At 44.5% G+C, this 66831-nt stretch overlaps 1 protein-coding gene and 1 long non-coding RNA gene across 2 annotated transcripts; one reads left to right on the forward strand and one right to left on the reverse strand.

Moving 5' to 3' along the window:
* The first annotated feature begins 5862 nt into the window (after nt 1-5862).
* On the forward strand, nt 5863-25319 carry LARP6 (La ribonucleoprotein 6, translational regulator). The gene is made up of 3 exons (XM_014848220.3): nt 5863-6206; nt 19540-19750; nt 23769-25319. Exons 1-3 carry the CDS (start codon nt 6007-6009, stop codon nt 24834-24836), a joined length of 1479 nt encoding a protein of 492 aa, XP_014703706.1. The 5' UTR covers nt 5863-6006; the 3' UTR covers nt 24837-25319.
* Nucleotides 25320-27787: 2468 nt separating this feature from the next.
* LOC123283455 (uncharacterized) lies at nt 27788-41861 on the reverse strand. The gene is made up of 8 exons (XR_011498556.1): nt 41725-41861; nt 41268-41369; nt 40795-40945; nt 39925-40028; nt 37583-37706; nt 37228-37457; nt 33777-33828; nt 27788-33335 (listed from the first exon to the last, which is right to left on the reverse strand). It is a non-coding gene; the product is annotated as an uncharacterized lncRNA (long non-coding RNA).
* Between the last annotated feature and the right edge of the window lie 24970 nt (nt 41862-66831).

Consider the following 66831-nt stretch of genomic DNA (forward strand, 5'->3'; position numbering starts at 1 on the left):
AGGACCCAGGAACCTATGTTTTAATAAGATCCCAGGCAGTTCTGATGCAGAGTTTTGCCTACCTGAGGCAGACTTGAACCAGGGACACTATTAACCCTTTAGTTCCTTTGTGAGAATTAGAAATAGGCACCTCTTCCACTTTTAGTTGCACCAAGTCCAAGGCCAGGGTGAGAACTTGGTGAGCAGAGTCTAGGCTGTAATTTCAGTCCCTTCATCCTCTTTGCCAAGCATCCTTGTGCTGTACACAACCTGCACAACTGTTTGTTGCTCCTGCCAAGAAACGGCACAACTCAGAAATTCATCTTTAAGTCACCCAATCTCAGTAAACTCTAGGGAAATCCTGGGGCTAAATTGTGCTGGTTACTTGCACCTGGAGACCAAGTGAGCCAGTAACTAGTCTCCAGACCTGTTGGGAGGGGTGTTGGGAATATGAGCTTGAAAAATCTAACACAGAGGTTCCTGACATGTTGGAGTCACTTTGGGAGCTTTGAAAGAGTGTGATGCCTGGGTCTCGCCCCCAGAACTTAACTGAGTGGAGGTGCAGCCTGGGCATAAGAATTTTTAAAAGCTCCCCAGGAGAGTCTAAGGCGCAGAATTCCTGACTGATGAAGCCCTTATCCCCACCAGGGAGAAGAGCTGTCTGCTGTGTGTCTTCCTAGGGATGGGAGCGCCAAGGATGGGCTCACCTTTATGACTGGAGAATGCACCTAGCTCTCTTGCTTTGTGAGGTCCAGCTTTGTGCAAGTTCTTCAGGCTTTCCTTCAATAAAGAATGAGAAGCTTTGCTTGTGCTTCTTGGCATTTCTGTCAGTCACCTCTACCCCTGCAATTTCTGAACACCCTCCCAGACCTAGCCCTCCTTTCACTACTTCCCTCCCCCCCCAAAATAAAATCCATCTTTTTTTTTTTATGAAGATTGGCCCTAGCTAACATCTGTTGCCAATCTTCCTCTTTTTGCTTGAGGAAGATTGGCCCTGAGCTAACATCTGTGCCAATCTTCTTCTACTTTGTATGTGAGATGCCACCACAGCATGGCTTGATGAGCAGTGTGTAGGTCCGTGCCTGGGATCTGAACCTGTGAACCCCCGGACTGCTGAAGCGGAGCCTTCAAACTTAACTGCTATGCTTCTGGGCCAGCATCCAAAATCCATCTATTTTTAATGTGTCATATTGTGCCCATCAGTTTGATAAACCCATCTTCTGCATGGCATAAATGTCAAGCAAAGCTTAATACTCTCTCTGACACATGTATCAAAACAATCCAGTGATATGCCACGAAGAAATTAATGTTATAACAGCAGGGTGCTATTTTTAAATGGTGAGACCCAAACTTGGGATGTTGTGGCTTTTTTGGGAGGAAACTCAAACTTAGGGGAGTGGGAGAGAGCAGCTGAGAGCCTTTTGGAAGCCCCCACTGTTTTTGCCACTTGCTGCAATGGCTGGACTTCCACTAACAATGCTGGTGATGCTATTCTTGCAAGGGGGTTAGAAGGAGGAATAAAGAATCCAATTCCCGGACTAGAACATGAGCTCCTAGAAAGAAAGACCACATGCTATTCCTCTGTGAATCCTGCATCATTCTTACCACATAATTGGTAAACTTTTGGCATGCAATAAGTGTTACCAAGTTGTCAAATTTTTAAAATTCAAATTCAACACCAATTAATTGAGTTGCTACTATGTCTTGGGTCCTGAACTAAGTACTTTTATATGTTATCTCACTGATTCTTGATTAACCTCTCAACTATTAGTTAGCTAGGATACAGGCCAAGCTGCTGTAACAAAGATATCTCAAAACACAGTGAATTAAACAAGGTGTGATTTTCTTTTTTTCTCAAATAAAGGTCTAGATTATGGTCCACTAAAAAAGTCCAGGACTTGTTTGTTGGCTTTGCCATGTTTAACATATGGTTTCCATCCTTGGGTCCAACAAGGCTGCTCTAGACAATGAGTAAAGGAAAAAGGCTGGGAAGCACATCCATGTTTCTAGAAGCAGAACCCAGAAGTGGCAGAAAACATTTTCGCTCACATCCTATTGGCCAGAATTTAGTCACATGGTTATATCAATATGCAAAGCATGCTGGGAAATGTAATCTCTAATTAGGTGGCTGTGTATCCATCTAAAACTGAGGATTGATATTATTAAACAAGAGAGAATGTAGGGGCCAGCCCCGTGGCCAAGTGGTTAAGTTCGCGCGCTCTGCTTCTGTGGCCCAGTGTTTCGCCGGTTCGGATCCTGGGCGCAGACATGGCGCTGCTCATCCAGCCATGCTGAGGCAGCATCCCACATGCCACAAGTAGAAGAACCCACAGCTAAAAATATACAACTATGTACTGGGGGGCTTTGGGGAGAAAAAAGAAAAATAAAATCTTTAAAAAAAAAAGAGAGAATGTATATTGATGGACAAGCCTCATAAAACACTTCATACCTGTGAGTGGGTATCTTAGTTCTTATTGAAGCTAGAAATGAACTATAAGAAGATGCTGATTTCCTGCACAGAGAAGTCCTCTGTTTTGTCAGTGTATTCAGGATTAAGTTGGCTCTGAACGGCTACCTCAAATTATAAGAGTTTTGCATATAGACAAAAAATACCAATTTCTTAATTTACAATGGAGAAAGATACATATCTAGCAACTAGAATATTTATGTTCCCCAAGCAGGGTAAGATTTTCGTGGTATAGAGGTACTTAGAAGGCCCCATCACAGAGCATACTAGAGTCTACTGGGCATCTAATTGGGTCCAGGTGCGAGGCTAGTGTCTGCAACCTCATCTGCTTGATCCCAGAGCGAGTGCTTTTCCCGCAACACTCTACTGCCTACGTGGAAGCTTTTCTAGTCAGCTTCAAGACATTCTCAAGATCTTACTGGCTGTGGCTCTTTGTACAGATTTCTGCTACAGCATTTATTGCTGTAGACGTTCTTATTATTGAAGGCTATCTTTTCCAGGCTCCCTCCATCTCCTGATATCCGTGGATCGTGTCTTAGTCATTTTACAAAATTGAAGCCAGCACAGGGCCTGGAATTTGTTATATGCTTAAATAATGATTAAATGAGTAAATAAAATGCCCGCTTCACCTATGGTTATAAACAGAGCCTTTACTGAACTCCCTCTCATATTACCAATTCTTCCCTTTGGCACTTAGCCCACTCCCAACTTCCCTACATTGATATCTTATTCTAAGTCCTTGGTTTCCAACTCTAGTGCCAGGGACACTCAAAAATATTTCCAATTGATTCTGAAACAACTCTTTACTAAACACTGGAAAAGTCTTCCAGGGTCGAGCTTTTGCTTCGGCCTTACCTCAATTCATCCTGAAGCCTTGTCAGTATATTTCCTTTTGTTTCATCCTCAGAAGCTACAGAAAAAAGCTATTTCTCATTTTGAGTTTATTATAAAAATGAGCCCTCAAGTTTCCCAGTAAAGGGAATGATGCCAACTCCAGGCTGAGGTCATGATTTTGTTAAAGGAGTCTTTGCTAATCATCTCAATGCTGATGCAAATTCCCCACAGAGATGCTCAACACAGGCCTGGGTGGGACTGGCCTCATTCCGCAGCCACACTCTGTGAAGCAAGGAGCTGGAAACCAGAAGGAGCCCTTAAAAAGACCTGGTTCCTTCACCAGTGACGTGAATGATGGGGTGTGTGGGTAGGACTAATCAAATCAAATCTGTGTGTTCCTAGACGCAAGGCTGTCTGCTAGACAGAATGGGGGTGCAACAAAGTAGAAGAAGAGGTCCTTCTCTCACTAACAAATGCACTCATTTAATTATTTGTTTAAGCATGCAACAAATACCAGTGAGCCTCATTAGGACTCACTTCACTCATTTGAAAAGTGACCGAGTTGGACTCCCCCATGAAGTACCCCATTGCAGATGAGGGTGTCTGTCCTCCCCTCCCCCAGGCATCACGCAAAGCCAACTACTACGAATGAGAAACTTACGTGAAATTGCCTTAAAAATTCCGTGCAAGTTTTGCATTCAATTCCATAGTATATTCCGAGTTGTATTTATATATATATAATGGCTCTTCTCTCAGTAGAGGCTTGGCAGAAAGGTTTGTACTCTTGGGGCTACACAAACCCCAACAGGCGGAGCTCAGGACTGGAGGATGTCTGACATCCTTTCTAGATCCAAAATTCCCTTATGAGAAGTCAGATATAAACAGTATCATAAACAGCATAGGCAGATATATTTGAATCTAAAGGCATATAAATTCCATTTATTTTTTCAAATCTCCAGCCAAATAAAACACTTGTGTAGACTGGATTCACCCATCAACTGCCAGTTCTCAAGCCACAGGGCCCTAGGAATCTATATGTCCAGAAAAGTTCCCAAGGGACTCTTATGGTCAGGCAATTGGAACCCCTGAGATGAGGCATGCATGAACTCTTCATAAACTGTAAAAGCTGGAAGAAATGTGAGCCATCCTCATGGGTAGGGATAATAATCCTTGTAGTCTTTACCGCACAGGATGGTTTAAATGAGATCATGCATATTGTTTTGTGAAATTTAGGAACTAAAGTTGTCAGATCGGAGGGCACGGAGGGGCCTGCAAATCTCTCTCCTCTTGATCCTCATTACAGTGGTGGACCAGGTATGCAGCCCTTCTATAACAGCTGTAGCGCTGGAGGGAGGCACAGCCGGCTTGGAAAAGATCCTCTTGACTTCTTGCTTCTTCCTCCCGATAGCTCAGACCCAGGGCTCTGAGCTGTTCTGGTGCAGAACACCAAGGGTCTGTCTTCCTTCACTTACTCATTCTAGGACCTCTTCTATCAAAAGATAGATCTGACAAAGAAAGAGACACAGATTCCAGTCAAATCGTAAAAGAGGGGCTGTCCTTGCTGCACGCCTGGGTCTCCCCCGGCCCCAGCCCAGACACCCAGGACCCCATGCATGGTGTTCTTGACTCACAAGGACACTGCTTTCCAAGACACCCCATTTCTTGAGCCTCTCCTGACTTGCGTCCCTGGCTCAAAACGTATTGGTCCAGGGTTGCATTCTTTTGGAGCCCTAATGTGGCAAATTAATACGATAAATTATGTTTAAGGCACTAAATAAAAGACTTTATGAAAGCAGATTCAGGTTTTATTCACTTCTTGCCCCTGTCTTTAGTTTCTGGGTCACATTTGAAAGGTTGAAATAGAATTCAATTTAAAGCTAAAAGCAAAACGGTGGCAGGGTTTTCGAACATAGTGGCATTTCAGTAGCTCCCTTTATTCATTCAACAAATATTTGAATGCTTACTGTGTACAGGGCATATTCTAAGGGGCAATACACGGCAGTGGCTTTCACACTTCAGCGACCTTCACCACCATTTGGAGGGCTTGTTAAAACACCAAGTTCTGAGTCACAGATTCTGATTCAGGAAGTCTGGATGGGCCCTTGAATCTGTTTGTCACAAGTTCAGGTAAGGCTGATGCCGCAGGTCTGGGGATCACACTTTGAGAACCACTGGTAGAGGCCATGGCGGGAAACAGGTCCCTGACCTCACAGGACACACCGTGTAGGGTGGAGATTCCGGTCATCTTGGCAGGTCAGTGGGAGAGACAAGCAGGAGGCACAGAGCCCCTTAAGCTGCGGTCTGTGCCTGCCACCCACAGAGTCGTCCGCAAACTGAGAAGTCAGACGTGCCGCGTCCCTCCCCTCCCGGGGGCAGCCTTGAAAGTGAGCGGGCAGGAGCAGGGAGCCCCAGCACCTCCGCTCGGTCTTGGGCCCCTCGAGCAGCGGGCGCGCGTAGGCAGGACCAGGGGGTCCAGGGGATCGTTCCGGCTCCAGCCTCTGCGAGAGGCGAGCAGGCGAAGCGGCCCTCCTCCTCCGTGGCCCCGCCTGCGCCGGCGCTCGGCTCGCGGCCGGGGCGGGGCGCCGCGACCCCTGTCCCTCCCGGGGCCGAGCCGCGGGCGCGCTCGCGCCGCCCCCGCCCCCTCGTCGCCGTCGCCGCCTCCCGGCTGGCTCGGCCTCGCGGCGCGGGCGTCCAGCGGCGCCGCAGTCCCCGCCGGACCGCGAGCCATGGCCCAGACCGGCGAGGAGGCGCTGCCCGGGCCCGAGACCGCGGTGCAGATCCGCGTCGCCATCCAGGAGGCGGAGGACGTGGAGGAGCTAGAGGACGAGGAGGAGAGGGCGGAGGCGCGGGGCGCGGGGGACCCGGCTCGGTATCTCAGCCCCGGCTGGGGCAGCGCCAGCGAGGAAGAGCCGAGCCGCGGGCACAGGTAGGCGCGGCGGCCCGGGCCCAGGTGGGGGCCGAACGGGAGTCCGGGGACGGCAACTCGGCGGGCAGAGCCGGCTGAATCCGCCCCGCCGCGGGGCCCCTGCTCGGGCCGGCTCACGAGTCCGGACCAGCTTTGGGCGGTCGTTGGTGCCCCGGTCCGCAGCTTTGGAACCGGGGCTGGCGACGCGGATCTGAGGGGCCTGGACGTGGGCATGCTCTGGGACCAAGGAGGAAGTCCTTCCCGGGCCATCCTCGCCATCTCTTTCCCAGGGGGAGACTCTCCTTCCGTGAGCTCACCCAAAGACCCTCCCCAAAGCCCAGCCCAGCCCGGTCTTCACCTCCGAGGCTGGCCCACCGCCCAGTGAGAGTGATCCCACCTAGCCTTCACCGCCGTCATCATCGCCCTGTCTGCTTATCAGTCCAGATGGCTGGGGGCAGGCCAAGCACAGCTGACACTTGCTGCTGGCGGATCCGAGGAGGAGCGATTCACGGTGTAGAGAGCTCTCTTGCCCTGATTTGGGATCAGTTCAGGGCTTGCTGCTTGCATCCTCCTGGCCGGGGGATTCCCATTTTCAGGCAGCCTTCCCCACCTGACTTCTATGCTTGCATCATCTTGCTGCGTTGGCATTGGGTTCCTGGGTCTGGGTAGTCTGGAGGCGGTATGGCACAAGAAACCAGCTGTCTAACCTTGCCTCTGGGCCCTGAGCGTTGTCATCAACCGGAGACCCAGTCTGTGTCCACTAGCACCCAGGCCTTTCAGGACTGTGGTTTTGCTCCTGCTGTTGAGAGAAGATACGGTATGGAGTGTCCATAGAGATGAGAGTCGGGCCATGGCAGAACTTGCAAATTCTGGGAAATGCCAGCAGGCACTCTTTCAGAGCCCTCTTTCTTCTGGGACTCTCTGCACAGGCTTTTAGCTGTCAGAGCTCTTCAGGATTATTTGCTGGTGGGCTTATATTGACTTCACTGGGAAAATACTCAACTCAAGGGCATAAGGATACCGAAGCCAGAGCCATTCCCCATCGCAGGCTGACCCTTTCCAGTGGAAAAGGTCTGGATTTAGGGACCCAGAGATTCAGGGCAGTTCAGTGGAGACGGGGCACTCAAGGAGGAAAGTCCAGCCCAACAGCTTAGAGCAGGAAAGCGGGACACAGCAGATGACATGGTAGATACAGTAGACATAGTAAACATATCCACACTTTGTATGGATGTACAAACCTCGTTCATTCATTCATTCAGCTCTGTGCTGAGTACTGAGAGTATGAAAATAATGCCTTTGTAGTATCTGACATCTCACAATCTTGAGGAGAAGGCAGCACCTGGTCAAATAATTTCAGAGGTGTGTCAAATAGCCCAGAGTGGCTTCTCCTTCTGACTTTATTTCCCTGTGACTATGGCAAATTGCTGTCCCCTATCCTGGGAGCTAAGTTTGAGATTGTACCATTAGCAGGGATTCAAGCCCTGCTTATCTCTTGGGCCTGGAAAGATCCCCTGTGAAGATGTGGGAGAATGTGAACCTCAGTTCTGGTGGGCTGCTTGCCCCCACGCCCTGCACCCTCCCTCCAGAGCCACCCTTCTCTCCCAGCTCTGGCGGATGCAGTCTCATGGAACATTCAGTTTGAAGCATTTCCTGCTGCCCTCTGGCATTTTCTGACCCCAGAAAATCTCTGGGGCTCTTCAGGGTAGTGGTGCTGACAGAGCCCAGCGGGCAGACGTCCAGAGCATGAGGAGAATGTATCCAAGAGCAGGATCCACGCTGTCCCCTATTTGGGCCAGCCTGGCACAGCAGCGGCCACCGCCCTGTAGGAATATTTCTTGGCTCTGAAAGTCTGCAGGAGAAAGCCCAGGTTCCTAAATCTGCTTGTGGAGATGTGGCATGTACCCACCTCATCCCCTCAACCCAGTGCTTCCTTCCCTGCTTGTCTTAGCAGTTCTCACTCCCACTGCACTGACCCCTCTAGGTCCCTGAACACAGGGCGCAGTTTTGTGTCTGTGTGCCTTGGCGGTCCCACATCTAGGTTACTCTAATGGATTGGTTTCTACTCAGCCTGAAAACTTCGCTGCCTTGTCCTCACCACCCCCAATCCCTACCCCGAAGCTGGGTTTGTTTCCTCCCCTTTGTGTTGCTGTAGTACTCTGTACATTTTACACCCAGCACTTACCACAGTTGTAATTCTATAGATCTGCTGCCCTCTGTGAATTCGGGGACCGTGCTTACCTGTTCTCATTGTATCCTCAGCACCCAGCGCGTGGTGGGTGCTCTGTAAATACGTGTTGAATGAATGCATGTCTGTATCGTCTCACTCACTCCGGCGAGTTGAAATATTGGTGTGTTTCTCTTCCACGAGACAGTGCCATCCTTGAAGGCAGCGACCTTGCTTAGTCCTCTCTGTATGTCCAGTACCTAGCCCAACACCTGGCTTGTCCCTGGGGGACAAGGAATAAATGGAAATAAGGAAAAATCTTTATAACCTCCAAATGTTCATTAGTCTTCTCCCTGCATCTTGCTCACCAAAAAGATGTCTTTCCTTTTATTCTCACCTTTTTAACATAAAAATTTCAAACATAAAATGTGAAAGAGTAGTACTGTGAGCATTCATATGCCCACCGTCTAGATTTAACAGTTGTTAGTATTTTGCCGTTTTTGTTTGATGGACATATAATATATACGTTTCACCCTTGAAAGTATGCTGTACACAGACTCATTATACCCTAAGCACTTCATTTAGTAGCTCTTAATGGTGATGTTCTCCCATAACACCATGGTACTGTTACTGCAATGAAGAAAGTTAATAGTCATTCCTTAGTATAATCCCTAAAATAATCTAACAGCCAAGTTCCACATTCAGGTTTTCCCCAATTGCCCCACATTGTGTTTTACAGCTGTTTCTTTTCCCCCTCCAACCAGAATCCAACCAGAATCCAATCCAGGTCGAGGCATTTGCCTGTTATCTCTCTAGAATCTTTTAACCTAGAATATTCCCACTATTTTTTTAATGCTGTGCTGTTTTGGAAATAAGAGGCCAGATGTCTTGTTGAATGTTTCACAGTTTGCATTGGTCTGATTATGTTCCCATCATCTAGTTTAACTTGCTTCTCTATATGCTATGTCTCCTGTAACTGGAAGTTAGGGCTGAGGGCTTGGTAAGATTCATTTTGGCAAGAACACTTCATAGGCAACGCCATGGACTCGTTGTTGCCTGACCTCACGCAGCTTCCACCGTTAGTGATGCTAAATTTAACCGCTTGGCTATGGTGATCTCTCCATTGTAAGGGTTCATCTTTCCTTTGCAGTTAGCAAGTAATATGAGGGCTTCTTTTGAATATTCTTTCACCAAAGCCGTCTGCCTAGTGGTTTTAGCAGGATCCATTGATGATCCTTGCCTGAGTCCGTTAGTTCACTGGGGATTACAAATTGGTGATTTTCTAATTTTATCATTCTTTGTACGTTTATTAGCTGACATTCTTCTGTAAAAGCGAGCTTTGCCCCGTCATCTGGGATTCAACAAGAGTTCCTCCTTAAGAGGCAAGCATAAATGCTTAATTGCCAGTTTTCAAAGAGAGGAGTTGGTGTAATAGTCACATCAAATAATTTAAATTGGGGGCCTCCCTTTCACTCTCTCCGATTCATGGATTTTTGTTTATTCACTTTTTTATAGTTAGTTACAATAATTATCTTTGATGCTCAAAATGTCCCTGATTTAGCAAGAGGAGCCCCTTCAAGTTGGCTTCAGATATCCTTTTAGAACATGCCCTTTGGTCTTTGAGCACGTCCTTGCTTTCTGATACTAGATATTCTAGGCTTAATTTGTGCTTTTCCTACTCCAGTCATGGGATCCAACCATTTCTACAGGAATCCTTGGTTTTTCAAACACTAGGAAGAAGGTATTTAGAAACCAAGGCCTGGAATTAAGAGTGCTAATTTCTACTGGGGCAGCATTGCTTTTAGGTCCTTTCAATAGACAGAGTTAGGAAATATATTTCTTAAAAATAAATTTGTGTTGATAATCCCAATTCAGATTTACCACTACAGGGTTTTTGCTTGACTTCTTTTATTTTTTATACTGAAAATCTCGATTAGCTAATAACATTAACATGTTTACTTATCTTCCTTGTCTTACAGTGTGTAACAATTAGTTAAAATTATAATACTAAATATTAGTATAAATAATAAAACCACTGAGCACACCTGCTTTTCATTTAACAAACAGAAACGTCTAGGTTTCTTTCTCTCCATGATTTTTCAGGGACATTGCACAAGCAATCTTTTCCCCATTTTGGATGATGATAATGAAAGCTTCCATTTATTAATGCCAATTATATGCCAGACATGGAAGTAAGCACTTTGTATACCTTATCTCTGCTCCACACCACAAACCATATTTGGACCTGCAGAGACATCCGTTAGTTGCACTCCTTTCCCAGGCCTAGGAAATATGCCAGAAGACAGGGTTAGAGAATAAAGTCATGGTCTCTGTAATAAATCTTTAAGAACCTGTGGGCCACCCAGACATAGCATGTGGCCTCTGCTAGTGGCATCCAAAATGTACTTGTTCCAATGATGCCTTTTCCAAAGTTGGGAATGTACTTGTGTGTGTTTGCAGTCTGTCTCTGTGAAGAACCTTTATCTTTTGAATCTACCCTCATGTTTTTATACTGCGTTATCAATTTGGTAACCTTTTTGAACCTTTTCAGATTCATTATCTTTTTCTAGAGGCAAGTCAAAAGAAAGTATACACAGATTGTACTGGACCCTAATGTTTTTCATAAATGATGTTTTTCCCTTTGTGTTCAATATCCTCCTTGTTGCTGTCCACCATTTTCCTGGTCTTGGTGGCCAAAGCATCATATTAGACCATCTGAGGGGCAGATGGTGAGTCCAAGAAATCTTTCCTGTATTGAAAGTCATAGTGAGGAGCTCATTACTGCACCATTTAGTTTGGATATTTTCCTTCATAAGGTATCATTTGATTAGCCACTCAATTACCATATCCAAATTAGCTTGGGCTTTTGTAAGAAAAACAGCCCTGGAGATTTTATGCTGCACTTATTTCTCCAGATCATTTACAAATATGGTAAATATTTCAACGCTATCTGTGGAGCCCCGTGTCTGTTTTGAAAAGTACCCTCTTATTTCTACCCTTTGTTTTCATTTCTAGCAAGTTTATGGCTATAGCAAAAGAACTCACTACCACTCCCAGTTTACAATGCTTTATTTAAAAGGAAACAATAATGTAGATGTAAAATTCAAATGTAAAACTTTTTCAAAGTCCTCCTGAAAGGCCACTAACAACACATTCACCAGTACACATACTTTCTGTTTCAGAGAAGGGAGGGTGTCCAGAAATCTTGTGACACTTACAGGGAACTATAAGTCTTTTATTTGCTTGGAGCAAAGGATCTGAAAGGAAATAGACAGAAATGAGTCTGGAAGCTGGTTACAGCCAGATTCTAAATGAATCTGAATAAAGAGCTAAGGACTTTGGATTTTATTTAATAGGAAATAGAAAACATTGTTATTATTATTATTATTATTATTATTATCATCATTGAAGTAGAGCAGTGACATAGCTCTTTTTCAAAACTTGTAATGAGGCACGGAGTAGAAGAGGCTTAACCCAAAATCCATCAGGAGTGGGGCAGGGGCAGGTGGCAGGAGGTGGGAAGACAGAGCCCTAGAAAGGCTCTGGTTAGAAAATTTATGAAGGATGCAAGAGGGGAAAGGGATGCTAATATCTGAGAGGTGATTTAAATTCTTCCTTTAGACAATTACCCAGCCTCTCTGCCAATGAAAAGGAGCAGGCACATACCCTGTACTTCCAAGGGGGAAAAAAGGAACCAGATTCATTTCTAAAGGAACTGAATGAACGAACTGGTGACCTAGAGCTGCTAAGGTAGAGCTGGTACCTGCAGATACAGCCTTCTCCATATAAGGCCCCTACTTAATGATCCCTGCCTGTTCACCCCAAAGTGAAGCCTGCCAGTTGGCATGCCCCACCTATGGCTATAGAGCCACCTAGGAAGAAAACCAATAGGAGTATACAGCTGCAGAGGGAACCCACACGACCCACCAAGAAAAAGCATCCCAGACCTTCATTCTTCACATTGAGTAGCTGTGGAGCATAACTCCCCACTCCTTAAATATGGACTGTGTGCAGTGACTTCCTTTCGAAGTGTATGGTATGGAAAGGGGGGCAAAGGAGTCACTTTACAGTGGAGACAGCTAACAGTCACTACCTCAGCCAGGCCATCAGGGCCAACGTCCACAGTGATCAGGCATGTTGACACTATGTACCCTGGATACCATGTGATGAGAATGGAAATTTGCATCTGTGGTCCTCTTCTCTAAAACCCCTATCACTGGTCTAATTGTGAGAAAAATATCAGACAAATCCCAAATGAAGGACATTCTACAATATACCTGACCAGTGAGTGCTCCTCAACACTGTCAAAGTCATCAAAAACCAGGACAGTCTGAGAAACCGTCACAGCCCAGAGGAGCCCAGGGACACATGATGATTAAATGTAATATGGTACCTGGATGGGGTCCTGAAACAGAACAAGGACATGGGCTAAAAACTAAGGAAATCTGAAGAAGGTATGGACTTTAGCTAATTATAATATGTCAATATTAGTTCATTAAATGAACCATACTAATGTGAGATATTAATAATAGAAGAAGCCTGGTGTGGGGTATATGGAAGCTCTCTGTAATATTTTCACAATTTTTCTGTAAATCTAAAACTATTCTAAAATAACTTTATTAAAAAAATTTGTTAACAAAGAAAAAGATGAATTGTTTACCAGTCACATGAAAAAAAATCAATGACATGAAAGTTAAATAGAAAAACTGACCCCAGAGGATACAGAAGTGACACTTTCCCAGAAGAAACAAAAAGACTGTAAAAAATGTATACTCCAGTTATTACCCTGAGAGAGAATATAAGATATTGCATCCACAAAACAAGAACAAGATGCTCTTAAAAAGGAATAATCTGAAGACATAAAAGAGTTCTTGGGGCTCAGTTCCAGTGGCGCAGTGGTTAAGTTTGCTCACTTTGCTTTGGTGGCCCGGGGTTTGCAGGTTCAGACCTACACACTGCTCATCAAGCCATGCTGTGGCAGCAACCCTCATACAAAATAGAGGAAGACTGGCACAGATGTTAGCTTGGGGACAATCTTCCTCAAACAAAAAGAGGAAGATTGGCAACAGATGTTAGCTCAGGGCCAACCCTCCTCACCAAAAAAAAAAAAAAAAAGAGTTCTTAGGGAATAAATAAATAATTACTAAAATTAAGAACGTCACAAGGGAAGGTTGGAAGATAATGTCAGGGAAATCTCTTACCGTGTAAATCAAAGACAGAGGCAAAGACAGACAATATGAAAGAAAAGGTCAGAGACAGAGATCAATCCAACTGGTCGGTCAACTAATAGGACTTTAAGAAAGAAATGAAATCTTAGCAAATGCCTTTGCCCTGCAGTGAACAACGTTTACATAGTCGCAAATAAATGCAGCTGATTGGCTTTCAACTTTTAGTATCTATAGACAAAACATGGAAGATTAGTACAGAATAGGATGTAAATATTATGAACTGTGACAGAAAGAAATAAAGGTACCTCTGATAGAATTTGGAAGATTGGAAATGGAAGAACAGGAAGGATGAAGGAAATGAAGGAAAAGGTAGGGTGATAATATGCACATCATAGGTAGTGAGGAATTGAGAAATATTATTTAATGTTGGTGGAATAAGAAACAGTTTTAAGTGTAATATTTAAAATAAAATAGACGCTAATAGAAACACCAAAAATAACATAAAAATTTTAAAAATTGGACGAAGAGGCTTTGGGAGATGAGTGACCCCAAATCCTCATCTTCTATAATAGGACATGAATAGAGAATGTCTAAGATTGGCAAGTGAGAAATAGAGCTATGAGCATATTTTCTAGAACTATAAGGCAACCGCCATGAGAAGGAAATAGTTGAGCAGAGGTTACCTCTAGGGAGGAGAGGTGGAGCGGGGAATTGTTGCTTTCTTTATAAGTTCTCTACTATTTTATTTTAGTTTTTGCTATGTATATGTATTACTTTAATTTTTAAGATTCATTTTTGATGAGCTATTAATAGTGTCCAAGGGAGAAGTAATGAGGACAGTTGGAATGGAAAAGAGAACAGATGGGAGACACCGCAGAATAAAATCAACACTTGATAACTGACTCCACGTAGGGACATCACAGAGGGCTAAAAGATGCATCTTAGGTTTTGAGTGTAAATGCAGAGAAGAGTGAATAGGAAAAGTCGTTGGTGGGGCAATTTGGGAGGGAAGATACGTAGTTTTTACAGGACGGTTGTAATTGACAAAAAGTTGCCGATATTTATATTTAAAAAGATCTAAACTTCTTTAATGTTTGTAAAGGATACAGGGTCTCTTTTGTTCAGAGGCTGTTACACGAACCAGGAAACAATGTAGCATGCTCCCAACTGTGAACCGGGCTTTGCTGCTCTTCCAAGACTCCCCTTTGGAGATGCACAGTTGCTGCTGAGGGCACCCATGCAGAGGGAGGGGTCCTCTGGGTGCAAGAAGCTCATCTCTGCCCTCACATAAGGGTTTTGTATTACCCATCTGTGCTGGCCTCTCTGGCCACCTGCCTGTCTGTTCACTGAGTGCAAATAACTGATAGAGAGTCACCCTCTGAACCCATTATGGATTATTTATTATGGACTGTGAGACTGCAAAAGGAAGATGAGCTTCCCAGATGGAATGTCTCTGAGTAGACCCAGGCTTCAGTCCTACCTGAGGTCTAGTTCTGCAGAAGGCGATAGTTCAATTCTGGACATTTAAATTTGAAGCAATATCAGGCTATCCAAGTGGAAAGGTCAGGCAGGCAATTAGGAATTGAGGACTGGAGCTCAGGAGTGAGAGAAGGATGGAGGGGTGGGAGGAGAAGCAGATTTGAATTGGGTGAGCTCACCAGGGGCTCAAGTTTAGAGGTTGGCAGGGGATAAAGAGTCAAGGATAGGTCCTTGGGGAATACCCACATTTAGAAATGGGAGGAGAAAGAGGAGACTGAAAAGGCGCTTAAATAGGAAGAAGAATCAGACAAGAGCAAGTCACAGAAGCCTGGGGGAGGGGTATCAAGAAGAAAGTGGTCAACAGTGTGTCATCCTGCAGTGGCGGCAGAGGACCAAGAAGGAGAAGAGGCAGCTAGTTATGGCAAACAGATTCTTTGGGGGATGTCCAGACTCATAGAACAAGCATAGGGGGAGGGAGGGCTGTGCCCGAGGCAGGTCTGGGCAAGTCTGATTGGATGAACTTCATTTTCTCCATCAAGTCTGAGATGGAATCATCTGCAGAGAGTCAAGTCTCCCCATGGCCAACTTTGGGAAGAATGGGAGGCTCTAGACTGGGCATCGGAGAAAGTGAGCAGTTACATCGCCTTCCTTCCATTATGTTTTGTTTATGAGTTTACCTTTTATAATAGCATCAACTGGTCTAGTTTGGAAGTGGGACTTACTGGTCTGTGGGTCCCTTTGATAGTCTGGTCACCTCTGATATACTACCATTTGTAGTAAGTTAGACGATTTTGCTAACATCCCTGAGTCCGCCCAGAACTCTTCACTGGTCGTTATCGCACGCCTCATTCCATCTTCTGCTCTGTATTGTCATCCTTGTGTGCTGGCCTCAGAATTTCCTATGCATTTGTAGTTATTTTATCTGGTGTGGTCAATCTATGTGTTGTAACTACTATTTAGGGTGTAAACTTTCTCTATAAAGTGAAAATTTATTCTTTCTGTCTTGCTTCTCCTTTTTCATTCCATTGATTATCCCACTGACACTTTTCCTTTGGCATGTTTTGAGGACCTCTTTTCTCATTGTAATGTTACTATCCTAATATTTGGCTGTAAGTAATAGAAAACCCAACTAACAAGTGAATTAAACAAATAGGATTTTCTCTTGCTCATGTAATTAGAAATCTTCAGGTAGGTAGTTAGAGGAATTGGTTCAGCAACTCGGTAATGTCAGAGTCAATAATGTCAATAAATCAGGCCAAGCTGGTTTATTGGCCTTTTCCTTAGGGCAATAAAATAGCTGCTACAGCTCCAACCATCACATCCACACTCAAAACAGATAAAAGGGAAAGGGGCAGGGACAAAAGAGTTTCACTTGTGTGTTATTGGCCATAACATGACAAATGGCTACCAACTGGAAGAGATACTAGGAAAGTGTGTATTTAGTTTTTTTATAGCCTCTATAGTAAAGGAAGGCAAGTGAGAAAGAGTTCAATATTAGATGTTGGATGAGTCAGACTAATGTCCGCCACAGCTACCTTTTAGGGACTTCTAAAATAATCAGCTTACCTAATGTTTTAGTTGCATTTGACCTGTTATATCTTTTGGGCTACCTTAATATATCCCTTTAGTTTATCATCCCATTTTTAAAAGACTTTTTAAAAAACATGCTTTTAAGGTTAGACTCTCAGATCATTTTTTTTTCTTCAGTACACATTAGTCTTGGGACATCAGTAAGGTATTTTTAAAAACCATTTCCAGGCTGTCTACAGGCAAATAACTAAAAACTTCATTCCCTTTTTTTTTGAGGATGATCAGCCCTGAGCTAACATCCACCCCCAATTCTCCTCTTTTTGCTGAGGAAGACTGGCCCTGAGCTTACATCTGTGCCCATCTTCCTCTACTTTATATGTGGGACGCCTGCCACAGCATGGCTTGACAAGCGGTGTGTAGGTCCACGCCTGGGATCTGAACCGGTGCACCCTGGGCCGCCAAAGTGGAACATGCAAACTTAACTCCTGCACCACCAGGCTGGCCCCTAAAACTTCATTTTTTAAATCGACCAGTGCCAATATTTTATGCTAATTATAGTTTCTGAATTTTAAAAATTGTGAGAGATTTATGTAGTGTTTTCTCTCCTGCCAGAATATTTACTCTTTATTCTCATTTTGACTCTTCCACAATTGCTTTTTTTGGTGGGGGGTTGGGGGGAGGGTTGAAAGCCAGTGAATTTTGCTGGAGTTGAAGGACATTCATGTACGTGCCTTTTCCCGCTTTAAACTGTCAAGTAATAGCTCACCTTTACTTTCCAAGCCTCTCTCTCTTTTTTAATTGGTTGCTTCTTTTATTTAAGAGCTTAATCCCAAACCAAGGAAATGGTAACAGTTTGCTTCTTTATAAAGGCAACAGTGTGCATGTAAGCATGCATACTTCTTATGTGAAAAGGCTCCTTTTAAGAAAAATTTTTAATTGTGGTAAAATACACATAACATAAAATCTGTCATCTTAACCATCATTAAGTGTGCAGTTCAGTGACATTAACTACATTCACATTGTTGTGCAACCACCATCCATCTCCAGAATTTCCTCTCTCCCACCTGGAACTCTGTACCCATTTCACAACTGCCCATTCACCCATCCCCCACCCCCTGGTAACCGCCGTCTACTTTCTGTCTCTATGAGTTTAACAATTCTAGATACCTCATATGAGTGGAATCATACAGTGTTTATCTTTTTGTGACTGACTTATTTCACTTAGCATAGTGTCCTCAGGGTTCATCCATGTTGGAGCCTGTGTCAAAATTTCCTTTTTGAGGCTGAATCTTGTTCCGTTGTATGTATGCACCACATTTTGTGTATCCATTCATCTGCCAGTGGACACCTGGATTACTTCCACCTTGTGGCTACTGTGAACAATGCTGCTGTGAACTTTCTGAGCCTTTTTGGGAGCCAGGCACGTTCTCCCCACAGAGTAGAAGCACACTGGGTGCTTTCGGTGGACCGGGTGTGTGTGTCTGTCCCAGCCAGACGAAGCTCTTTCTGCTCAGAACACGTTAATGGAGGCTCCGGGTCTGATGGCCATGTTATTAGAAATTAAGCAGTTATTTTTTTTCTGGAAGTAATTTTTAACCAATTCTTTTTATTGAATAATATGTATAGTATTTGTATAATACCTAATTTTAATTTGGTCATTAAATGTATAAAAGAGAACTCACCTTTGATAACTTGTAATAATTGTGTCAACTATGATGTGGATAATGACAAATTCTCTAAATATTTATGGTTTTGAAATTTTTATAATCTCTTTATGAAAGATTGGCCTTCTTACAGAAGTTTTGCCCAGGATTTCTCTGGCTTCTTCTCATGTCCTCTTGTTCTCAGGGAGGGGGAGGAGAAGTCTGTGCAGGTGGAGCTGCTGGAAGGCATGTGTTTCGTTCAGAAGGGCCCCAGTGAGTGGGGTTGTTTGCAGATTCCATGGCAGGGTCCCAACAGAAGGTGGAAGGTGTTATGTATATTGGCTTTGGAGACAGAAAAGTTGTGTTTGAATACTAGATCTGCCTCATAGGAATGAGCAAATGAGTGTATCTGTCACTTATTGAGCTCTGAGGGTATACCAGGCACTCTTCTGGATATCTCATGTATTAACTCATTTAATCTTCACAGCAGTCCTCTCGGGGGACTGACTATCATGATTCGCATTTACAGATAATGGGGCTGAGGTGTGGCAGTGGAGTTCTTGCTTAAGTTGACTCAGTTAATAATTGGTGGTGCTAGGATTCAAACCCAGGCAGACTAACTCTAGAATTGGGGCTCTTAGTTACTGTACTAAACTGTCTTTGAGAAATTGGGATTTGAGGGTTGGAGTAGGGAGGGAAGAAAAAGAAGGTATGTGAAAAGCATCCTGTCATTGGCAGAGCAGCACATAAAGGTTAGGAGAGGGCGTTATTATTTTACTGATTCTCCTTGTTAAAAACTGATTTCTTAGCTGGTTAGAGGCAGAACCTATCCCCTTGTGGCTGTGTGATCGCCACCTCTGAGCAGTGCAGTTCAGGGGTGACCCGTGCAGTGTCCTAGGGCTGTGACGAGCTCCCACAAACTGGGTGGCTTAGAGCCGCAGAAGTGTGTTGTCTCCCAGTTCTGCAGGTGGGAAGTCCGAAAGCAAGGTGTCAGCAGGCGCGTGCTCCCTCTCAAGGTGCTGCTGGAGAACGACCTGGTCCAGGCCTCTCCGCTGCTTCTGGTGGTTTGCTGGCAGTCTTTGACATTCCTTGACTTCCACATCACCCCGATCTCTGGCTTCATTTCACACGGCATTCCCCTGGTGTGCGTGTGTCTCCAGATTTCCCCTTTATATAAGACCCCTGTCATATTAGATTAGGGCCCACCCTGCTCTGGTATGGCCTCATCTTTATCTAATGACATCTGCAAGACCCTCTTTCCACATTAGCCCACATTCTGAGGTACAGGAGGTTGGGACTTCAACATTGAGGGGGAAATTTGGGAGGAAACAGTTCAACCCATAACACCCGGTGTCTCCTTCTGGTCTCAGTGGTGCCACGACTAGTGGGGGCGAGAATGAGCGTGAAGACCTGGAACAGGAGTGGAAGCCCCCGGACGAGGAGTTAATCAAGAAGCTGGTGGATCAGATCGAATTCTACTTTTCTGACGAAAACCTGGAGAAGGATGCCTTCTTGCTAAAGCATGTGAGGAGGAACAAGCTGGGATATGTGAGCGTCAAGCTACTCACGTCCTTCAAAAAGGTGAGGCTTCCTTCTCTGAAGCTGCCTCGAGGATTTCAACAGTGCTTTGGGTTGGGGTTCTAAATGTTTTCACCCCCTTGGAACGTGATGGTGAGTGATTTTTTATTTCCTCTGAGGCCTAAAAAATGATCAAGACAAGGGATTTGGGATTGTTATTAAGAATGTCCTCCCACACTATTAAAAGGGTCCTGGGTGTTGGGACACATCTCAGCCTGTGGCGGTTATGAAATTATATTGCTCGTTCTTGGTAAAGTTCAGGCACTCTTGCCAGGCAAGTGGGTGGCCAAGAGGATTTGTGCCAGGACAAGGGGACTCAGTGGCCTTGAGAGACACCTACCAGGCCTAGAATTTTATCAAATCCAAGTTTTTCATTTGTCAAGTTGGATAAATAAGAGGAGGAAGGAGTGCCCGGAGCTCTGGGAGATGAGCCTTCTCCAAGACTCCAGCAGCCGCTGCTGTGTAATGCCGCTATCTATATGATGGAGATGTGGCATGTCTAATGAGTGCAGCCTTTGGGCAGCAGACCGCATGTCCCTGCTACGTACAGACCCAGCACTGGGCTGTGAATTCCCTGCTTCTGCAGGAGTTGACGGGTCAGTTGGAGTAAGAACTCTCTCTCCCTTAGGGGAAGTATATTTACTAGAATGGAAAAGCACCACACGGCCTGTTGCATAACGGGATGTGTAACGAATGGGTCCCAGCCAAGTCGCCTGTGCACTTTGTCAGAGAGCACTGGAGCAGGGCTTTTCTCCTGCAGCTCTTCTCTGCCCCACCACCGTTATACTCTGCCCTCTTCTCTTGCTCTCTTTTCTTTATTCATTCATCAAACGTATTCATTCCATAGGCTGAGTGCTGTGTTAAGCACAGGATATACAAAATGAATATGGCATTCCCTCTGCCCTTGAAAAGTCCAATAAAGGAGAGAGATCAGTGAAGGATTACAATATGACCAGAGACAGGACTACAAAAGAAAGAGCAAAGTACTGTTAGGAGCTAGTTGATGAGAGCAACTAACCCTGCCTGGAGAATTGAGAAGGCTTCCCAGAAGTGGTGACATTGAAATAGGATCTTGGAGGATGAGTGGGAGTTTTCGAGGTGCTGGAGAAGGGAGGGGGCATTTCGTGTTGTAAATGAAAAACGTACTCTTCCTCCTGTGTCTCTCCTTTCCTCTCACCCCACCGCCACACTCTCAACACTTCTGACACCTGATGTATGGGGCTTTTTTTCCTCACAACAAGCAATTCTCTGTGACACCAGGTGGGTATCCTACAATTTAACTCAATTCTGACACTGTGTACGTGGAGATAGCGTCAGATCCCACAGGGTAAGGGCTCAGTCCCACAAGACTGCCCTCCACTTCAGATGTCAGTGACAAGTAGTGGGTCCCCAGGTTACCCACAACTTCTGTCCACCTTGGCTACAAATAGGAGGTTCCCATGACCTCCTGTCCATTGGATTCACTTATGTGTTAGAGTGGCCCACAGAACTCAGGGAAATATTTACTTGCATTCATCATTTTATTAAAGGATATGATAAAAGATACAGGTGAACAGCCAGATGAAGAGATACCTAGGGCGAGGTCTGGGAGGGTGCTGAGTGCAGGAGCTTCTGTCGCTGTGGAGCTGGAGTGCTGGAAGCTCTCCGAACCCTCTGCTATTGGGATTTTTATGGAGGCATCCTCATGTAGGCATCGTCAATCCTTAACTCCATTTCCGGCCCCTCTCCCCTCTCTGGAGGATGAGCTGTGGAGCTGAAAATTCCAAGCTTCTAATTATGGCTTGGTCTTTCTGGTGACCAGCCCCCATCCAGGAGCTATCCAGGAGCTCACCCAGAGTCACCTCATTAGAACAAAAGATGCTTCTAGTGTTCTTATCACTTAGGAATTTACAAAGATTTCAGGAGCTCAGTGCCAGGAATGGGGACGAAGACCAAATATATATATATATATTTCTTATTACAAATCACAACATCACACATGTCCAGAGAGCAATGAGAAGCCCTCACGTGAAAAGTGTTTGTGGGGGACCCCAAAGTGAAGCAACCAGTGGAATCATCCTACATACTCCTTTATTCCCCCCAGGAACCCTAAGACGCAGCCCGATTCTCTTTCCTTTTTGAGCTGCCACTTAGGGATCTGCTTAGGAGGGTTCTCCTCTGTTGAAAACTGGCTGCAGAGTAGACACAGACTCCCCACCTCCGGAATGAGAGCAAAGGCCCTTTTCATCCTAAGGGCTTTCGTGCTCATCATAATAGGAAACATGTATGACAAAGGTAACAAACTGGGGAATTACTGTTGCTGAACATCTGCCAGAGGTCTTCAAGTAATTGCACAGAGACTGCAGCTCCCTGGTCCCTCTTATTCAGTGGTGCCTGGACACTCCTTCTCAAGGCTCACAGACACAGGCCTGGGATGCTCAGACTAGAGCCGGGGTTTCCCCGGGGACCTACCTCCTGCCTCTGGAGCGGGGCTGGGTCCTTGCCAGAGCCTGCTTCTCTCTTGATTGGACGTGGTCTTCCACCAGCTTCTCCAGCCCTGAGAAGGCAGCACTGGCCTTCCCCGGAGCACTCATTGCTCAGGCTTCGGGCTTAGCTGGCAGCTTTTCTTCCTCTCCTGAGCACTCCCTCCCTGACTGGTTTTGGAGAAGGCTGCCCATGTTTCCCACCCAGAGAGCCACTGCTTGGGTTTCCCACAGCCTGGCACTGACCCACAGTCATCATCTTCACCCTTTCTGGATCTCGACTTGACTCTGTCCACCTGACATCTGACCCTTTGCCTGGACCTGCCCTCTTCTGCCCTTGGCCCATGTCACAGTTATCAGCCCACTGATTCTGTGTGGAGGTGACTCGTGGTTCCTGCACCCTAAGGCCGAATCTTGGCCATTTCACCCAGAGGCCACAGGCTAGAGTGGACAGTGGCCTCTCCCCAGGAGCCTCCCTGTACTGCTAATAGCTCTGCCAGCGTTCCCCCCTGCCACCCTGTTAGTGAGCCCTCCCTTCTTGAGTTCTGGGAGGTTCCTGTTGTGGTCCCAGGGTTCCTCTGCAGAGCAACTGCATTGGCCTGGCCCCAGAGGACACAGGGTGATCTCGCCATTCCTGGCTCGGGTTACACACCCCGCCCACCTCCACCGTTTCTTTGGGATGACTCATTCTCCCTGGCATTCCCTTCACCGGAAGTGGGCCTCTCGAAAATTACTGTTTTATAATATAAATACAGCTTTCATATACTGCAACATTGATACACACAGTTTCCACTAAGGGAGGAAGAGGGAGGGACCATTTCATCATTCTCCGTGAGGTCCAAGTTGGATTTAATTCCAAGTTGAAATAGTCCACATCATTTTCAGGGCATATTCCAATGAAATATGAAAAATCTTTTGGAACCTTCTCTGTATCAAATGCATAAATGAAGAAATCCAACTTCAGAGAAGCCTTTCAATGTTAAAATCTCTGAGTTCTGTCAAAATGATAGCAATATTTGAAATAATGACAGCACATACTATCTATTGAGTACTCGCTGTGAGCTAGACACTGTGCTAAGTTTTATGTGTATAATGTGTGTCTGGATGTATACATTTATTTATTCATTTAATCCTCACGACAGCTGTACGAGATAGGCACTATTAACATCTCCATTTTACAGATGAGGAAGTCGAGGCACCATGAGGTTAAATAACTCTTCAGGTCTTACTGCCAGTTGGAGGTGGCCTTGACTTGTGTATCCAACAGCCTTGTTCCAGAGGCTGCAGGTTTACCTTATAAACTTGCACAGAATAGAATATTTCCGTTACCGCGGAAAGTTCTGTTGGACAGTGCTGCTCTGCAGCGTGCTGCCTTGTTTGAAGTTGTAGAAAGTGTTTGTTCACCCATTCATTCACTAGGTTTTTGAGTGTATACACACGCCAAGTATGATTCTAGATACCAGTGTTACTGGGGTAATGAAAGGAGGGAGGGTGATTCTAGAGGACGTGGACAGACAAGGACAATAGGTACCATTTCAGATTTGCTTTATGTTCTTCAGGTGAAACACCTTACACGGGACTGGAGAACCACAGCCCATGCCTTGAAGTACTCAGTGACCCTTGAGTTGAATGAGGACCACCGGAAGGTGAGGAGGACCACCCCTGTCCCACTCTTCCCCAATGAGAACCTCCCCAGCAAGATGCTCCTGGTCTATGATCTCTACCTGTCCCCCAAGCTGTGGGCCCTGGCCACCCCCCAGAAGAATGGAAGGGTGCAGGAGAAGGTGATGGAACACCTGCTCAAGCTCTTTGGCACCTTTGGAGTCATCTCGTCCGTGCGGATCCTCAAACCCGGGAGAGAGCTGCCCCCTGATATCCGGAGGATCAGCAGCCGGTACAGCCAGGTGGGGACCCAAGAGTGCGCCATTGTGGAGTTTGAGGAGGTGGAAGCCGCCATCAAAGCCCATGAGTTCATGGTGACAGAATCTCAGGGTAGGGAGAACATGAAAGCTGTCCTGATTGGTATGAAGCCACCCAAAAAGAAACCTCCCAAAGACAAGAACCAGGAAGAGGAGCCCACTGTGAGCATCCACCTGAACAAGTCCCTAAACAAGAGGGTTGAGGAGCTTCAGTACATGGGTGACGAGTCTTCTGCCAACAGCTCCTCTGACCCCGAGAGCAATCCCACATCCCCTATGGCTGGCCGGCGACATGTGGTCGCCAACAAGCTCAGCCCTTCTGGCCACCAGAATCTCTTTCTGAGCCCGAATGCCTCCCCGTGCTCGAGTCCTTGGAGCAGCCCCTTGGCTCAACGCAAAGGTGTTTCCAGAAAATCCCCACTGGCCGAGGAAGGTAGGCTGAACTCTAGTGCCAGTCCTGATATCTTTCGCAAGTGCATGGATTATTCCTCTGACAGCAGTGTCACTCCCTCTGGCAGCCCCTGGGTTCGGAGGCGTCGCCAAGCCGAGATGGGTTCACAGGAGAAGAGTCCTGGAGCAAGTCCCCTGCTCTCTCGGAAGATGCAGACTGCAGATGGGTTACCTGTGGGGGTGCTCAGGTTGCCCAGAGGCCCTGACAACACCAGAGGATTCCATGGTGGACACGAGAGGAGCAGGGCCTGTGTATAAATACCTTCTATTTTTAATACCAGTTCCATTGAAAACCACCTTTGTTTTCAAGGTTCTGACAAATACCTGGCATGACATACAATGAAACTAAGTCCCCTTTGAAAGATTTTCTATACCTGTAGACCTCTTAATTTATATATTTGTAATGTATATAAATTGTCTGGTATGCTGTGGTTTTAAGACCATCTTCTAGATCAGAACACCGATTCCTCCCAGCATGACCATTATTTTGATGATGCCCGATGTGTGTGAATGTCACGGCTCTTCAGGGCTGTGGGACAGAGGCTCTCGAGGGAAGGCCTGGCAGTGGACCTCTTCTTTGGGGCAGGGTTCTTCCCTGTGGTGACTGAGCTGTCCTCAGTCGGCCATGCAAAGGCTTCCTGAGAGCCCAGAGTTCTGTTGTGCAATGGCGACTGCCTAAGCCGTGGTGTCTTGTAGGACCAAATGTATGTTTCCTGTCAAGTGAATAAATAATAAAACACCCGCCTGGGAGTGCTGGCTCTGAAGTCATAGACTGTGCCTGACAAAAGTCTGTGCTCATCTGACAAGCCTGTGGACAGAGTGTCATGAGCCCCTGAGGAACTTAACAGAGACACGTTTCTTGAATGTGCCCTCGGGCAGCTGTGGGGCTCTCCTTCGGGCTCTTGGCAGCCTGAGAGGTGGGCCGACTTTGTGCAGTTGTTAGAACACCACATCTGTCATCATGATGAATCATACCACGTGAAGGCAGCTTAGTATAAACCAAGTCCTCTAGGTATGGTCCCCAGACCAGCAGCATTGACATCACCTGGGGACGTGTTAGAAAAGCAAATTCTCAGGCCCTGTCCCAGGACTACTGAATCAGAAACTCTGGGAGAGGGGCCTGGAATCTGGATTTTAACCAGCCCTCCAGGTGATCCTGATGCACTCTAGGATTTGAGAACCACTGGGACAGACAAGGGTTGTGGGACTTGAGGTGAGACAGTTGGACTCCCATATCCCCGCTAACTAGTTCTGTGACCTTAGAAAAGGTCAGCCTCGTTGTCTCCCTGCAAAGTACTTCGTCTTGATGTCAGTGTCCGGAATGCAGTTGGCCCACCGTAAATGTTAGCTCCTTTTCTTTGGGTTAATGCCCATTATCATTGGAAGCTGCCTTGGTAGGGCAAAAAGAGTGCTGGCCTAGATTCCGGTGTTGGCTTATCTGCTCACTATTTAGGGGAATTTAGGCAAGTCACGTTTAATGGAATTTGTTAATAATTATTGAACAGTGATTAGATTCCAGGGACTATGCTGTGAGTTTTCCATGCATTTCCATGCACAACCACACTGGAAAGGTTCAGAGGTTATCTCTGGTGGGTAACTAACTCCTCGAAGGTTTAATAGCTAGATGGTGGAGCTGGCTTAGACCTAGCAGTCTGGCTCCAGATTCCACACTCTTAACCATCAGATGGTACTTGGCATCTCTGAACCTCACCATCCACATTCTAAAAAGAAGCAACCACAAAAGGTGCTAATATTTATTCGGCACCTCCTGTGTGCTAGGCATTTTGCTAGACATTCTTCCATTTGTCTTATCAGTGCCCCATAAGGTTAATACCCCTAAGGTTATACCAGTTTTACTCATGAAGCTGCTGAGGTAGGAGAATACCCCAAGCCATTGTGAAAACAGAAAAAGATAGTGTATTTTATATTATACAGTTCCATACAAATTAGCAGGTGGTTATTATCTGGTTAGTAAGATAGTGTGTCCCTGAAGACCCAGAAGAATTCCTACTAACTGGCAAATGCCTCCAGGATTTACTCGCATTTGCCATTTCCACCACTCCCAGCTGTAGGTCGCCCAAAGGCTTGTGTCTGGTCCCCAGGCCCCCAGGCCCCCAGGCCTCCTGACCCTGGGCAATGCCACAGCCCCACTCCAGGCCCCTCCTTGTGCTTCACTCCCTGACTCTGCTCCCACTCACCCCCTGCCTGACCTTTCCCCACAGCCACCCACCTGCTCCTGGACCATGGGGCCATCTGGGCTTCACCAGCTCTTGACCTGGTTACCTTCAGGCTATTCCACCCCTTTATGCTCTGGCACATGAGCTATAGGTGTTTTAAGATTCCCTCCTGTGCACAGTAATTACTTAAAAAAAAATAGCTGCACCCTCACCTTTCTATGTGAATACTGATGAACTTGGCCTTCTGTCTGTGGCATTGCCCTGTATGACCTTAGGAAAGAACCCTGAATTGGGGGTCAGCAGATCTAGGTTCTAGTCGTGGCTTTTCTAGTAAGTGACTATTTGATCTTGAGTAAGTCATTTCTCTTTTTGTTTCACGGTTTCCCCATCCAATCAGTGGGTAACAGTAAGACACACCTTAAATAAGACCATGTATGTGACAGTGCTTTATGAACTGGAAAAGACTTTGTAGGTGTTAGTCATTACCTGCTCTCTGATCATCTCCAGAGACAAGCCCGCCTTCTATTGCTCTGGTGCTTAACTGCAGCCTCACATTTGAATCACCTAGAGAGCTTTTCAAAACTTGCCTGTCTACCCTGACATCGGATGATTTAATTGGTTCTGGAGTGAGGCCTGGGCACCAGTGGTTTCTAAACCTCTCTGGGAGATTCTTGTGGGCAGGCGGTGTGAGAAGCCCTGATCCATTGGAATGAGGAGGGGACTTGGAATAAATTGAGGCTTCGAGACGTCCACCTCCTCCTTTTTCAAGGCTTGGGCTTGGTCTCTTTTGTAGATCTCCATGCTGCACTTAATCCTTTCCCAAATCACAGTGGTCCAGAGACCTGAGCACCTTGCTCATGCACCTGATCTTTCTCCATCTCTGACCAAACCTGCAGCTGGGGCGTGGGCTTCCTGTTTGTTAGCATAGCAGGCCTTCCTTGAATAGCTTGACCGGGAAACTCAGCCAACAGCATTTTTACAGATGTTTCACTATTTTTAATGAAATCCAGCTCCCTCTCCACATCGGGACCTGAAGCCTGCTGGACGTCCATTTGAGGTGCTGGCGCGACATCCCAACTCTACGCACGGCCAAAAGACCACCTTGTCTGCACCCTCTGACCCCCCTCCCACAGACACACGCACACCTTCTCCTGACTGCTCATCTCAGCCAGTGACGTCACCAGCTTCCATGTCCGCCAGAGTGGAAAAGAGACTGTGTGCCATTTGTGAAGAATGCAAGTTCTGGAGTTCAACAGTCTGGGTTCAGATCTTAGTGACCTTTGACAAATGACTTAGTCTCTCTGTGCCTCAGTTTCCTCTCCTATAAAAGGTGGATGATATCAATAATTCCTACCTCATACGATTTGTCAGAATTAAATGAGTTAATACATGTAAAATGCTTACTAACTTGCACATGGTAAATGCTCAAAGAATGTGAGGCTGTCTTATTTATACCTTCTTCACCGTTTCCCACATTCAGTCAACAACTCAGAGCCGTTGCTTCCAGCCCTGAATTGTTTTTCACATGCTCCCTTCCTCCCCAAGTGCTTGCTTAGTTCCATAGGCCCTCCCTGCAAGGTCTCCCTGTTTCCAATCCTCCTCTTTAACCTATCCTCCATAATGCCACCAAACCCATCTTACTAAAGTAGAGTTCTGTTTGTATAACTTCCTTCCTTAAAAAAAAAATTGCTGGGGCTGGCCCCATGGCCTAGTGGTTAAGTTTGGTGTGCTCTGCTTCCATGGCCCAGGTTTGGTTCCCGGGCGCAGACCTACTCCACTTGTTGGTGGCCATGCCATGCCAGTGACCCACATAGAAAATGGAGGAAGAGAGGCACAGATGTTAGCTCAGGGTGAATCTTAGTCAAGCAAAAAGAGGACGACTGGCAACAGATGTTACTTCAGGGCAAATCTTCCTCAGCCAAAAAAAAAATAAAAATAAAATTGCTGGCTGCCGCTTCCCTAAACATAGAATAAGAGCCAGATTTCCCCAAATCCCCTGCCATGCTGTGCATCTTCAGGGGAAGGCTCTCTGAACATTCACTTGGTTGATCCACAACCTCTTGGACTGTAGGGTTACATCCTGAGCTGCAGGCCAGCTTCACATCCAGAAATGTGTCCATGCCTGAGTCTCATTTACTATTGCATCACTCCAGGGTGTGGCTGGGTTGAAAAAGGTTCTGTTTGGTTTCTGCGACATGGAACTGAAACACATGAGAAAGTACTTTTTGAAAACACAGCGGTCATCGATTATTTTTAAATACTTTTCCTAAAATGTGAACTATCTTTTTCCAGTAGTTTTCAGCTACATATTCTACTTGTGAGTTGTAAACTTGGGATGGGAAAGTTACCTAGAAACTGATGTCAAAGCTCTAAGGAGGAAGGGATTGAAACAACAGGGAATATTGACTTCTTTTCCCAGCACCAACTTCCATCCTGGTGAGTGTCATTTCCTTAATGGAAAGGTAATCCTGTAGGTTACAGCCTGAGTACTTCGTCCTCACGAAGCATCCCTCAGGATGGTGGTCATGTTGATGAATTCATCCTTTGTGATGCTGTCAATGGAGTGGGGGCCTTGCCGGCCCCTCATTGCTCTGGGAGCTGGAATAAATGGGGTGCTGGGGGATGTTTCTGGAGCGTGTATGCAGCCCATGGGTGAACTGAGCTACTTTCACTTGGAACAATTTCTAGATGAGCATTTGTTTGCATAACACCCCTGATTTGGAATCAGCTATGGGATGAGCAGAAGACGAATCTTGTGACTGTACACAGACATCCAATTAAATTCCACAAGCATTCTATCCTATGGGTGAAAGAAGCTGCGGGCTGAAGTGCTTTGGATGAAAGATGAATCCTGTGATCCTTGCTCTTAGCTGTAACTGGAATGTGCAGTAGGTTCAGACCTGCTTTCTCAACGCTGCGCATACAGTTAACCCACTTCAAAGATGAATTTGGGAAGGTCAATTTCCTGTAGCTTTTCAGAGTGGCCCCCCCTGGAGGCAAATTCCTCCCGTTGCTTCGCTCTCCCCAGCTCTCGCTGTGATCTCTGTCTCCATCTCTCCCTCTCTCTCTCTCTTTTTTTCTCTCAGCGCCCTCTGGTGTCCAAACTGGGACATAGCCCTATCTACAGGAATCGTAATCTGGCGCCTGCATGCAGTCCGGCTTACGCTCCCATGGTTAGGGAATAAGATCCTAGTTCAAATTCCAGCCTTGCTACTTGCCAAACTATGAGACCCCTCTCACCTCTATAAGCTTCAGTTTCCTCTTCTGTAAAGTGAGGATGGTAATACCTACAACATCAGTGTTCTTGTAAGGATTAAAGGGGATAACATATGGAAAATATTTCACACCATCGTAGCATCAAGAATTTGCTCCAAAAAATACGATATCACTAAACCTCTTGGCCATAAACTCATCCTAAGTAAGACGGATGGGAAAGACGTATCTAGAGCACTAATCACTTTGCATTATAGTCAATTGTTTATGCACCATTTCTTTGCTGGAATATAAACCATGAGGTAAGGACCATGTATCTCAACACATCTATTGGAGTCTGGCCCGTGGCTGGAGCTCAGGAAATATTTGTTGAATGGATAATGAATAAAATTTATTCATTATAGACGGAGTCTATAAAAACCCCAGAGGACTTTGAAATTAACAACTTCACAGGGGAACTTAACAATAGGTCAAGTTCGCCCTCCGCTTCAGTCGCCCAGGGTTTCGGGGGTTCGGATCCTGGGCGCGGACACGGCACTGCTCATCAGGCCATGCTGAGGCGGTGTCCCACGTCCCACAACTAGAAGGACCTGCAACTAAGATATACAACTATGTGCCGGGGGGATTTGGGGAGCTAAAGCAGGAAAAAAGAAAGAAAGAAAGAAAAGATTGGCAACAGCTGTTAGCTCAGGGGCCAATCTTTAAAAAAAAAAAAACTTATCGTCCCATCTCAGAAATATTGTACAATGTAATATAAATTTAGTGTTTCCAAACATCCAAGCAGACCCTCTTACAGGCCATAGAGATTCCAAGGGCTCTACGATTTGGCACTGCGTGGCAACTCTACCTTGTCCTGAAACACTCCGGCCCAGGAATCACCCTTCGAGTGTCTGTATGTCCCATCCTAAGGTATGGCAAAGCATATTCTGCATGAGTAAGTCTGGGATGGGGACTCCGGAGCTCTGAACCCCTGGGGAATCTGAAAAGGAGCATGAGTATCTGGAATGGATGGGGAGGAGCTTAGGGATGGACCCAAGGGCCAATAGGGATCTTCAGAAGTCAGGACCAAGGGACCACTGAAGCTGCCTCTTTTGTGTGTAAAATGAGGGTGATGGTGCCATTTTGAAGCACCTGGAATCCACTCTGAAGGGCCAACCCAATTAACAGGGGCCCAGATGAATTCAATTATACAAATGTACTTGAGTCTCTAATATGGGTTCTCAAGAGGCCAAAGGGCAGCCTTCAGAAAGAACAGACAGCAACTGTTATGACCATGAATAAATATTTTCTTTATCCAAAAATGACTATTCTAATACCACAAGTCCACAAACCCACAACCAAGAAAAGAAAGTAAATGAGACAGACAAGTAGATTTGTTCTGTTTTTAAATACAAGAAATATTACCTAAGAAATTTCGACTGTGTTTTTACTTTTAAGGAGCTAAATTTTGGAACAGAAACTTGCTTATTCTGAGTTGCACAGCCTCTTCACAAGATGGAGAAGCTGACTTTGACATTGAGAACTGATTAGAAGCTGGTAATTGCAGATTTATAGAGTGCAACATCTGTTCTTTGTTTGGCATAGCCTTAAAACTATTTAAGGGAGATGGAGTCGTAAAACCCCAAAGGACTTTGAAATTAACAGCTTCACAGGGAACTTAACAATAGGCCAAACTGAAGCACTGGGTTTGATAGATTGGCAAAGAACCAGGTTTCAGGGCTGTGAGATAATCGTGAAGAACTCCTGGAGGGAATTTAGTCTCTGCATCCATCAAAATCTTATCAACCATCCAAGGAGAAAAGAGCTGGGACACTCATGTGAAAAGCTAGAATCCTTTGAGACAAAAAGTGAGGCTGTACTGAGATCTTATTCTTTCAATAATATCAGCAATAAAATATCCAGTGCCTACAACACATCACCTGGTTGAGAAATCATATTAGATGTGAGACACTGATAAAGCTCCTTGTTTTTGACTGCTTTAGTTGCTTGGAATAAAGGAGGGAACAAGACTCAGGTATACACTGTTTTCATGGTGCTTATACTTTTCTGGGAGGAGGCAGGCAATACACCAGTAAACAAGATAATTTTAGATAATAAATAGTTTAGAAAATATAAAACAATGTAATGGGGTAGAAAATGACAGCAGGTGGGGGTGAAAGGCTATTTTATTTATTTTTAATTTTATAACAAAAAAATTTTCAAGTAAATACGAAAGTAGAGAGTTAGAAACTCTATGTTCCCCAGATTCAACAGTTATCAATTTCCCCCATATTTATTTCATTTAGACCTTTTCCTATCTTCTTTCCTTCCTTTCTTCTTCTTTTTTTTCTTTTGCTAAAATGTATTTTTTTTTCAGGGCAAATTTTCTGGATTTAATTGCTAAAATATTTAAAAACAAATCCCAGATTCATTCAATTCGCCCCTACATACTTTAGTATGCGTCTCTAATGATTAAGGACGAGAGCGTAGTTTTCTAAAACTTTTGCTTAAATAAATTTAATTCATAAAATTTATAATGTATAAATTATAAATTATATAACAATATAACATAACTAGACATTTTAATAATAGTTATATAAATTATGTACCATACAATTATAAAATTATAAATTCTAAAACAATTACTAAACATTATAAAACATTAAAAATAAATTTATATAAATAGCCATAATCTAATCACTTGAGCTTAGTAACTGAATTTAGGTGCTTTTTCTTCCATCTTTTAAAAACATTTTTATTACAATATAACATACTGTTGAAAATTGTGCATATTGTAAGAGTGTAGCTTGCTGAAGTTCACTTTAAAGTGAATGATCTGTGTAACCACCACTCTGGCACCCCAGGTTTTTTTTTCCTGTTAATTTACTTATTGAAGAAACTCATCATCGTCCTGTAGTTTCTCACATACCGGATTCATTCAACATTTCTTCTATCCCTGTGTTTTCTGTAAAATGGTCATTAGATCTAGACTGTAGACCAGGGTCAAGATCACTAACAGTGCTGAGCCATATGGAGGCTGAGGCAAAGGAAAAACCGGGAACACTGATTCTGTCTTTATTTAAAATTTTGATATTTTGTTCATCATGATTTTTTTGCATTAATTTTGACTTTTAAAAATATTGTATTAAAATGTTACTTATCTTGATCACTGAGTTTTTTGGCATCCTCTAGTATTGGCTCTGGCTAGAGGCTTGGTCAGTCTCAGGTTCAGTTTTCTGTCAAGGATACTTCATAGCTGACTGTGTATCCTTTCTGCATCATATTAAGAGGGCCTTGCTGTCTGGTTGTCTTTCTTTTTGTTACATTAAGAATGATCAGTGGAGGATGTCAGCTCTGACCACGCCTGTTCCATGTTGTACTGGAAATCCTAGCAGGTATAATAAGACAAGATATAAAAGGCATTCAGATGGAAAGGAAGAAATAAAACTGCCCCATCACAGATGATATTATTGTCTACGTAGAAAATCCCAAGGAATCTCGTTCTAGAAGAACTAAGTGTGTTTAGCAAGGTCATGGAACAGGTCAACATACAAAAACCAATCATTTTTCTATACCTCCAAATGAACAATTGGAAACTGAAGTTCAAAACATTCAAGATGTTTGCAAAAATTCAAAAACATTACCATCTATAATAGCTCCAAAAAGAATGTGATGTACTCAGCTGTAACTCTAACAAAATATGTGCAGGATCTATATGATGAAAATTACAAAACACTGATGAAAGAAATCAAAGAAGACCTAAATAAATGGGGAGACATATTCTGTTCATGTATTAGAAGATTCATTACAGTTAAAATGTCAAACTTACCCAATTAATCTATAGATTTCCAGCAATCCCAAACGAATTCCAGTACGATTCTCTGTAGACATAGACAAGCCGATTATAAAATTTATATGTAAAAGCAAAGGACCTAGAATACCCAAAACAATTTCGCAAAAGAACAAGTTGGAAGACTCACACTGCCTGATTTTAATATATACTATAAAATAAAACTACAGTGATCAAAACAGTATGGTATGGAAAAATAGACACATAGAGAAGTGGAACAGAATGGAGACTCCAAAATAGATCCATAAAATATGGTCAATTATAAAGAGTTTTATTGAGGTATAATTGACTTACAACACACTACACATATTTAAAGTGTACAGTTTGATAAATTTTGACATATGTATACATCTGTAAAACCATCACCTCAATTAAGATAATGAACACATCCATCAGCCGCCAACGTTTCCTTGTGTCTCTCAGTGATCCTTTCTTCCCACCCCTTTCCACCTCCCCACCTTATCTCCTGGCAATCACTCATTTGCTTTATGCCATTTATGTTAATTTACATTGCCTGAAATTTCATATTAATGGAATAATACAGAAGGTGGTTTTTTGTCTTGCTTCTTGAACTTGACATAATTATTTTGAGAATCATCCATTTGTAGCGTGCATCAATAGGTCATTCTTTTTTATTGCGGTACAGTAGTCTTTTGTATCCATGTTTATGCATTCACTTGTTGATGGGCATTCGGGCTGTATCCTGTTTTGGCTATTACAGACAAACTTGCCAGGAACATTCATGCACAAGTCTTTGTATGGACATATGCTTTCATTTCTTTTGGGTAAATACCTAGGAGTAGAATGGCTGGATTATATGGTAACTGAGTGTTTAACTTTTAAAGAAACTGACAAACAGTTTTCCAAAGTGGTTGTACCATTTTACATTCCCACCGGCAGTGTCTGAGAGTTCCAGCTCTGTCACATCCTTGCCAATACTTAATTTTAGCCAGTCTTAAAGGTGTGTGGTGATAACTCATTGTGGTTTTAATTTGCATTTTCTTAACATTGAAGATATTTTCCTAACGTTGAAGATCTCTTCACATGCTTATTTGCCATCTGTATACCCTCTTTTGTGAAGTGGCTGTTCAAAGTTTTGACAAAGGTATGAAAGCAATTCAACAGATTGTCTTTTCAGCAGATGGTGCTGTCACAATTGGATATTCATATGCAAAGTTTGAACCTCAATTATACCTCAAATCACATACAAAAATTAACTGAAAAAGAATCACAGAACTAAACATAAAAAACTCCGACACTTGGATTAAAAAAATAAGAGAAAATCTTTGTGCTCTTGGATCAGAAAACAAGATCCTTAAAAAGATTGATAAATTGGAATTCATTGAATTAAAAAGTTTTAGTTTTTTGTGTGAAAGACATGGTTAAGAGAATGGAAAGATAAGCCACAGAGTGGGAGAAAATATTTGCAAATCACATATCTGACGAAGGACCTGTATGCAGAATATATAAAGAACTCTCAAAACTCAACAATAAGAAAGCAAACAACCCAATTTTAAAAAATGAGCAAAAGATTTGAACATGCACCTCACCAAAGAAAATATACAAATGGCAAGTAAGCATATGAACAGCTGTTCACATCATTTGTCATTAAGGAAATGCAAATTAAAAACCACAATGAGATATCATTACATACCTATTTGAATGGCTAATATAAAAAATTCTGATAATATGGAGTGCTGACACGGGTGTGTAGCAACTAGAACTCTCATACACGGCTGGTGGGAATGCAATAGGGTACTGGACAGGCACTCTGGAGGACAGTTTGATATTTTCTTACAAAGTCGAACATACGCTTACCATTTGACCCAGCCATCTCACCTGTAGGTATTTACTACAGAGAAGTGAAAACTTACGCTCACACAAAAACCTATACACAAATGTTTAATAGCAGCATTATTCATAATTGCCCCAAACTGGAAGCTGCTCAAATATTCTTCAATGAATAAATGGATTTTAAAAAACAGTGGTACATCTATACAAAGGAGCACTACCCAACCATGAAAAGGAATGGGCTATTGCTACCCACATCAATGTGGATGAATCTCAAATGCATTATGCTAAGTGAAAGAAACCAGTCTTTCAAAAGATTACACACTGTATGATTCCCTTCATATGACAGTCTAGAAAAGGCAAAACTATGAGAACACATCAGTGGTTGCCATGGGGTGGGGGCAGGAACTGACTACAAAGGGGCCGCATGAGGGAATTCTTTTGGGTGTTGGAGCTGTTTGGTATCCTGTTTGTGGTGGTGATTATAAGAATCTATGCATGTGTGAAACCTCCTAGGACTGTATAACAACAAAGGGATGTTTACTATATGTAAGTTTTTAAAAAGTAATAAAAATAACTGATGAGTGGTTTCAAGTGTGTACGCAGCCTGATCCATCCTCATCAGTCCCCCAAACCTGAAGTGCTTGGGAATAAACCAAAGGCCAGTGTGGCTGGAGCTGGGGGGAGGCACAGTGAGGTCAGAGAGAAGGGCAGGGCCAGCCCATGGAGAGCCATAGAAACAGGTGGAAAGGAATTGTGCTGCTTACAGATCATTCTGGCTGCTACGTGGAGAATGGATGGATAATAGTGAATTATGGAAAAAGGGCTTTTTCACTTAAAAGGATGATTAGTTAAAGAGAAAAGTAATCATACCCTGAGAAGAGAGGTCCAAATAATTGGAACATTTAACTGAGACTGAGGACTGGGAGGAACAAGAAAACAGTTTGCTTTTAAAATACGGTTTTGTCTTGTGGTTAGAGAGAATTTCCTCGTCTGGCTGACTCCAATGATGAAGGGACAGGGCTTCTTCCAATGTGTTTTCTTACCCTTCTGTCTCAGAATAAACAAACGTGGTGTCTCCAAGCTTTTCACAGGGTCCCAGGTACAAGGTGACCTGACCCAGACCACAGAAGCTTTATTGCCAGCTTCCTCCAGCCCACGGCTTGTGCCTCGTTGCTATAAACACACCACCTAGGAGGCCCGGGCCAGTTTGAACGCCTCCAGGAGCTAGTTTCTATGCCATCCCCACTCCTCACGGACAACTGAGGCTTAACCGTGGAGAACAGAGCATCGTGGGAAGGGCTAGAACCCCTGACCTCAGAAAACACTGGAAAATGAGTGAGGGCAAGGCTGTCGGGAGGCCCGTGAGTCACCACTTGAGGCGGCTTCGCATTTAACACAGAGAGGAGATGATACTTTGCCAGTAAAGATGTTTATTTGACAGATGTTCTGGTCAACGGCAAAAAATGCCAACCCAAACCCCCAAATCCAGGTTGACAAAATGGCTATAGAGACATTAACTCTATAAAAGAAGGAGACAGAGAGGGAGGAAGACATAAGCCAGTGCTCCAAGGATCGTTGCCGCCTCCCTTTTTGCTGCCCCAGGGTGGCCAATTCCCATTCAAAGGGGGCATTTCACCTGGCTCCTGGGATGTTTCTGCAGCGCTTTCCTGCTTTGCTTCTCCTCTTCCAAGCCCTGGTCACCTTGGTCGTGGGCAAATGTCTCCTCAATGACCGGGCTAGGCCTGCTTCCGTTGGAATCACTTAGCACAGGACGGCAGCCAAGCTCCTGGCTCGACTTCAAGTTCCCTTTTAAATGGAAACCATTTGATACACTCTGCCCACGCGGTCCTAAAGTCACTGAGCATTCTGAAACAAAGAGAGAGCACCGACTGGGAGATTTAACTCCCTGCCTGCTCAAACGTTGGTCATTACTCTACTAAAACAAAACAAAGCAAAGTTAGATTTTTTAAAAAAGGGGAAATAAAACCTACCTTTAATCAGCACGAGAAAATCCAGTGAAAGAGTACTGGTTGGTGAGTCCCCCCAGAAAATCCCACGCACTGCCTTTCCTGTGTGCACCATCGTAGGTGTTCAGATTACCGGCATCAAGTACGCCTGGAAAACAGAAAACAAAAACAAATACCTGATTTGGGAGTCAGGAGAGGTGAGTTCAAGCCACTGATCTCATGTCAAATAGCCCTGCAGCCTTGGGGACATCAGTGACCCTTGCCCTTCTCAGAGTCTCAGTTTCCTCATGTGGAAAGTAAAGGGCTAGGACGTGCTCTATGTCTGTAAAACCTGTTATACCTGGAAAATTTTCAGACTGCTTAGACTCTCCAAGTTTTACCTCCGGTCTTAAATTTTTCACCTTCTCTTTACCACAGGTCCTCATGTTTATGGGAGGTCTGTGCTTGAATATCCCGCTCCTACCCCAAACTAAGTTAGAATCACGTCCCTGGATCAGCCCTCTCAGTCCACAGCCTTTCTCTCTCCCCTGTGTCTCAATAATGAAGGAATTTATGGTGTAACCTAATGACAGCTTTCCCTTCCTTCATAAGAGTGGCCTCCCTCTGTATTTGGGAGAGAAATGGGGGTTGTCTCCCTCCTCCCAGGTCTGTTTCCCTGGCCTCTCTCCCTTTGAGCCCTCTTTCGTTTCTGGTGGCTCTGGGTTCTGTGTGGGCCACGACTCAGGTCCACACGGGGCAGGCCACCCCCAGCATCCTGCTGCTTCCTGGATAACGGCCTCCGTGCTAGGGAAGACTGATGAATACGTCTCTTCTCTCTTCACAACATCATCACACAAACCCAAATAAAGTATCAGACTGTACTAAAGGTTGAACAGATTAGTCACAACATATAAGAGAGAAAATTTTAAATGGTCACCTATACCATTTTTCTTGGAAAAACATCCAAGATGTAAAAAGATCCACCAAATTAAACGTTTCACTGGAGGAAACTCTTTAGGTGGGTGCTGTTAAGAACCTAATCTTGTTCCTTGACCTCACATCTGCCTGCCTTGGGGAGAGACAGCCTCCCTGTTCAAATCTCCCCCCTGGGGCTGCACCCCTTCCACGCTTCAAAAACTCCACCCGCGGCCCACAGGGACTGCGCTGTCACGCAAGGGTCTCCCACCCCCGCCCAACTCCCCAGAAATTCATTCAGCCAGGTCTTAGTTATTCCACCCAGAATGGCTCAGCAAATGGTCCATGATGAATGTGGGGTCTCCCAGGCTTTCAGAGCCAGATAATCTGTGGGGGAAGTGGGGACCACATGTCTAGTCCTCTTTAAGGTGTCCCACCAATGTGAGTTGAAAACAAACCTCATTATTCTTCCAGATATCCATGGGCTAACAGTTGGCGCACACATCCCACTCTCCCAATGACAAACATTAATTCCAAAGATAATATAGACTAACTTTAGACTCTTAAGGAGAAAACAAAGCAAACTTTCCCCCTGTAACTTCCCGTACTTTGCAAGGCTGCCCCTTGGAGTCTTACTTTGCATTCTTTTAGGGACCAGAATATGCTCCTACGTTCATCTCTTCCCCCACCCATTCTGCTTTCAAGTTGTGCTCTCTTGGGCTGGTCAAGAGTAGGAAAAGAGGCCTATTGGTCATATACCCTTTAATTGTAGCTTGTGGAGCTTCTCAAAGACTCCCCTGGAAACGTGGAAAATATTCCTTGTAATGTGAGAAAGATGAAATTTTTAGACGGTAGGGCCAAGCTACTCCCAATTTCTGTCTGAGAGTGGGGAGTGGGGAGAGGTGTGTGCATGTGAGGGAGTAATTCTCCCAGTTATATAGCAATAAAAAAGGAGATGTCTGACCCACGCTTACCAATTTTTACAGCCTCTCAATCCTGACTACACATTAGAATCACCTGGAGAGCTTTAAAAACACCAATGCCTCACTCCTGAACTATTAAATCAGTCTCCGGGGATGAGATCTGGGCGTCGCTGTTTTTGAAAACCTGCTGGGGGTTCTAATGTGCAGCCAAGGCTGAGAACCACTGATGTGTGGGATGGGCAATTACTACAGCTGGAGAAGGTCACATTCTGTTGCACCTGAAGTGAATTCTGCAGCCCCAGGCAGCCTTTTCCTTCGGGTTCCTTTCAGCGTCCAAGAATCTTAGTGAAATCTCAAACTGAGTGTGAAGCGAGGCCTTCCGGTTCCTACGATGCAGCTGCTCTGGAAGGTCTGGAATGCCAGTTACCACCAATCCCAGGGGCAGCTTCCTACCATGTAGGGAGAGTCTTATTTTTAATGTAAAGAAATGACTGCAATTGCCATACAGTGCCTGCTAGAGAGTGGACTCTCAACAAATATATACAGTACCTGTTAAAATAATGAATACGACCCCAGAGCATAAATAGGCTGTTACACTCTTCCACCACGAGATGGCAACATACCATGGATCACTATAGAACAACGTCTCAACTCTGCCAAAACAAAAAGGGATAAATGGTTCAACCTGGAGATAAAGACATAGCACAGCCAGGGTGGGGTTGGCGGTGGGAGGGTGTTGGCTTTTGTTTTGGGTCCTTTTTTTCTTTTAGATAAGGAATCAACAAAATTCAAAGTGGCAAAAAAAAAAAAAAAACCCCCCCAAAAAAACCCAAATAAACAGTGAGTGCATAGTGAATTCACAAGGCTCATCTCTCCTGGAAGGCTGAGCCACTTGGTTGGCATCTGTGCACTGATGGCATCTCGAGAAGGTAGCCAAGGCCAAGCGTTAAGCTATTTCATATATAAGGACAATAAGTGGCCTCAGTTCAAGTGCTCTGTTAATAAATCCTCTGCCAGGAAACACATTTCCAGTCACCCTAGTCCCTGGCTCTCCCCACCCACATGGAGAGTTTTGAGAAACAACTAATCTGTGGAAACATAGAGTTAGTTATACACCAAGTATAACATCTCTGAGAATAAGCCCCTGTTCATAAAGCTGGCCTTCGCCTCAGGGAAGGTTGGTGATATTTCTTGTCCATATGTTGGGTCCTAGGAGAGGAGGCAGAGTGCCATCTCATGAACAGTTTTTGAGTGACAGGCTGAGATCTAGGCCCAGCTGCATGAAGCCGACAACCCTTGTGTTTAAAGAGCCCGTATTGTCCAGGCACATGGAGGCTCCACCCCATCTTGGCTGTGTGCTACCTCTGGGACACTGGGCACAGGGAGCTCAATCATTGCCACAGAGGCAGGGGTATGTACCTGGCCATCTGCTCCTGCAGCACCCCAGCTGTCCACAAGGTCACTTGTCCACAGGGTCAGTTGACCCTGGGGGTAGAGGAGGAGGAGATGGCACACAGAGGCGAATGGGATGGCCTGGTGGAAACTAAAATCTCTGTACTGCTGGGTGCTGCTGCAGAGGAAATCATAAATTCACAATTTTCAGTGCATCCGAGCCATCATTTGACATGTTTCTAGAAAGCATCTCGTCCCTTCCCCACTATGGCTGTTCCAGATTTTCACCACTACTCTAATTCCATGCTTACTTCAACTCCCCTCTCAGCAGATGGCTTTGCCTCCTAGTTCCCAGAGAAAATTGAGATCACCTGGCATGAAATCTTTCGACTTCCAGCTTCTCACCTACAAACTTGCTTATGTCTGCTGCCCCTCACGCTGTCCCACCAATGTCAGGGGTCAGACGTGCGCCACCAGTATAGAGACCAGAATCTCTTCACCTGTGTTCTGGATTCCAGAGCCTTCAACCCCTCCCAGGTTTCCTCTGGATCTTTGCTCCACCGACTTTCATCTTTCTTTCTGTCTCCTTCCATGTGCAAACTCTGTCATCACCAAAAAATGAAACAGAACAAAACAAAACCTATAGTAGTGTGTTCTCAAGCCTGCCTCAGTTCCCTCGAACCTAAGTGCTCAGCTTCAGATGTGGGGCAGGTGTAGAGACACAGGGGGCTGAGGAATGGGTAGAAGCCCCTCCCCCTTCTCCCACCCCGCCCCACCTGTGGTCTGTTACACCCAGCAGTGGAGCAGGGAAAGTAAGCACAGGACCCCAGCAGCAACACTGCTGTGATGATGACCTTGAGGTTGAGTTGCTGACATCTAAGCTGGCATCAGAGGCTTCTGCAGGCCGCTGAGGCTGAGGGCAGTGAGTGCTCTGTCCTAGGTTGCCCTGGGCCTTACCTCTCGCCAAATTGCACCTTCAGTCTCCAAGACCAAGGCCAGACTGGAAACAAGCCAGGCAAGAAGTCTGGTCCTTTCTGAGGATGAACTGAGAGCCGGAGCAGGAGCGGAAATAGTGCTCCCGGGTGAGGGTGGACATGCTCTGGGCCAAGGTCAGAGAGGGCATGCGCAACGTGTAGATGAAATGAGTTAGGAGGAGGGCCCGGGATTAATGTTCACGTCACTCTGCACGTTCAAACAGCAGAGAATCCCCACGTGCAGAATCTAGTCTGGGAAACCTTCCAGACTGGCCTCTGCCACCACAGTCACGCCCCTCCTGTGGGCCACGTCTGTCCCTCTCTGCAGGTGCTGTTGCAGGACGCTGACTCAGAGGCCTCCTGGATGCCTACTCTTCAATTCTCCTGATCATTACAACAAAAACATCATTGTCTGAGCTCATCCTACATGTCTAGCAATGTGCTAAATATTCTACATACATCATGCCAGTTCATTTAGTCATTGCCAACTCTGTGAAGTTTTATTATCTCCATCTCACAGAAGAGGAAACCAAGACTTTGAGGAGTCAAGTCATCACCCAAGTTTACAAAGCCAGTGAGCGACGGAGCCAGGATTTGAGCCCAGCCTGTTTGACTTCATGCCCTCTTGATTGTACAGCCCAAATGTCTGTAACAAGTATGAGTTTGTTCCTTTTCTCAGGAGCAAGAAAAATCATATTACCAATGTGGCAAGCCCTCACGTGCCAGGGTCAGCAAGATAGCCAGCATCAGTTATTACTGGGAGCCCTCTGTCTTAGCCCATTTTCCCTAAGAAGCAAGAGGCAAAGCTTATATGCTAAAGCTTTATGGGGAGGGGGAGTTAATCCCAGGGCAGCAACAGTGAGAGGAAGGGGAAGTGAGGCAGAGAAAGAGCAAAGCAAACACAAAGTGGTCCATTTCTGAACTGGCTGTGGCCCCACGAGAAATAGAAAGGATCTCTTAGCCATGCTGGATGTCTCTGGAGGGACCACACAAAATTACTGTGCCTTGAACAATCTGCTGGGGAGAAGAGTCAGGAATCTCTCCGTTGCTTCCTCCCTCTCTCAGGTCTCTTGCTGGTCAAAATTCACCCCATGGGACATTAACTCCCTTGTCCTTTGGGTTGTGTAGCTGGGCCCTTAGGGCAGCTATGGGGCCAAACTCAGTGGGTCCAGGTCAGGTTGGACCTGGGTGCAGGAGCCATTTCAGCTCTTCCCATCACAGTGGACATAATGAAAGTCATGCCAAAACCCACCCCTCACTCTCGGGGTGGCTAAGGCAGCCTGCTGTGTTAGGAGTTCGGTGACAGTGGCAGCAGGGGCTCTCTATTGAGAAGGGCCAGGAGAAGAGTGTGTGGGGAGGCAAGTGGGCTCAAGAAAATCTGGCTTTCTGTTCATTCAAGATCAGGTCCAAGTTCCTTAGCATGGCACCCAAGACTCTCCATGGGGTGGCCTCAGCCTATTTTTCCAACCTAGTCCACTGCGTCTCCACACGCCCCCCTTCAGGTCCACCATTAGCCTATGAAGATCCTATATATGAATGAGAAAAAGGCACTTCCCTAAATGGTCATGGCCCTGTGGGCTCTGGGTTTGGCTGGCAGAACCATGTTTTGGTGTAAATTAGAAAAATAAAATACTTTCTTCCTGGTCACAGATCATGCCAGAGTGTAAAGCTGGATTTCACTGTGCCCTTTGGCCACCTGTGCACAGAGGCCTGACCAGCCACACTAACTCCCAGATGAGGAAACAGGCCCAGAGAGGTAGTGGCCCTGCCCAGAGTCACATAGACCCAGATGCAGGACTCACGTTCTGACTTGAATTTAGCTGCTGCCTCCGACTTCACCCCCAGGGCTCAGTTGGGCAGCCTTAAGACTACCCCTCCCCCAGCCCACATAGAAAGAGTTTTTGAAATTTCCCAAGTGTGTCTGGCATTGACTCTGTATTCTGGCCTGTTCTAGTGCCCAAGGCCATGAGAAAAGGCCTGTACCCCAGCTTTCCCTTCCCCATCCCCATGACCTGCAGAGAATCGGTCCTGGGGCCTTTGCCAATGACCTCATGGGGAACTGCTGCCTGCTGACTTCCTGTTTTTATATTCTTTCCTCCTCTGCTTGTTTTTTCTACTTTGTTGTTCTTTCATCATTTTTGGTTCTCCTCCCCTAGCCCACCCTGCAAAAACTAAACTTTATTTTTTATGATTATTTTAAACTCATGTTTAGACAAGGAGACATTATACTTCTCTTTTTCCATTTGAGGAATTGGAGATGACTGTTATTTCTCCCCTCTTCCTCTCCCTCCTCATTCCCCATGGTTTATTTCCCAGCTGAGAGTCTTCAGGCTCCACAGCTTAGAAGAAGAAAACCCAAAAGCTGTGTCTGTAAGAACCATGTGAATTCAGGATTCTGTCTCCACGAGAGCTTTCCTTCCACTGGATGCTGTCGTAGACTGAAAGGAAGAGATCTGCCAGCTTCCCCACTGTGATATCCTTAGCTCCCTAAAACAAAAGACAGACTCCCTACTTAGAAACCACATGAGCTTCCACATCTTCTAAGACCTAGTCCAAATTCCTTAGCATGCATCAAAGACCTTCTAAAGGATGGTCCAGTGTAGCTTTCTGGCCCAGTTCACAGTGACTCCATCTGCTTCTACCGCCCTCCACCCTGTTTATTCTATTTCAGCCACACTAAACTTCTCATCTTTCCTGGAAACACCGTGCTCCTTCGTGCCTCCATACTTTTACACTTGCTCTTCCTCTGCCTGGAATCCTTTTCCCTTTCTCTGCCTTGTAATTCTTTTTCACCCTTCAAGGTCTAACTCAAATGTCACCTTCTTAGGGATGCCTTTACCATGTCCTCCCAGCTGAATTTGTTACTCCTTCCTCTGTGTTCCTTTGCACTTTTTTCTTGAGTAAATATAAGAGTATTTATATTTACTCTTAATAGTTAAGAACCTCATTTGTAGGCTGCCTTTGGCGTGTTTGACTCACTTGAGCATTGCCTCCTTTTGTGTTATTCTAGTCTCCTCCTTGTTTCTCATTGAATTAGTCATGTGTGTTTATATTTATTTGCGTTATAAGTGTTTATCTCTCTCCCATTCTGCATATGCACATGAGTGTGTGTGTGTGGTATGTATGAACATTTTGCTAATTGTAGTATTGAAATATGTTTATACCACTGGGGCCTGTGCGGCAAGGCCCCTCTGGGGAGGTGTTGAGAAGCTCAGCCACTTACAGTGTTAAGCTCCCACGTGGAGATTGTGGATCATTTAACAGGAAACCAGAACCTGGGGCAGGTGGGAAAGGAAGTGCTGTGTCTTCAGGGCAGTGCTTAGGAAAATATAGTTTGTGAACCAACTGCATCAGAATCATGGGGATGAGGGGTGTTTGGGAGGACTTATTCAAAATTCAGATTCCTGGGCCCAAACTCAAGCCTTACGAATCCAAGTCTCTGGAGGTAGGTCCCAGGAATCTGCATTTTAATAAACTACCAGGAGAGTCTTCTGCACCAGAGTTTGAGAACCAGTGATGCAAGTACTTTGGGATCTGGAGTTCATGCAACTGAACTGTGCTTGTCAAGGTCACTAGTTGTGAAAACTCTTGCATGTCTAATTTAGTGGCTACTTTTCAGGCCTCAATTGTGTGCTCTCTTTGGTGGTATGTGACCTGCTTGAACACTGCCTCCTTATGAAACTCTTCACTCCCTCACCATTTATGAGACCCCCCTGTTCCTGGTTCACATCCTAACTCTTTAATTATTCATTTCCATACTCCCAAGCTGGCTCCTCTTTCTCCAAATGCCCCTTCACTCTTGAGTCTTCTCCCAGGTCCTGACCTCACCCCCATCCTTGACATTCCACACCAGACCTATGGCTTCCGCCACCACATGTAGGCGCTGATGGTGTCTACGTTGATGTTTCCAGCACAGACGCTCTCCTTGGCCTCCATCCTATGCATACAACTCCCTCCTGGAGCTCTCCACGGGGATGGTCCCAGGCATCCCAAATTGCACATTTCTGAAACTATTCTGTGTATCTTCCTCCTATATTTCCTACCTTTGTGGGAGGCACCCACTTAGACACTAAACTGGGTGACTAAGGGCCATTCCATTCCTGCTACTTACCAGCTGTGTCACCTTGGACAAGTTACTTATCTCTCTGTGCCTCCACTTCCTCGCCTGAAATATGGATGTAATGACAGTATCTCTCTCACTGGGTTGTGAGGATTAAATGAATTCATGCATATAAAGGGCTTAGAATAGTACCTGGCATGGTGGAAGTGCTCAATAAATGCCAGCTATTAATAATAATGATGATGACACTAATAAATACTTAGTAGTTAACAATCTTTTTTATTATCCTGGTCTTCTGCTTCTCCCTCACTGCCTGCCCACAAGGTAGTCACAGTCCGTTTTCTCTTTAATGCTCTCTTTCTATACTATCTGCCTCTTCTTCCCCATTACCTCTGCTCAGTCTTAGTCAGAGTGTACTCACATCTTCCCTTTTCTTGTCTAGGACTGGTCTCCTACCTAGACTCCTGTCTCCTTTCTTACCTTTGGGGCTCCTTGAAGGCAGGGCTCATGCCCCATTCCTCTTTGTACCCCGGGACCAACTGAGTGCATATTAAGTATTTACAGAAAAATAGGTGAAACAATGGATAGATGCATGGATGGGTGGGTGGATGGATAAATGGATGGATGGGTGGATGGACAAAATCAATGCATTACATAGAAATCTTCAAAGGGATAAGATGCCTTATAAATCAAGCTGGTAATGGACAGTTAGGAACTTGGGAAAGCAAACTCTAATTAAGGTGGAATCCCCAGAAGGTGTTTCTGAACAGAAAAAGTTTAAAAAGTCCAATGGCCTAATCATTTATTTTAATGTGACCGAGGAAGCATGTCTTCCAGAAGGAATGGGATCTGCAGAGATGTTACAAGAGGAATCAATGTCTACAAATGGTCAGTGTGCCTCCAGTTAGTCTCAAGGGAGAGAGGCACTGGACATGAGGTCAGGGGTTTTACCATTGCTGGAGAGAGGGCACTGTTGTCAGACAGAGACAGTTTATCCACCTTTCCTGACTTGTGTGAAACATTCTCTCTGAACCTTCCCACTTCCTTTTTCTCATTCCATCATCTTCGTGGGACTGAGCCTTTTTGATGACCATTTAGTCTGGGGAGCAGATAAAAATTGTATTTTTGGGAAGTGCTCACATTTTATTTTGCTGTCGGCATCTCATGAATGTGAGTTTTGTAGGTGTGTTCCCAAGAGTCCAGTCAGCTCCAGATGCACCAACAACACTGTGTTTCTAGACCTATGAAGCTGATGACCAGCTCTGTGACCACTGTAAACCCACTTGTGCACTGCCCCAGGCAGTGTGGGTCTCCTCCGTCATAGGACTGTGCTCTGCAGTGACATAAATAATGTCTGGTTGAGTTCACTCAAGAAGTTCTGCCTTCACCATCACTGTTCCTGAGAAATGTTACTTAACTCGTTGGAAAATCCCCTTACCAAGTGGCCCACCTAACATTTAACTTTGATGATTCTACTTTCCTTATTCATTGACCTCTGATGGACAATATGGAACAAGGATGGTAAATATAACGCATACCTATTGCCACTGTTTCCTGCTATGTTCTTTCCACACACATTAACTGGGGCTTCAAATTCTTCTCAACAGAGATCTTGTCAAGATGGCGGTGTGAGCAGACATTGAACTCGCCTCCTCCCATGAACACAACCAAGTTACAACAATTTTTGGAAAAATCACCCCAGATTGAAAACTGAAAACTGGATAAAAAGAACCCCACATCAAGGGACAGTCCTGACCAAGGCAGAAGAGGCAGTAATTCCTGCTAGGGAGGAAAAAAGCCACGTTTGGGAGCAGCGGAGCGTCTCAACTGGCCAGGCGGGAGTCACCCTAAGGTACATAGCCTTCCCTGGAGGAGTGAGGTCCAGAGTGGGGGCGATACTGCTATAAGCATCCTTTGGACTCAGCCCAACTGAGACGGGGGTCTTACTGTCTGGCTTTGCTGGCTATTGACTGCAGCGGGGACACCCCCAGAGAAGCTATCGGCCGAAAGCCAAAAAGACCTGGGTCTTAATGGGCCCACCCACAAACTCACTCACTGCAGCAACCTAAAATCACCAGAGAGAAGGCTGACAGTCCTTTGGTGAAACGGGGCTCACCTCGTGGGCTCTGGGGGCATCTTGGTGAGAGGAGGGACCTCTCCGGAGACTGAGACCTTGGTGGGGGCCATTGTTCTGAGCTGGTCCAGGTGTGCTGACATGGACCCCAGAGGGTGCCATTGAGGTTCATCCCTTGGCCTTTTAGCCCAGGGGTCTGCCATGCCCACTAGAGCACAGATTTAATCCAGTTCAGCCAGGGCAGGCAACCCGCCCTAGGGACTGGCCCCACCTAACAGCAAGCCCTCAGACTACTTTTCAGCCTGCATTGACTGGTGTCTTGATCCTCTACAGGCACGCAAGGGTGTCTGCCTCTATGGGAAAGGGCCCGTGTGAGGACCAGGTGAACTGTGGGGAGCATAGGTGGAGAAGTGGGGGCCCCTGCAGTGTGGCGTCGGGGTATGCTCCAGGGGATTGAGAAGTGTGCACGACCAGGACTGTGTTGACGGTGTATGTCGTCCTGTGGGGGGGTGAGGCTTATCAGCAGCAGAAGACCTGTGTTTCACAAATAGCCATAAAAAGGATCATCCCCACCTTCCAAAGCCTGAAACAATTGAGTGCCCCTATGCCTAGGGCCAGCCCCACTCAGCTGCACTCCCAAGAGAACTGACAACAGCCTTGTAGGCCTGAGGCCTATCACAACTGTATGCCCCTGAGCCTAGCAACCAGCTACACTGGGTACCGACCCAATTAAGAGGAAAACTGCAATAGGAGTGTGCTGATAGACTTTGTAGCAAACAGTGCTGAGGCTCCCCAAACTGGATTTACAAACAGCTGGCCAGGGAAGGAAAGATTAGACTGCCTGGGTACCAGCAGTGGGAGCAACCCTGCCACAGCAGGACACAAGTAGCTCACAAAGGGGTCACTCCTGGTTCTTATGGACTGGTGATGAGAGGGAAGCACACTGCTGGGCCTCATAAGGCATCTCATACATAAGGCCACTTCTCCAAGATCAGGAGACATAGCTGACTCACCTAATACATAGAAATAAGCACAGAGAAAGAGGCATGATGAGGAGGCAAAGAAATGCCTTTCAAGCAAGGGAACAGTACAAAACCCCAGAAAAAGGACTAAATGAAACAGAAACTAGTGACCTACTTGACAAAGAGTTCAAACAAATTATCATGAGGATGCTCACAGATATGGGGAGAAGAATGGATGGACACAGCACATCAGCAAAGAACTGGAGGATATAAAAAAAAACAGTCAGAAATGAAGACTACAATACTGGAAATGAGAAATTCTCTAGAGGGACTCAATAGCAGAGTAGAGGAAGCAGAAGAGCGGATCAGCAAGCTAGACGAAAGACTCGAGGAAATCACCCAAGCAGAAAAGAAAAGAGAAAAAAGAATTAGACAGAATGAGAACAGTGTAAGGGAACTCTGGGACAATATCAAGCATGCTAACATTTGGATTATAGGTGTCCCAGAAGGAGAAGAGAGAGAGAAAGGGGCAGAAAATTTATTTGTAGAAATAATAGACGAAAGTTTTCCTAACCTGAGGAAGAAAACAGACATCCAAGTTCAGGAAGCATAGAGAGCTCCAAAGAAGATAAGCCCAAAGAGGCCCACACCAATTATAATTAAAATGTCAAAAATTAAAGACAAAGAGAGAATCCTAAAAGCAGCAAGAGAAAGGCCACAAGTGACATATAAAGGGAAGCCCATCAGGCTATCAGCGGACTTCTCAGCCAAGGCCCTACAGGCGAGAAGAGAATGGCACGACGTATTTAAAGTGCTAAAAGGAAAAAACCTACAGCCAAGAATACTCTATCCATCAAGGTTGTCATTCAGAATGGAAGGAGAGATAAAGTGCTTCCCAGACAAGCAAAAATTAAAGGAGTTTATCACCAAGAAACCAGTTCTGCAAGAAATGCTGAAGGGACTTATTTAAGTGGGAAAGCAATGACCACAAATAGAGATTTAAAAAAAATTATCAAAAAAACCAAAACAGCAACAACAAAAAACCAGGCAATAAAATCACTTGTAAGGTAAAAATATAGTAAAGGCAGCAGATCAACTACCTGTGAAAATAATATGAAGGTTAAAAGACAAACGTACTAAAATCACCTATTTCAATGATAAGAGGGTAATGGATAGACACACACTAAACAAAAGACTATATATGATTTGAAAAACACATAATGTCGGAGGAGGGGAGTGAAAAAGTAGAGCTTTTAGAAAGAGGTCAAGCTAAAGAGTCTATCAACTCAATATAAACTGTTATATGCATAGAATATTAAATAGGATCCTCATGGTAAATCACAAATCAGAAACCTATAACAAGCAGGAAAAAAAGTAAGACAAAAGAAATCAAACATATTACTAAAGATAGCCATCAAACCACGAGGGAAGAGAACAAGAGAAAAAGAAAACAACAGAGAACTACTAAAACACCCAGAAAAACAAAGTGACAAAATGGCAATAAATACATATTTATCAATAGCTACTTTAAATGTCAATGGACTAAATGCTCCAATCAAATGCCATATGGTGGCCAATTGGATAAAAAAACAAGACCCATGTACATGCTGCATACGAGAGGCACACTTCAGACCTAAAGACATTCACAAACTGAAAGTGAAAGGATAGAAAAAGATATTCCATGCAAATGGCAAAGAAAAGAAAGCAGGGGTAGCAATACTTATATCAGACAAAATAGACTTTAAAACAAAAACTGTAACAAGAGACAAAGATGGGCACTACATAATGATAAAGGGAACAATCCAACAAGAAAATATAACACTTGTAAATATCTATGCACCCAACATAGGAGCACCTAAATATATAAAGCAATTATTAACAGACATAAAAGGAGAAATACACAGTAACACAATAATATTGGGGGACTTTAACACTCCACTTACACCAATGGATAGATCATCCAAACATAAGATCAATAAGGAAACACTGGCCTTAAAGGACACATTAGGCCAGATGGACTTAGTAGATATATACAGAACATTCCATCCAAAACCCACAGAATAGACATTCTTTTCAAACGCCCATGGAACATTCTCCAGGATTGATCACATATTAGGCCACAAAACAAGTCTCAATAAATTTAAGAAGATGGAAATAATACCATGCATCTTTTCTGACCACAAAGGTATGAAACTAGAAATCAACTACAGGAAGAAAACCGGAAAAGCCACAAAAATGTGGAGATTAAACAAAATGCTACTGAACAACGATTGGGTCAATGAAGAAATCAAAAACTTCCTGGAGACAAATGAAAATGAAAACATGACATGCCAAAATCTGTGGGATACGGCAAAAGCGGTTCTAAGGGGAAGTTTATAGCAATTCAGTCCTACCTCAACAAAGAAGAAAAATCCCGAATAGACAATCTAAAAGTGCATCTATAGGTACTGGAAAAAGAACAACAAAGAAAGCCCCAAATCAGCAGAAGGAAGGAAATAATAAAAATCAGAGCAGAAATAAAGGAAATAGAGACTAAAAAAACAATAGAAAAAATTAATGAAACCAAGAGCTGGTTCTTTGAAAAGATAAACAAAATTGACAAACCCTTAGCTAGACTCATCACCAAGAAAAAAAGAGAGAAGGCTCAAATAAATAAAATCAGAAATGAAAGAGGAGAGATTACAACGGACACCTCAGAAACAGAAAAGATAGTAAGAGAATACTATGAAAAGCTATATGCCAACAAATTGAATAACCTAGCAGAAATGGATAGATTTTAAGAAACATACAACTTCCAAAACTGGACCAAGAAGAAGTAGAAAGTTTGAATAGACCAATCACCAGTAAGGAGATCGAAACAGGAATCAAAAACCTCCCAAAAAATAAAATTTCAGGACCAGATGGCTTCCCTGGTGAATTCTACCAAACATTCAAAGAAGACTTAATACCTATCCTTCTCAAACTCTTCCAAAAAACTGAAGAGGAGGGGAGGCTTCCTAACTCATTCTACAAAGCCAACACTATCCTGATACCAAAACCAGACAAGGACCACACAAAAAAAGAAAATTACAGGCCAATATCACTGATGAACATCGATGCAAAAACCCTCAACAAAATACTAGCAAATAAATACAACAATACATTAAAAAGATCATACATCATGAGCAAGTGGGTTTCATTCCAGGGATGCAGGGATGGTTCAACATCCACAAATCTATCAACGTGATACACCACATTAACAAAATGAAGAATAAAAATCACATGATCATCTCAATAGATGCAGAGAAAGCATTTGACAAGATACAGCATCCATTTATGATAAAAACTCTAAATAAAATGGGTATAGAAGGAAAGTGCCTCAACATAATAAAGGCCATATATGACAACCCACAGCAAATATCATTCCCAATGGAGAAAAACTGAAAGCTATCCCTCTAAGAACAGGAACCAGACAAGGATGCCCACTGTCACCACTCTTATTTAACATAGTATTGAAAGTCCTAGCCAGAGCAATCAGGCAAGAAAAAAAAATAAAAGGGATCCACATTGGAAAAGAAGAAGTGAAACTGTCACTCTTTGCAGATGATATGATTTTGTATCTAGAAAACCCTAAAGATTCCACTAAAAAACTTTTAGAAACAATAAAGGAATACAGTCAAGTCATGGGATACAAAATCAACGTGCAAAAATAGGTGGCATTTCTATACACTAACAACGAAGTAACAGAAAGAGAAATTAAGAATACAATCCCATTTCCAATTACAACAAAAAGCATAAAATACCTAGGAATAAACTTAACCAAAGAGGTGAAAGATCTGTACGCCAAAAACTATAAAACATTGTTGAAAGAAATCGAAGAAGACACAAAGAAATGGAAAGATATTCTGTGCTCTTGGCCTGGAAGAATTAACATCATTAAAATGTCCATACTTCCTAAAGCAATCTATAGGTTCAAGACAATCCCTATCAAAGTTCCAACAACATTTTTCACAGAAATAGAACAAAGAATCCTAAAATTTATATGGAACAACAAAAGACCCCGAATAGCCAAAGGATTCCTGAGAAAAAAGAACAAAGCTCGAGGTATCACACTCCCTGATTTCAAAATATACTACAAAGCCAGAGTAACCAAAACAGCATCGTACTGGCACAAAAACAGACACACAGATCAATGGAACACAATTGAGAGCCCAGAAGTAAACCCACACGTTTATGGACAGCCAATGTTCGACAAGGGAGCCAAGAGCATACGATGGAGAAAGGAGAGTCTCTTCAATAAATGGTGTTGGGAAAACTGGACAGCCACATGCAAAAGAATGAAAGTAGACCATTCCCTTACACCATGCACAAAAATCAACTCAAAATGGATTAAAGACTTGAATGTAAGACCCAAAACCATGAAACTTCTAGAAGAAAACATAGACAGTATGCTCTTTGACATCGGTCTGAGTAGCATATTTTCAAGTCCCATGTCTGCTGGGCAAGGGAAACAAAAGAAAAAATGAACAAATGGGACTTCATCGAACTAAAAAGCTTCTGCACAGCAAAGGAAACCATCAACAAAACGAAAAGACAACCTAACAATTGGGAGAAGATATTTGCAAACCATATATCAGATAAGGGGTTAATATCCAAAGTATACAAAGAACTAATACAGCTCAACAACAAAAAAACCAACAATCCAGTTAGAAAATGGGCAAAAGATCTGAACAGAGATTTCTCCAAAGAAGATATACAGATGGCCAACAGGCATATGAAAAGATGCTCAACATCATTAGCTATCAGGGAAATGCAAATCAAAACTACAATGAGCTATCACCTCACCCCGGTCAGAATGGCTATAATTAACAAGACAGGAAACAACAAATGTTGGAGAGGATGTGGAGAGAGGGGAACCCTTGTTCACTGCTGGTGGGAGTGCAAACTGGTGCAACCACTATGGAAAGCAGTATGGAGTATCCTCAGAAAATTAAGGATAGATCTACCATATGACCCAGCTATCCCACTGCTGGGTATTTATCCAAAGGACTTGAAAACACAAAGGCATAAAGATACTTGCACCCCTATGTTCATTGCAGCATTATACACAATAGCCAAGACTTGGAAGCAACCTCGGTGCCCATTAAGGGACGAATGGATAAAGAAGATGTGGTATTTATACACGATGGACTACTACTTAGCCATAGGAAATGATGAAATCCGGCCATTTGTGACAACATGGATGGACCTGGAGGGTATTACACTGAGTGAAATAAGCCAGAGGGAGAAAGTCAAATACCATATGATCTCACTCATAAATAGAAGATAAAAACAATGACAAACAAACACATAGCAATGGAGATTGGATTGGTGGTTACTGTAGGGGAAGAGGGGAGGAGAGAGGGGAAAAGGGGTGATTAAGCTCACATGTGAGGGGATGGACTATAATTAGTTTTCGGGTGGTGAACGTGGTGTAATCTACACAGAATTCGAAATATATTATGATGTACATCTGAAAATAAATAAATGAAAAAAAATTAAAAAACAAATTATTCTCAACACAAGCTTCCGGGAAGACACTACTGATCAATTAAAGTTGATAGATTAGATGTAACATATCTATCATTTCTGGTCTAAAGGTGTCTATACATTTTTTTAAAAAGTAGTATCTTAATTATTACTGTATAGCGCACCAACCCAAAATTCAGTGCCTCAAAATTACAATTATATTTTGTCATGATTTTATGGGTCAGCCACTCAGCTGATCTTAGCTGGGCACTTCTTCTGCTGACTTTGTCTGGCTGAAGTCATCTGGTGGCTTGATGGGGACTGGAGGGTCTAAAATGGCCTCACTCACATGACTGGTGGTTGGACCTGGCTGTTGACTGGGCCCTGTGTCTCCAGCAGGGTAGCCCACGCTTCTTCATATGGTGTGCATGTTCTGATGTCCTTTTCAAGTCCCTATTTGTATCATGTTTGCTAAGGTCCCATAAGCAAAAGCAAATCATGTGGCCACGCCCAGAGTCACTGAGGAAGGGGCTACCCAAGGACATGGATTCAGAGAGACATGATTCATTGGGGGCCATTTCTGTAATAATATACCCCAGATTAGATGGTATTTCATTGATCAGAAACTTACTGAATGCCTGCTATGAGCCAGATATGTGCTTGGCACTGAGAATAAAATGAGAAAGGAATTGGGAAGAACTTTGAAGACTGGAAAGGCTCTGACTAGGCGCAAAAAAGGAAGAATTGAAACCATTATTTGAATCACTGTGGATGTAATAAACCGTGTGTGTGTGTGTGTGTACATGCTAGAAGGAAGAAGTGCGTTGAATTATTTCGATAATTTCTTCTATTCTCATTTCATGTGGATCTGTGCTGCCTGGGCTGAATGAGTAACTCTATTGTTGTCCATCGTAATGTGTCCCTTAAAGCTTTTCTTCAGCCTCTAAAACATTCAAAACAATCACATAAGTGTATTCTTCATGACCACAAAGAGCTACTTGAGAATTTTTTTTCTCCTAGAAATCTGGCCAACTCTGAGACTGACGCCCGTGCTTGCTAACTCTGATATTTCCTCCCTCCCCGCATTCCTGCCACCCACAGCTGCTCGAGCCCACAGTGAAAGTTCAGAGGCCAAATACTTACAGTCCAAACAGCCTCTCCAGTGGTGATGGCAAAGAGACAACTCCACTTGCGAAAACAAACAATCATCCCTTCCATTTATATAGTTCTTGAGCCTTCGTTTCAAAGCATGTTCACATCCTTTCTCTCATTAGATCATCCCTAAAACCCTTTGAGGTGGGCAGGGCAGGTGACAGATGGGGAAACTGAGGCACAGAGAGGGGAAGTCACTTTCTCAGTGAGTGACAAGGCTGAAAGTAGAGCTCTAGCTTCCTGATTCCACATCTTGGCTTGTCCAGTAGATCACGCTGCCATGAACAGAGCTGCATGCTCTCCCTAGTTAGGAAGTCTGCTTTTAAAACCCTTCAAGGGTTTTCTACTCCATACCTTACCGTTCGGCTAGTAACCATTTAAAACTTGCTTTACTTCGCATTCACATGGAAAGATTGAGGGGAAAACATCAAACACTTCCCTGGGTGCTGGCTTCTAAATCTTTTATTGCCAGGAGAAGATAGTGGATTCTCTTTGAAGTTCCAACTTCCAGCCCGTAAATGATCCAGCCAGCATCCTGCTGATGGGAAACAGAGGCTCAGAGCCAATTTCACTGTGAGTACCCACCCTACCTCTTCCTCAAAAAAGTGTGATACAGGAGAAAACTTAAAATTCTAATCAAGAGAAGGCTTGGAAAGGATAACCTGTCACCCGCTGGGAGAATGTCATTTGGGGAAGCCTAGCATACAAGAGAAAGGAGACGGGTTGCCTCCATGCTGCTGGAAGGCTGGGATGGAGTGCAGGCCCACTTCACAGTGCCAGCACCGCCTTCTCCGCAAGCTCCTGCTCCCTGAGAGACTGATTGTCTGTATCACCACCCTGGAGCGTAGGGACCCATTGGAAAACTGGGACTGGAGCAGAGATCCTGATTCGCATAGAGTAGGCCAGGGAGAGTGAGATGTCACTGCTTCCCCACATACCTTTCTCCTGGCAGACATGGCAGCCTTTCTGGATGAGAATAGAAGTGGCTTAGAGTCCTTTTCTGTACAACCCTTGAGGCAGCCTTGAGGCAGCCACTATCACTTGGTCAGGCTGACATCCTGGATGAAATCTCCCTCCCAACTCTGTAGTCCCTGGTGACCCGAAGTCCCTACAGAAAGGAGGCAGAAGTGGGGAGTTATCCAGGTGTGCATGAGGTGGACGTTCCTAGCTACTGGAGGCCCCATGTTCTAGGCTTTAAATACAGGGGCATGGACAATATAAACAAGAGCTTCTTGCTATAGGAGAGGTGACTGAAGGGCTTTGACAGTGACATCAGAATGTCAAAGCTTGCCTTCGAGTTTTACCATGACATTAACATGGGACCAGTTACTGGCAACGCATTTGTCTGATTCAGAAAACGCGAAAGACTGTCAAAAGTCACAAAAGGAATGCTCTGAACTGTGTTACTAAACAAATTTATCAAATGGGTGAGGAAAACAGCAAAGCAGCTAATGCAGACAGGGACAGCAGAACTCATCTGGTCTCATGCCCCTGGGTTACTGATGAAGAAACAGGACCAGAGTAGAAAGCAACTTCCTCAAAACCACACAGCACACTGGCAGAGCTGGAGCCCAGTCTCCTTACTGCCAGGCCAACGCTCTTTTGACTTCACTGCACACTCTCTTCTTTTTTCTATACCCCCACTTGTACTCCTGTATAAATCTGCTGCCTGCCCCAGCGCCCCTTTCCCACTCACCCCCTCCCTCCTTGGAGGAAGATTATTAGTGTACAGATTCAGCCACTAGGGGACTCAATTTAAATTGTACTACTGAGGTGGATGAGTGGGAAGAATCTCACCCTGCTGTCTCATAAATAGGACAATTTGTGTTTCTGTTCGGAGGCCTTTGGACTATTCTCCAAATACCCTCAGGGCGGAGATGTTAAGTGAGAAGTAGGCACCGTCATAATGGACCAGGAAATTCCCAGAGATCTTCAAAAAACATATATGTCCCAATTCACCTGTGGCCAGCAGGAGAGAAAGAAGGTATAGAGATGCAATGTCCCAGCACGCTAAAGGTGGCTAAATATTGACAGGTCTGATGTACCAGCACACATTCCAAGAGTATCCCAGACTTGAGGTTCTGGAAGATGAGTAACTCCCACAGATGACTTTGAATTAAGAGCCCTTGCCTTTACAAGAAGTTGTAATATAATTGTGGGTCCATTCTCACAGCTCGTGTTTCCAAATGTCAGAGGAATCTGGGGAGTTCCTTCCTTGTCAACAGCACTGCACCTGGAGCTGATAGGCCTGGGCGCTGGTTCTGGGTTGTCCATTCCCCCGCCCCAACACCTTTTCTTGTTTTTGTAGTACTTTAGGCCAATCTCCGGGTTTCATTTTCCTAACATATGAAAATAAAGAAGCTGCAAGCAACTTGACTTCTGGGAGTGTGCCCAGAAAAAGCAGTAAGAATTTATGCAAATATTTAGCTGCATGAATGTTCATTACAATACTGTTATTGATAGAGAAAAAGTTGGAATAACCTAAGTGTCCAGCAACAGGGGACTGGTTAAATAAACTTAGTACTTCAGGTAATAGGATAGTATGCAGGCATTAAAATGATACTGAGAAATCTATCTACGGCCACAGAAAATGTTAAGCGAAAGAGGGGAAAAAATCACGAAAACGGTATATATGGAATAGACCCATTTTTGTTTGAAAAAGGTACATTTGTGTGTGTGTATAATATATATATTATGTTAGTATAATATATTTTATATTATGTGTAATATGTATTATGTTACGTCTAATAACACAAATATATATATTTACCTAGGAGGGTATATATCTAACACAGTATTAACAGTGTAAAATATTATACAAATTGTAAAAAAATAAGTATATTTATCTAGGAGGGTATTTTAATTATCTAACATGGCGTTACTAATGATTGTTTAAAGTAGGTAAGATTATGGATATTTTGCCATTTCTTCTTTTTACTTGTCTATGTTTTCTAATGTTTCTATATTGAGCAGTGGTGCATTTTAAAAAGAAAAAGGAACTTTATTTTGACTAAAAGGGGGGCTTGACGATAATTAGTGAAGTTCAGCCAAAATACACCCTCCAGAACAGCGGCTGGTGGGGAGAGAGCAGAAGACCACGCCTGGAGGTGCCAGGCGGGGCAGCCACCCCTCCCTTCCACTCGGGCCCGTGTCCTCTGTGCGAACGTCCTCTCCACCCAGCTCCTGCTCCATCCTGGAGTTACTCATTCCTAGCTTTCTGGCTTTATTTTGACTCACTCTTCAGACATCATTTAAGAGGAATTTCTGTTTAACCACAGCGCCTGCTGGAAGAATCCTACTAAGACTTCATTTTAACTAAGTTCCAGCAGAGAGATGACTTAAATTAGCTGCACTGGCCTCAGAGGGAGCCCCAAATCCCCCACTGCCGGAGCAGTTGTTGCTGGTGGGCCTGATCCACTGGCGGGCAAACTCCATTTCACACACACACATGCACACGCACACGCACAGACAAAGGCCAGGCATCAAGTGTGCCCTCCTGTGCTTGAATTCCCAGCGTGGCCTGGTCGCTGCGGCTAGCTCCTGATGTGCCCCTGTCTCTACTCCGGTGGTTGAAAGGAAGCCACTGCAGGGCCAGGGACACTTGTAGGTCTGGAGGCCACACAGCGATTCAGTATGACTGCGAGGTGTGGAGGAAGTGTTCCATCTCACAGCACGCCCTGACGTTCTCACTGCATTTGGGGTGGCCTCCGCTCCCTCCTCCTCTCCTCTGAATGCTGATATTCCTGTTTATTTATCTTTCCCCTCAGGCCCACCCAAAGGAAGCGCTCCCACCCCTCTCAACCCTTAGAGAAGTTTGTGTGGGCTTCAACGTTCACTTGGCCGGCCCCTTGGGAACGCCTGGATGTGCTGTTAGTTTTCCTTTTATGTTTAAGGTCCCCTGGGGCCCCCTTGACCCTCGTGGGCTGGCTAAACTTGGCTCAAGCCTGGATGGACTCCACTGCATGTTACTAGAGGCAGTGTAGCAGGGTAGGGGTGGTGGGAAATGGGGGTGTGGGGCTTTTCCACATTCTTAAAGATAATATAATAACATTGTGGTTAAGACTAAGATGCAAATATGTTAGAGAAGCAAGATTGTGAGACAGACGGAGAAAAGCAGCTCCCACTGCCCCACCAACCAATGGTGGAAAGTCTGCTGTCCCCAACTCTGCCACTAGGCATGCTCCCCCAGCATAGCTCTTGGCCACCCCTCTGCCTGTGACAACAAAGCTCTCCCTGCAATTCATGAGTCCTGGGGCTTATTTCCTGGAGCTTCCCCCTGCTCCCTGCACCTGCAGTCTTTGTTGCAGTGTGTCTCTGTTTAACCCCATGACAGCTTGGAGGCTAACCTCAGCCCTCTGTTGGTTTCCAAACAGCGTCTCAGCATCCTGAGCTCCATAACTCCGGTGCTGGCCTCCTGGGCAAGTGCTTGAGCCGCTCCTGCCGGCCCCCCCCATCCCCTCCGGCTCCAGACGCCTTCTTGCTGACACTTAGGGACTCAGCTCCCTGCCCCTACATCTTTTCACTCTATCCCCTATCCCCGGAACAGGCGAATTCTCCATTTCTCATGCTCAGCAGACTCACCCCTTTATCTGCAGCCGGGGCTTCTGTTCCTCTCCCTATAGCTCTCATTCAGTGTGAACACCTGCCGTTTGTCAGGCAGATCGCTTCTCCTCCAGCATCATTTCAAAGGTGAAGGCTTGCCTCACCCTTCCCATCCTCCTCCTCCATCCCTCAACTGGAGGCCCCCAGGGAGCACGTGATACAGGCTTCTACTTTATACCTAGCACTTGGAATTGTAATTAGTCCTCACTCCTCTGGCTGAACGATGAGTTTGGCAAGGGTGAGGACTGGGCCTTTTATATCTATGTTTCCAGCTCCACTCATTACGTATTTCTTTCACATACATTTGAACAGATGTTGAATGAAGTTGTACTGGTGACAGTGGAGACAAGATTGAGTAATACTTAATTGCTGACTGGATTGTCAATGTGTGCCTGCCCACCAAGAGGAGAGCCAGAAAAACGCCTGCATGGGCAGATGGGGGTTCGTCTGAGATGAGCGGGGTATGGGTGTGGAACAGGGAACACTGTACCTTCTCTTCCTGAGGTGGAGAAGCCGCTGTGAGCCTTCCCCAGGGGCCTGCTTGATGAGGCCCATGCCATCTCACTCCTTGCTGTTCATTCAACACTGTTTATCAAACTTTGGCTATATGTCAGGCGCTAGATCGATGCTAAATGGGGAAACCGAAGCACAGATCAAGCTGCTTGTCCAAGACCCCCAGCTAGTTAGTGGAAGAGCTGGAAGACAAATGTGACTGTCACTCCAGAGCCCTCACTCTTCATTTCAATGCCAGATGTTTGAGATGAAGGGAAGGACTCCTAGGTGTTTCCTGGGTTTTGTCCAGCCTGCCTACAGCTTTAGCCCGTGGGATCTGACTTCCCCGCAGCTGGAGTCTGCCAGCCTTTGGAGTGGCAGACGGAAGCGACAGAGCACTCCCCAGAGTATCTAGTGGGGTCACTTGTCCCGTTGGCTCCAGTTCTCCATGGACTCCTGCTGGTAGTGCGCGGGTTGCGCATTTGTATGGACAAATGAGTCTGTTTCCAGCTGTCAGGACAAACAGTGCAGCCATGGCCGGCTGAGATGTTTGGAAGCAGTGTTTCCACTCAGCAGCACAACCCACATTTAGGTTCCTGAGACTTCCTAAGCAGCCACCCCCTTGGATCTCTGTCCTTCCTCCTGTGTCCTTCCTGCCACCTGTGGTCTAAATTTAGTGACAAGCACAGTAGAGCACCTTCCGCCCGGGACCCTTTGGCAGCCACTGAGCTGCTAATGAACGTGTACAGGCACCGTCTCCTCAGGGCCACTGTGGGGGTGGCGGCTGGGGTGGGAGACCCACAATCACCCGGGTAAGGTCTCCTGCACTGTGGCCTTTCTTAAATTTTTCCTTTGGTTGTATAAATAATATCTAGTTTGGAAAAAGCAGAAAAACCTAAAAAGGAAAATAAATCATATTTGTATTCCTGTCACAAAGAGGTTTCATTGTTAATATTTTCTCTAGCTGTTTCTTTATATTTGAATCACATTTTTATTCTGATAATAATAAAAGCTTATCAATTAAAAAAATAGACAAATATGAGCAAGATAGAATCCTAGCATCCAGAAATGCCACTGTTAACATTTTGGTGTATTTCTTTTCAAAATTTTGGTATTCATTTTTTTGTTTCTAGAGCTGCAATCACACCCTATAATCAATTTTGTAGCTCACTTTCTCCACTTTCCATTTTGCAAAACAAGCAGCCTCCAAGTTTTTATTTCAAACTCTTTAAGACCGTTTGTTAACACAACATTTCTTTGTTTCAATAAACTATGGCTTACTTAACCATTCTCCTATTCTGGACATTCAGCTTGCTTCCAATTTTTTGAAATTATAAATTATACAACTTGATGGTGAATGTCATTTTGCCTGAATTTTAAACAACATTTAGAATTACTTCCCTATGATAGATTTCTGGAAGGAGGATTATAAGATAAAAGGCTATGAATATTTTTAAACACTGTGATCTTCAAGCCCAAATGTTTTCCGAAAGAGCTGGGCCATGTCACATCACAAAGAGCTGCTCATGTCTCCTCCCAGCAGTACAGGGGGTGAACAGGCAATGTTTCTGATGCCAGTGAAACCAAGTTCAGAAGCAGAAAGACAGAAACTGGATTCACTGGTAAGTTTTAGCCTAAAGGGAAAGGTCAGGAAGGGAGAGAGTGGTGTCACCTCTTGCAGAGAGAACGACTTTTACAAAAGGGCTATAGGGACGAGACCCTCTTGGGACATTTTCCAGATTGATTGGGGAAGTCATCTCCTTTTCCTCTCCTCTCCTCCCTTGTCCACTTCTCCTAGGACAGAGGGCTAGAGCAGTGGCACCAGCCAGCTCCCCTGGGGACAGATGGCTCTTCCCACCACAGTCTCTACCCAACAGGCAGAAACAGTTGGAAGAGACCTTAAAGATTCTTTGGTCTAATCCCTCACTTTATCAGATCGAAGCCTGGAAAAATAAAGTGACTTGCCCAAGAAGTGATTCACAGCTAGTTTGTTGGCAAATCTTGGACTAATACTCACATCTCCATTCACCTTTGATGACAAACAAAAGCCATTGTACTTCAGCACAATCCGCGGATATATGATTCCTTGTACCCATTTCCCCTATTAAGTCTTGATGGTGTGGATGAAGTTGCACAGTTGTCTACAGTGCTTAGAAGGCGCACTTTAAAAAATCTGATAAGATAGATTTCAGAGTTTCCTAACTGATCAGTATATATTACTAGAGTGAATGGTTTCTCATGGCTTTGCTAATTTTCTGGAGGCTCTCAAAGTAAGTTAATTAACCTGAGATCTACATCTGCCTGTGTTCCAATTCGTCTGTGTACCTTCTGCTCTTAAAATATCATGACCTGTCATGGCGAGAATTGTAGCATGTAGTATGTCCTGTGGCCTTTCTCCTTTCGCATACATTGGGGCACCTGAAATGGGTTGAACCTCAGATATGACCTTGCTGTTAAAAATATAATCATTGTTCAAGGGTGAATTCAAATCCTATCCCTTTCAGGAAAAAAAAATCCTTTGATTCACCTGGGCTAAAATGTTCACTTTCTTTTCTAAATTTCAGCTGTCTATGCCAGTGGTTTGAACAGCCCTATTTGGATATGATAATTCTTCCTTTTTAACTTCAAAAATGTTCACATAACCTACATGACAATAATTGTTCTTTTTTCCCCCTGTTTTTAAAGTTCATGATGGGGGCCAGCCTGGTGGGGTAGTGGTTAAGTTCATGTGTGCTTTACTTCCATGGTCCAGGGTTCATAGGTTCGGATTGTGGGTGCAGACCTACACACTGCTCATCAAGCCGTACTGTGGCAGCATCCCACATACAAAATAGAGGAAGACTGGACAAATGTTAGCTCAGTGACAATCTTCCTCAAGCAAAAAGAGGAAGATTGGCAATGGATGTTAGCTCAGGGCCAATCTGCCTCACCAAAAAAAAAAAGAGAGAGAGAGAAAAGAAAAGTTCATGATGAACAAAGGATAGCATGAAATCCTAGGCATTAAAGTGGCTATATATTTTGCCAAGAACAATATGCGTTTGAAAAAAATAGCATATGCACCTTCTGAAATGTGTTTGGATTTGTGATGCTTAGTACAATCCATAGATTGCAAGGGATCCAAGGTCGCAAATTTGGGAACCATCGGTTTATTGCATTTATTTACAATGAATCACAGGCCAAGGGATGTTGCTTGCATTGTCACTTAACTTTTCAGGTTGAACTATATTTCTCATTTAGGCTGAATCCTTCCTGAAGACAATAACTTCCTCTTATAGGCCTTTGTACATCCACAATGCTAATGGGCCAATCAATTAGGGATCATTAATTGAACACTAACAACCATGTGCAGGACACTGAACTTGACTGTGGGAGATACAAAGTGTAAGATCCAATTCCTACCCTAGAGATCTCACAGTCTAGTTACAGAGGCATGACAAATGTCTCTACAAATGGAGAAATGAATTAATGAACTGAAGCTCTGAGAACAGGACTTGAGAAATAAAGTAACAATTTAATGGATTAAACTCTATAGGTTATAGGATTAATTATGAAATGAGTTGAGCAGACACTAAATGCTATGAGTATTTGCCATGAGAAAAGGAGTTAGAGCGTGCCAGGGGGCAGGAAAGCTTTGTAGAGGGTAAGTTTGAGGGTGACCCTGAAAGACGATTAGGGCTTGGCTGCTGCCTTCAGCCTTAGAAAGTGCTCAGAGAATAACTGAATGAATGAAAGCATCAGAAAAGCACTCTGGGTCATTTGTTCCTAGATAGGTACAAAGTGAAACCCTCATTTTTTTAAGGAATAACATTTACTCTGAAACACACAGGAGTCAATTTCTCGAAGGGAGCAGTGGAGGAAGAGAAGAGGTGCTTTCCTATTTCCTTCCAGGAGCCCCTGAATCCTATAATCTCTTAGACTGTTGTTGCTGGGATCCAGAAATCATTTAGGTCAACCTTTCATAGGTGAGAGTATTGAGGATCCAATGGCAAAGTGACTTGCCCAGAATTGTACAATCAATAGCAGAGCTGGAACTTGACCTCTGGGAACTGGACTTCAAGGCTAGTGTTCTTTCCACTCTGTTTGGCTACCCCTAGAATCCCCTTCCTTTTATTGAACTTGTCAAAACAACTTGTCTAAAATAAGTTTCCCTGAGGCTAACCCTTCCCACCACCTCCTTCTTCTAATCACAATGCTAGACTGGCCTTTCTTCTCTTGCTATCTAAATATGCCCTAATTAGAAATTAGAAGCAACTCCTGGGCCCAGGCCAATGCTTCAAAGAGACTGTGTACCGGCACTCACTATGCCGAAACCATCTTTATAAAAGACAAACTGTTAATTACAAAATCCAAACCATTGCTTTGTGGATTGCGGGGATCTCATGAGCGTGGGTGGGAGATGGGGGTAGCTCTGGAGGGGCCCTCTCCCCTGCCATTAGTTTTCATCCACAACAGAGAGCTGCCTCCTCTAGGATACCACACACCAACTAGGTTGAGAGCCCTCCAGGGCAGCTGCCACCATCTGGTGAATATTTGGGCAGCCTGGGTGATCTGAAAAGTTGGTGGGTGGGCATTGGGATACACAGACCTGCCTTCTGGCAAAGGATGCGCTAGGCTCAGCAACCAGGATGGCAAATGCCCTCAAGAAATTACCCCCAAATCCTGGGGTCATCCGTGAGCTGAAGTCAAGCTATTGGTTTCGCCTGTTCCATTGGGAAGTAACTGGCAAATTCTTTGCTAAGAGGTCTTGGCCTCTCCCAACTGTACTTTTCTTGTCTCAGTGATAACTGTCTTCATCACTATCAAAGACTCCTGGGCTTTCATGCTTTCTCTGTCCTGACCTTGCCCAACAAAGCCTTGCTCTCAGGGGTTTAATTCATCAATCTGTTCACTCAATGCATATCTATGCTGTGGGGTTAGTATAGTGTAGTCACTACTGAAATTGACTGTTTGGAGATGGGACTTCCACCCCTGATTCTACTGCTCACCGGCTGTGTGACTCGGGCAAGGCATTTACTTTTCTGGTCCTTCTAGTGCAATCTTCTCACCTGAGTGAGGGAGCTGTATGAAATAATCCCCTTTCATTCTATCTGTATCATTCAGGGTCCAGTTAGGAGACAGAAGCCACACAATACTTGGGACAGGGGAAGTTTAATATAAAGAATTATTAACTAATAACAGAGAACTAGCTACTCAGTGGTAGAATACTAGACCAGCAGATAGAGGGAGCAGCCCAGGGCCTACTGTAAGGCTGAGGCAGAGTACCCAAGGAAGGAACAAATTTGGAGAGTCCCCACCCCCAAGACTGAAATTAAGACCTTATAGCTATAACCCAATGAGTGGCACAGAAATTCATTGTGTTGTTACAGACTGGAGTTGGCAGGCAAAGCGTCATTCTTTGGGACACTAGAAAAGTTGTTGAGAAGCCGCCCATGGGAGTGCTGCTGGTCTCACTGGGAAGCCAGCTAGGGCACTTGTGGAACTCCGCAGAAGCTGCCTGCGGGGGTACCACTGAAACTTGCTTGAGGTGAGTGCCTCCCCCTCATCCCCTGCCACAGGAAAGCCACAGGAGTAAGAGGAAAAGAAAGCACACCAGAACCAGGAGCAGAAGTCCCTTTCTCCTGCTGTCCTGCGGTATCCCTCCAGAACCCTCTACTGACAAAGCCTAACATCACGCCATTGGGTAGAGAGGAAGGTTTACAGGGCCCCGGTCTAGTACCACACACTGGGCAATGAAGGGTAGATCTGGAGATGAGCAGTAATAAATCAATAACTGGCACACTATCATTCTGTAATATGTGATTCTTTGCTTCATTCAATTTTAACATTAAAATGAATAAAATAAGTGAATCAATTGTATTGTACCCAGCCTAGATATGATCTCAGCCTATTTTTTTATGCTTTTAGCCCCTCTCTTCCTCAGTATTTAATGAATTGCTTCAGAATGAAACCGGTCCAAGGAGGATGACCTTTGACCTTAAAACTTTAAACGTGCCATAATCATGTTTATATATATTATAAATATGTCTATATTTTATATATAATTAGTAATTAGTTATTAGTAATATCTTTACCAAGGACAGAGGTGGACCTAAGCTTGCAGAGAAATGAATAAAAGATGTCAAGTCCTTCAATATCCTTCCTAATGACAGCAAATAACTCAGAGGAGAAATAATCATTTGGATAAACCTGTGGTTCTCATATCAATGGTTTGAGCATTTGCTGGTATAGAGGATTTACAATTATAATAATCAACTGCTGCTC

The sequence above is a fragment of the Equus asinus genome, chromosome 2 (assembly GCF_041296235.1).
Source record: "Equus asinus isolate D_3611 breed Donkey chromosome 2, EquAss-T2T_v2, whole genome shotgun sequence".
Lineage (NCBI taxonomy): Eukaryota > Metazoa > Chordata > Mammalia > Perissodactyla > Equidae > Equus > Equus asinus.

Coding starts and splice junctions, on each gene's coding strand:
- LARP6 (XM_014848220.3), top strand. CDS start 6,007: ATGGCCCAGACCGGCGAGGAGGCGCTGCCCGGGCCCGAGACCGCGGTG. Junction 6,207..19,539: donor GAGCCGAGCCGCGGGCACAG/GTAGGCGCGGCG, acceptor TTCTGGTCTCAG/TGGTGCCACGACTAGTGGGG. Junction 19,751..23,768: donor TACTCACGTCCTTCAAAAAG/GTGAGGCTTCCT, acceptor TATGTTCTTCAG/GTGAAACACCTTACACGGGA.